The sequence below is a fragment of the Xenia sp. Carnegie-2017 genome, unplaced genomic scaffold, assembly GCF_021976095.1.
Source record: "Xenia sp. Carnegie-2017 unplaced genomic scaffold, XeniaSp_v1 HiC_scaffold_23, whole genome shotgun sequence".
Classification (NCBI taxonomy): Eukaryota; Metazoa; Cnidaria; class Anthozoa; order Malacalcyonacea; family Xeniidae; genus Xenia; species Xenia sp. Carnegie-2017.
This window is the reverse complement of record NW_025813486.1, coordinates 16,239,470-16,311,558: the sequence shown is the minus strand read 5'-3', so window position 1 is coordinate 16,311,558 and position 72,089 is coordinate 16,239,470. Positions and strand designations below refer to the sequence as shown.

Sequence of the window (72,089 nt, the reverse complement as noted above, 5' to 3'; positions counted from 1 at the left end):
TTCTATGTCTTATTGGTCAATTCGATATCGCTTTTTAAAAATAAGTGTTTGTAGAAATATTAAAGGTAAAAGTTGAATACGGACGACATGTTGTCTGTTCTGGCTGTTCATCAAAGTTCTAGAGGTAAGGGTCAGTTCATTTGCCCATGTTTTTTTCTTGGACTGTGAATAAATCTTCATTAAATTTTTCAATATTGTTTAGTTTAAAGATGTTTGACCTTTATATATTTCCAACATTTCCTTTTGGTGGTGGTAAAGTCACAATATGCAAAATTGATTGCGTAATAGATATGCATTCGGATAAAAAGCTTTACCTAATAATCATGTGGGAACTCTGTACATACATCAACTGGTGTGATTGCTTGAAGGACTTTCAATATCTTTGCCCCAACATTGTAATTTTTGGTTGTAATAGAAAAGCAATTCATGAAAGTATCTCCCAGTGTCTTTATATATTCCACATATCTTCTAGCTGGGACATTCAACCCACCAAAATTCTTACTATCACATGCTTTGAAATAGCAGAAAAGCTGTTGATCACTGTGAAAATCATTTGATGTCAAAATTCTCTTGCATTCTTCACAGCTGTGCATCTTGAATGATTTTTTCAGCAAGTAGCCAGCAACATAAACTACAGCATTATGTTGAATGATTTCTTTGTTTCTTTATCTACTTCATGTTATGTAGCTTGCTAAGTAAATTATGTGTATAATTTTTAAGAATTCTTTTCCTCATTTTTAAAAATAGTGTTTTATTGTTTTATTTAAACTTACTTGAAATCTATTGGAATATAAAATATGAAAAATTACTTATTTACCACATGGAACATATTAAATTTCTTTTCTTTCAATTGCCCTTCGTTTTTTCCCAATTTGGGGTGGAGGATTGGAAATTTTGAATAGAGTTGGCTTACTCTGAGGATTTAATCTCTTCTTCTCCATGCTGGTGAACATGCAGTCCTCAAAATGATCTGCACACAGTTTACAATTCTTGTAAAGATATTCTGCACTTTAGCCCAAAAGATCTTCACAACAACAATTGCTTACCCATTCCTTTGATCTAAAATACAAAGAAATGCTTAACAACTTAATTGCCCATGCAGCATTACATAAAATTTCCATTATACTTGCAAACAAAAAAAACCCTTACCTTTCTGGATCCTTCGGAAAACAAAAAAAAGCCCTTACCTTTCTGGATCCTTCGGAAAAGAAAAAAAACTTAAATCGGGACGAGTTCGTTTGCTTTGTGTGCAGTTAATGGCAGCACAATGAGTTCTTGACCCACCCTTTACAGACCTGCCTGCCAATTCTCCCGGTTACGCTGGGAGACTCCCGCTTTTGCTGCATCTTTCCCGACCTCCCGACAAAGATACTAAATCTCCCGGTTTTTTTAAAGCTTAGGCTTTCAGAAGTTTGTTGGCATTTTTATTCATCGCATGGAAAGAAATTCTCGATGAATAGCATTCAAAACACAACGTATAGTAGCCGCGGTGCGCCAGGAACTGGGCATAACATTGATTTTCGTTTTTTCGGATAATTATGTAACACAAAATGGCTGCCAGTTAAAATTTTTGTGCATAACACTTGACGTAATCATTGCCATTTGCCTAATAAATCTAAAAATATGTCGTCGTATACAAGAATAGAAATTTCCAGTTTTTTTGTTAGATCTCCCGGTTTTTCTGCATTAATCTCAAGGTTTTGTATTCCTTGGGGTTGGCAGGTCTGCCTTTAGTTTGTTCTCTTTTGCCATAAAATATTTGTGTATGAAAGACACAGAGAGTAGTACATAAAAACCTTGCAATAACTGTATAGCTTTCCAGCACAAAATGAATGGTGGTCCTGGTTTCTAATTAAATATGCAAATTCACACAGCAAAAACTTTCCAAGTTTTTTATTAAAAAAGAGTTAAAAACAACTTTATTGGTAAATGTATACAGATTTGACAAACAAGATGAAATTACAAAGTTTCATTTACAATAATGATGCAGATGCTTTGCAAAATAACAAGTCAAAAAACCTGAATTCAAACATCAAACATAGAAGTACTTTAATGTTTTATAAAGATACTGATCAACATTCTAAAATAACTGCGTCTTCATCACAAAAACTTCTTCATGTAGCAGTAGGTCGTGTAATGTCAGCTATTAAGTAATAAATCCATTGACCATTCTATTAAGAAAATCTATTCTAGAAAACAAAAAGAAAAATAATAAGGCAAAATACATTAAAAAAACCCTTTATTAGTCCTAAACGACAAATCTACTGGGAAATTGCCTTTCAATATCATATACGTTGTAAAAACATTAATCTCGTAACCAACACAATTCAATGAAAGAAACTTATAAAACCCGTAGAATATGAATGACGAAGGTATAATGTATTAAAACTATTTCTTACCTGATTTCCTTTATCTCTTGCTTAAAGGCATTAAAATTGTTGTACATATGTCAATCAAATCCATCAATTTTATGAAAAACTCTCCATAATACTAATCTATATACATCAGGCTGGAGTAATGGCAGATGCAAAAGATGATCACTTGAGAACTGGGTACAAGTAGGGGACAGATTTTTTGCTGTGTGGCGATTCTGTTACGTCTCTATTCTGTGCATGTGTGTGCTTCTCATGTGACTCCATAGTGACATCTATGGAGTCCCATGAGAATGTGACTCCATAGATGTCACTATGAATGAAATCTTTTTGTTTCCTGTGTGAAGTTAACTTCAAAACCTATGACATGCCATTGGTGCCAAAAAGCTTTGTTTAATTTAGACAAATTCAATTTGAATAGAAAAATCAACATGCTTAAACAAAAAATATTATACACATAAAGAAAGATGTGATTTTCGTGAAGAAATTATTACCTGTGATACACTATTTTCAATCCGACATGTGTTTCTGTTTTAGAGATTGACTTTTGATTACAATATACTGTAAGGCATTTCACGGTTTTGGCAGCCATATTGTCTGGGTGGCAAACAAAATTTGTTGCTAGGTACTACCCTTAAGCCCTGGTCAAACGAGCGCAACATTTTCAACTAACACCATCCAACTTTGTTGGAAGATGTTGGAAGATGTTGTGCCCTACTGGTCAAACGAAAACAACATTTTATATCATTGATGATTAAACATTACGCAATTCGAATAAATATGGCGGCCACTAATTTTGAAATTCATCAATATCACAAAATTCGTCGTTGTGCAGCTGCCTTATGTGTAGTAGAACTTCTAGAGGAAAACAAAAGAAGTTGGACAAGAGGAAAAACAAGACCATGGATGAAGAAAAGAAAAGAAAAGGGCTATTTTACCAACATTGTTAAGGAATTAAGAATGGAGGATACCGCAGGATATAAAGAAATGATGCGAATGAGCTATGACAACTTTCAAACGTTATTACGATATATTGAAAAAGACATTACGCCGTGTCAGGTCTCTGGTGGTCACAAAGTAATCACAGCTGCAGAAAGATTAACATTGACCATACGTTTTTTGGCCACTGGGGAATCATATAGATCATTAAGTTTTCAGTTTCGAATATCAAGATCTGCAATTTCATATATTGTAAAAAATGTTTGTGATGCTATAAACGATCATGTTCAACCAGATTATATGAAAGTGCCATCCAAAAAGCGAGAATGGTTGCATATTGCCAAAAAATTTAATGAGAAGTGGCAGTACCCTCATTGCCTTGGAGCCATTGATGGCAAACATGTAGTTGTACAACAACCACCAAATTCAGGCTCCTACTTCTACAATTACAAGCACACTCATTCTATAGTTGTCCTTGCTGTAGCAGGACCTGATTATGAGTGTTTGTATGCAGACATTGGCACAAATGGTCGTGTATCCGATGGCGGAATATGGAATAAATGTGGATTAGCATTGGCTATTGAGGACAATAAATTATCCTTACCAAGTCCTGAATATCTTGCCGGATGTTCAGAGTGTTTACCTTTTGTTTTAGTGGGTGATGATGCATTTGCTCTGAAACTGTACTTTATGAAACCATACCCCTAACAAGGTCTTTCCATAGAAAAGAGAGTGTATAATTATCAACATAGTAGAGCTAGGCGCATATCTGAAAACCTCTTTGGAATTGTAGTTAACAGATGGAGATTTTTGAGGACAACACTTCAGCTACCACCAGAAACTGTGGAATCCTTAATCAAAGCTGCATTTGTACTTCATAATTTCTTGAGAAAAGGTGCCTCCAGAAATGATTATTGTCCACCTGGTTTATGTGATGCTGAAGATTCAAGTGGTAACCTCATTCCTGGTCAATGGCGACAAGACAATTCAGCTATACTTACATCACTCAGTGTATCATCATCTGGTCATAACTCTTCAAATCTTGCAAAATCAATTAGGAATGCATTTATGGAATATTTTTGCACTCATGGTGCTATAGAATGGCAATGGGAAAGATGCTAGTTACTATTTACTAAAATATTGAATAGCCATTACATTGATAATTCATCAACAAACTCAATTTCATGCAATTTTGCAAAACAAAACTAAGTAAATTTTAGTCACTATACAAAGGTGATATGAAGTTGATGAAAATGTTGCAAGCTGTCTATTTTTAAAAATAACACATCTATTTTAAGTAAAATACAAAATTTTTCTACCTCATTCTGTCATCCTCAATTACAACAATAGCAACAGTAGAATACTAAACATGGAACTTATTATTTGCTATACATAGAAAGCTTCCTTAATATCGCACAGCATTTCTTAAAATGGAATGCATTTCAGTTTCTGTAGTCACTTGTGGATTTAACTGCATTTCATCGGACGTTCTTCTGTGAATTGCTGACCAATGTTTTGATTTGCATTTGTATGATTTGAATAAAAAAGTGTTGGATGGGATGTCGAACTATTCATTTCATTTATTTCCAGCTCAAAAATTATATCTGTGATGCGTTTTTCAGCAACTATTCTGGTTCTTGGTGGAAATTTTGATAACTTCTCTGCCACATACATTGAAAATGGACACTGACTAACACTATTTGAAGCAGGCATTGGCTCTTTTAAAACGTCAATGCAAGTAGTAATAAGGTCTCTCTTCTTTTCTTCTGCTTCAGCTCGTATCCTAGTGGGTGTTTTATAACTGCCACGTGATGATTTGGACGAAACCGACTCCAAATCCAATCCTGTATCCATCTCATCATCAACAGAATCAAGACGAGGAGATATATTTGAAGATGAATGCTTTGAAAGGTTGTCTTTACTTTTGCCAGCGTTCATAACCGGACGAAGGAATTGTGATCGGTCCCAATAAGCCCACGACGATGAATAGTTATGACTCGAACTTTGACCAGATTTCGTTTTGTTTGTTTTCGCGATTTCTCGGCCGAGTTGCGCCCTTAGTGAAACAAGTCTAGCTTTAATATCTTTCACGCTAATCCCCAATATATTCTTCATTTCCTCGTAAGCTAGTTCCTTTACATCTCGGCATTGGTAGTCCTTTTGAAATATGTCCCACAGACAAGGTCTTTCTTCGAACAAGTCAATCAAGGTGTTGGTCTCATTCGTGGTCCACTTTCTAACTGCTTTTTTCTTTTTGGTATTATATTCTTCTACAATTACTTCTTTGTCACTTAAGTTTGCTATTTCGTCCGCCATGTTTATTATCAAGCTAAACGTATATTACGCATGCGTATGACCAACATTGTTGCTAACGCCAGGTCAAACGATCGCAACATGCAAAATTAGCATAATTTGTTGGATAAAAATTTGACTATAATCAAATTCCATGCAACATTGTCCAACATCATGCAACATTATAAAAAAGGGTGGTCAAACGGAGCCAACATTTTGTGACAACAAAGTTGGATGATGTTGGATCAAAATGTTGCGCTCGTTTGACCGGGGCTTTATATTTCACTAGTTTAATGATCATTCGGAATATAAATCTTTGTACGAAATAGAAACAAGATTGTTCGCCATCGATATGTATATTTTACTGACATTTGATTGACATGTTTTTCTTCTATTATGCATTTATAATTACTACTCTGATCTTTCTTACACTCCCCAGGGTTGACATAATAAAATGTTGTCAACAAACAAAACAAAAAAAACAAAACTATTTTTAGCTAAGAATGTACAGTTATTTAGAACTTGTTTGTATTCTGCAATCTTCGCAATTGTCCTGTTATTCCCGCGCTGCGTTGTGGTCGATCAGTTGGACGAAGGACTTGTTCCTTTTCGCCTTTCTTATCGTTTTCTACTCTTTCGTTAATGTCTTCTTCCTGATGAACCTCAATTGGAATAAGTTGCCTGATAGAACGCCGCAACAAGTGTGAATGACTAGAGTCTCCACGAAGGACTCTGACTTGTGCAGCTCGTGTAATTCCATCGCCACCTTGTAACAATTGTTCAACCTTCGCCACCTTCCAAAAGATACGTTTTGTTTGATCGTTGCGAATAATGACGATATCTCCAACTGCTATTTCGGGATTTTGATTACCTCTTGATTTTGAAGTGTATTGCTCTCGCAAGGCTAAAAGATACTCGTTTCTCCATTGAAGAATAAAACGTTGCAGTAAATTTTTGTGATGTTTCGCCTTTCTCGTCAAAGATTGATAAGTGCTCTGAATTTCAAAGTGCTCACTGTTTGGCATGGTCGTTATTCGTCTTCCATACACCAAGTGCGACGGGCTTAGCGGAAGAGATACAGCTTCTTCATCGTCGTACACGTAGGTTAGGGGTCGTGCATTTATTACGCCCTCAATTTCAACCACAATAGTATGCAACTCGTCGTAGGTTAGATTGGTTCTACCAACTACCTTTCGCAACGGACGTTTCACGCTTCGAATCAAACGTTCCCAGAAGCCTCCCCACCAAGGGGCCTTTTCGACGATAAATTGCCATGTAATCTGATAGTTTGCAAGATAGCGTAACACTTCCTCAGAACGACATAACTTGCGAATTTCTAAGCATGCAGCTCGGAAAGTCTTAGCATTATCGGATATAAGAAGAGCTGGCAGTGCTCGTCGACTAGCGTATCTGCGGAACGCGCGGAGAAAGGCTGGAACGCTTAAGGAAGGAGTGAGCTCCAGATGAATGGCTCTAGTAGACGCACACGTAAACAATAGAATATACACCTTTGTTGGATTATCCGACAAATTATTCCTTTCACAACTCTCTCGTACGAACAAAGGTCCGGCAAAGTCCAAACCTACGTTTGTGAAAGGGGGATCATCCGACACTCTGCTAACAGGAAGATCTGGAGGAGGCGTTCCCCCATAAGGAAGACCTTCGGCTTTACGACAAACGACACATTTCCTGACTATTTTCTTTACTGCTTCTCGACCACGGATTATCCAAAAATGCTCTCTAATGGTTGTTAGTGTATCACGAATCCCGCTGTGCTTCACATTGTGGTGAACCTCGCATATTAATAACTCCACAAATCTTGATTCCTTTGGAAGCAATACAGGATTTTTGCTCTCCAGATTCAGCAATGAATTCTTCAGTCTCCCACGGCACCGCAGCACGTGATCACCGTCGAGAAATAGCCCAAATTGTTTAACGTAAATGGGTATTGAAGAATTCATATTCTTTGACAAAGGAATAGTATTTCCTTTTCAAAGGATAGTTGTTGAATAGACCTTATCCACAGCAGCTGCTTTCCTTATTTCGTCTGAGCTTAGTTCTTCTGAGGTTGTGAGTTTGTTTGTTGTTCGCTCGCACCGTGGCATCTTCTTTAATATGTTGATGAATCTCATTACATAAGCAGTTGTTCGAAGAAGTTTCTTCATGGAGCTATAACGAGTAGTGTCGATTGCTTTGTTAAGATCTGGCATGGCTCGTTGTTCGATTTCATTCGAAACTAGTGATCTTACGACATTCGGATGCTCTTTCACAATTTTCCTCAGAACTTCGTCACTTTGTGAGAGGTTGCCAACTGGACGTTTTGGCCACTCTTCTTCGCCCCTTGCCAAGAATTTGGGTCCATTGAACCATAAGGAAGAATTCGAAAGTAGTTGCCCAGAAATACCTCGTGAGGGTAAATCTGCAGGATTAAGTGATCCAGGACAAAAGTTCCAAGATTCCGTCAACGAAATACTTCGAATCTTGTTCACTCGATGCTGCACGAATGGTTTCCATGCTCGATCGTTTCGTATCCAGTGGAGTGCTGTCATCGAATCAACCCAATAAAAAACTTCCAGACTCCACTTGAGTGCCTTTAACAAAGACTCTACTAACTTCGCTAGTACAGTCGCTGCCACCAGCTCTAAACGGGGAATCGTTTGCTTTTTCACTGGTGCGACCTTTGTCTTTGAAGCGATTAATTTCACGTCGATGGTACCATTCTCATAGACTGTTCTTACATAGACAACAGCACCAATTGCACTTTCAGATGCATCACTGAATCCATGAACTTGTGTAGTAAGGTATTTCGGTTGGAGTAGATAATAGCACCTCGGTACACGAACATCATTTAGAAACTTTAACTCTGACAATAAAACGTTCCACTGTTCACGTAGATTGCCATGCAGTTCACAGTCCCATCCCAATCTATCCAAGCACATGATTTGAAACAGAATCTTGAGCCTTATCGTAAAAGGAGACAAGAATCCAAGGGGATCGAAGATTTTAGATGACCATTTCAACAACGATCGCTTTGTGACAGGTAAAGAATTGGCGTACTCGATTATTTCAGTCAAATTGAATAGAAATGTGTCCTCCACCGTATCCCACACCATTCCTAGTACTTTGACTTGAGTGGGTTCCGTGAGCAGTGACTCTTTTGCAATTGTCGACTTTGTAAAGGACTGATCATCTTGAGTAACGCTTGATTTGTCACTAATCAAGCTCAAATTCTTTTTACCTTCTAACGCTTCGATAGACTTCACTACGTTACTGGAATTCGAGTTCCATTTTCGCAAGTTGAATCCACCCTTGGCCATCAACTGCTTTGTTCCCTTGTATATTTGCAAAGCGGTTTCATCGGTTTCAGCACCGGACACAAAATCATCGACATACAGAGAATTTTTCAAGTGTTCAACAGTTTCTGGCTCCTGCTTCTCGTGTGTCTTCAAATGATGGTTGATAGTAGCTCCTAGAATTGCTGGCGAAGGTCGTAGACCAAAAACCAATCGACAAAACCTTAGCTTTAATACTTCTGAATGAGGATCCCTAGCGTCCCTTAGCCACAAAAAACGAAGCATGTCTCTATCTTCCTTGTCAATTCCAATCATTAAGAATGCCTTCTCAATGTCAGCAACTAGCCCAATCTTGTTTTGTCGAAATTTGACGAGCAAATCAAAGATTTGTGGAATGAGGTTCGGCCGGTCAGTAAGCAATCGTTTAGTGAAAATTTGCGCAAGTTCGTCGTAGCAGATCCATCATATACAACGCGTAGCTTCGTAGTAACCTTATCCTTTCGTATGACACAATGATGGGGAAGATAGTGAATTTTACCACAATCCTTATCAGATGCCGGAACCCTTTCGACTATTCCTGCTGCCAATTGTTCAGTAATACCATTATTGTATTCTTCAAGATTTTGTGGATCCTTTAGCAGTTTTCGATGCAATGATCTCAATCTATTATGACAGAGTTCGTAATCGTCATCAATTTGCACATGATCATTTTTCCACGGCAGACCAACTTCGTAGCGTGTTCCAGTGAATTGAATATTTCGCACAAAATCTTGTTCCTCGGTTGAGTTCTCTGAGTCAAAGGAGTCAATGCCAACGTTCTCAGTTTCCCAAAAACGCTTCAATGATATTGTTAGCTCATCCCTATCGGTTACGACAGTAGAATTATCAAGGCAGTCGGCTGCTAAAATGAGGCTGTTCAGAGTATGTTCGTCTGATTTTTGTGATGACCATCCAGACAAAAGCCATCCCAATTTGCTGCTCATCGCTGTTGGACCATTTTCTCCTTGTACGACATCACCTGTGACTACGTCCCAATAATGATCAGCTCCTATCAAGATGTCGATTGAATCACAGCTACCATTGTTATCGGAAGAATCAAAGTCTGCAAGTTCTAAACCATGGAGATGTGGATAATCGTCTATATTTATCCTTGTAGGAAGTGGTGCACATATTGTTGGAAATTCGATTGCTTTAATCTCTACTACCTCACCTCCACTCTTGTTTGCAATGCTCACCTTGAACACTTCGCAGCTTTCTCGTTTACTCTTGCCTTGGCCAAAGGTATTTAATTGAAGTGTCTCCTTACCAATTGAATTTAACCTTAACCGGCCTTGAAGTGACCTTCGAATGTAAGACCTTTGGCTTCCAGTGTCAAAGAGAATTCGTGCTGGAACCGATTTTGATCCGTTTGATACGAGAGCTCTGGCTGTCTGCAAAAGAACACTTCCCTTGACAGTTCGTGTGACAGCTGTTGTGGTTGGAGAGTTTACACCTTCTGATACTTTCTGTGGATAGGTGTTATCAATTGCTTTTTCATTTTGGACACCCTGACTGTTGGTAGCAGGATAGCTGCAAATAGATTGGTGATGCCTCCCGGAACAATGTCGACATTTTCTTGTGACTATACACTTGTTTGCTTGGTGTCCCTTTTTTAGACAAATAAAGCAACGGTTGGAGTCCCTTAGAATTTTAACTCGGGCTTCCCTTCCCTTTACCTCTTCACAAGATGCTGAATAATGTGATCCTTGACAGTATACGCATTTAACCTTGAAGCTATGGGCACCGTCTTTATCATTTTTCGTCACTACAAATGTTCCAGCTGTCGATGGCTTGTTGGGCTTATCTTTGTTCTGGGGTTTCTCAATTGAACGCGATGACTCGCTCATTTCACGTGCCTCAACTTCAAACTTTATGGTTTTGAGTAACTCTTCAATTTGCCAAACATCACCAGTAGCTTTTCGTGCTACCTGCAATCTTATTTCACTCGGTAGTTTGGACATAATAATTGGTATGAGCAGACTGCCGTACTGGTTTGCAGATACCCCAAGCGAATCAAGTCCTCGCACTTGAACACTTATTTGATCGAAAACATATCTCAATTGCCCAGTACGATTTTCAGAACATGCAGATATTTGTAGGATTTGATCCATATGTGCGGCAATGACCTGTTGGGTTCGACCAAATCTATCTTGCAGAATCGCAATTGCTGCGTCATAATTTGCGGATGTTAAGGTAAGTCCCTTATCGAACGTGCTGCACTACCCTCAAGCAATGAGAATAGATAATTGAATTTGTTTACCTTAGACATACTCTCGTTGCTGTGAATCGTAGCATTGTATAAGTCCCAAAAGGCGTTCCATTCTGTGATCTTTCCACTGAATTTTGGCAATTGAAGTTTGGGAAGCTTTGGCATCATTATCGCTGGTGTTGTTCTGACAGGGGCATTCAAAATCGTAGAATTCGCATTTATCACTTCATTCGTAATCGTATCAATAGCATTCGTGTTCGTATAGACCGTATTCGTGTTCGTATTAACCGCATTCGTATTCGTGTTCACCGCATTCGTATTCGTGTTCACCGCATTCGTGTTCGTATTAACAGCATCCGCGTACGTATTATTCTCATCGTTGCTTATCGTTGTGTTACTCGTGCTTGCTGTTGCTACCACTAAAGGAATCTGTTCGACTTGTGGTGTAGGACTTTGCCTTCTTTTTATAGTTTCTTGACAAATCTCCGGTTTTCTTGCTCCTTTGATTTTACGTCTAGTGCTTAGAATTCTATCCGAGACGGCGGCTGCTTCTTCAATTTCGTGTTCAATATCCGTTACATCGCATATCCCAATGATTTCGTCGTTTATTTCGTCTAAGATCTTCATCTTACACTCAAGTTGTTCAGCGATGACATTACATCGTTCGATGTCTACTTCAGTGGCATCCAGAAGCTCGAGTGCTTCTTTTACAAGCCTTGTACAAACGCCACGATAACCGCCTCGTTTGGCGCGAAGTCGTTCAATATTATCCTTCAACATTTCTTGGTTTTCGAATGAAGCTGTTCTAGAATACCGTCGTATACTTACTTACCGGCCCCACGTTGGGCGCCATTTAATGATCATTCGGAATATAAATCTTTGTACGAAATAGAAACAAGATTGTTCGCCATCGATATGTATATTTTACTGACATTTGATTGACATGTTTTTCTTCTATTATGCATTTATAATTACTACTCTGATCTTTCTTACAACTAGTAAGTGGTCACGCAAACTTTGGAGTTCTTTCTTAAAAGCTACTATTTTTAAAATATTTTCCTCAAATCTATACAATAAGCTAAAGTAAAGACTTATAAGGTATGTTATGCTTATATTTTGACAATAAAAACAGTATTTAGAGATATTTAACTGCTGGAAAATATTGCGTGACTCTTCTAAGTTTATTTGCTCGCGCGATCTTACCGGATTCGTTTGATACCGGTTTACTTTTCGTCCGGGATAGGCCATGCGTTCACACGGCTCCGCTGCAATCCGATACGCTTTGCATCGTTTTCCCGGAGCGATTTGACTCCGCTGTGGAAGTGGTATGAAAACCAATCCGATACGTTCCGTTGTCGTGTGAAAGCTGGAATCCGATATGTTCCGCTTTGGCAATAATCAAACCTTTGGCGCAATTTTCAAAGATGGATGCAAACGTAGTGATACAAATGTTATTTTCAATGATTATTGCTCTAGCAAATATAACCCATATTCAGCAATGCATGTTTAAGATTCTAACAATGTCTTATCTTCGTCGGCAAAGGCTTCTGTCAAGTAATAATTTGATGAGAACTCATTTTATCAACAAACCAAAGAGAGGTTTTGGACATTACCTGGAAGATCGCATGTGTGGTGGAAAACTTAGAAGTGACGGAAAATTTGTGTGACGGAAAAGCTGTCGAAAGCGAATGGGAGGAGAATTTCAGAATGTCAAAAGCAACCTTCACGGCATTATGCAATCAAGTTCGTCCACTCATATGCTCTAAACATACTAACACGAGACGTCCACTTTCAGTTGAGACCCAAGTAGCACTGACGCTATACTTTTTATTGGATGGAGGACGAATGTGAAAGACTGCCATTGCATTTGGATGCAGATTATCGACAGTTTCTACTGTGGTCAGCCGAGTCTTCAAAACTATTGCTACTAATCTTGTCACAGCTTATATACGAGTACCCCAGATGGAAGAAGAAGTAAATCAATCTGCTTCCCAGTTTTTTAATGCTTTTGGTTTTCCTCAGTGTATACGAGCTGTCGATGGCACACATATCCCAATTAAAAAGCCTGTGGAAAATGCAGTTGACTACATTAACAGGAAAGGTTTTCACAGTACGAATGTGCAAGGCTGTGTTGACTACAAATACTGCTTTATTGATGTCAACATCAAATGGCCAGAAAGTGTCCATGATGCACGATCTTTGGAAATTCCAGGCTGAATGAAATGCTGCTAGATGGAACTATTCCTCAATGTCATAACGTAGTTGTTGATGGTGAAGACCCAGTACCTGTTTGTATTCTTGGAGACCCTGCATACCCTTTGCTACCATACTTCATGAAAGAGTTTGCCAAAGGGGGGGGGGAGTACACAAGCTGAACAGTTCTTTGGATACAGACTGTCTTCAGCAAGAATGGTTATAGAGTGTGTCTTTGGCCGTTTAAAGGCTCGTTTTGGAATTTTAAGGAAACCAATTGATTTAAATATGGACAAAATTCCCCTTCGTCATCCTAACATGCTTTATTCTGTACAATCTTTTTGAACTGCATAATGAACACATCAGAAATGACAAAGTACCTGCAGTTCATAACTACAACAAAGAATTTTGGCAAATTCAATATCTTCATGCACCTGAATTTAATAACAATGGAAATGTTGGAATTTAATAACAATGGAAAGCACACCAAAATATTTATGAAATTTTTTGAATAAAGCTGTTTTTATTAACTGAAATTTGTATCATGTGTTCAATGTCACTACTATGTGTTAAGTAGAAGACAATGTAAGAAAGGAAGCTAAGAAATATATAGTTTATTGGATGAAGTTTAAAGCAGTTATCTCTTGCTACGTTCCAATATAGTAATAAAAAATTGTTTGAAACTCCCTTAAAATTAGTTTGAATATCAATTAAATCTAATTGTCATGCTCTGCCTCAAGAAGTTGAGTAAAATCAGTAGGCATGTTAAAGTTCTGCCTTCTATTTCTTTGATTTTCATGGACATAAAAATTTGGTAATACACTTTGTGAGCTCATTTGTGGAAAACCATTGCCATAAAATGCAGGTTGTGGTTGCTGTTGATGCTGTGTATGAAGAATGTTTTCCATCATTCGAAAGCAACTTGTCATTGCAGTTGCCATTTTATCCATACTTGTTGTCATCTTTGCTTCACTTATAAATTCGTTGTGAAGGGTCTTACCCTGCTCAAACAGCTCTCTCTTTAGTTGCAAGTCTTCTTTTAAGAAATGCAGCTGCTGTGATTCCAGCTATTTTTTGCTCCCCATATTCCTCACATGCTGTTGATTAAGAAATGTGGATATCTTTTCACGCCTATCACCCCAAGTTTGCAGAAGCTTCCGATGTGACTGGGTAGTCAGTAGATGCCAAAGGTTCATCATCATTGTCTTCTGTGAGTTCATTAATACTCCCATCAGATGAAATACCAACACAGGAAGCTGGGGAATCAATACTCACAGACACACTTGATTCAATACCACCTTCAGTAGCATTCAATAAAAAATGGTGAAGAAATAAGGGTTATTATTGAATATTTTTTAAATCATAATAAATTTAGCTAAATTGAACTAGCAAAATAACGATGTTAAGTGCATGATATGTCTCTAAAACATATATCTAATAAAAAGTACATTTATCTGTGCCTTATTTTTTGAAGCTGTGTATTAATCTATAATTTAATATTGTATAATTGCTTCAACAGGTTGAATTATTTTGCGCTCAACTTCAAATCTGTTGGTTGCAGGAGCACCAGCCCAAACATCATTGCACAAATCGAAGAAAGTCATGACAACCTATCCGCCTCCACCTCTTCCTCAAGTCAACAGCTTTTTTGAAGTTCTTTCGGATGTTTTTCAGTTTGGCAACAATTCTTTCTTTTGTTATAATGTCCAAATTTGAAAATTTTGGAAAGCTTTCATCTAGTTCCCCATCCATCTCCACTTGTAACTAGCGATCAACAAAAATACCTCGTATTCGATCGTATTTAGATTTTATACTTTCCCAGTCCTTGCCCTCGTACATACAGTTCGATGCAAAAATCTTCATGCACTCCAGCAACAGTTCCACTTTGCTATCTGTCCAAAAAAAGGCGTCTTTTCCTTGCGCAGTATTTGAATTGCCAGCCATTGTTGTTATTACTAACACATGCAAGAAAGCGCGCGAATAGAAATAGTAGCGCGGCAAACGAATCCGATATCGTGTGAACAAAGAGCATTTTTCGTATCGGATTGCTCTACGAATCCGGTTCGAGACAAATTCGGTATCGTGTGAACAGGGCTTATGACTTTGTTTAGATTTATAAAAATATTTACATTTGCAAAATAAGAAAACAACTTTTGCTCTCAAACGAGCTTTGATAAAACAAATTTGAAGTATTTAAAGTGCAACCCATCACATTGCACCACTGTTTCTCTATATAACATACACATTTCAAACATTTGTATTTTTGGCGTTGTACTGAGTGGTCTCACGTTGTGTCACTTAAGCATCTGCTATTTTACATCAAAACAATGTGAAAATACAATAAGAAAGGAGTTTTATTCCTAATAGAAATTTGCTTAACCAAAATGGGTCGTGGTGAATGCAGCAACGACCGTCAATATCCAGAGAGGTATATTGTCCACTGTCATGTTGAAAAACTGGTCTTTCACAAACCATCAAGTTCTGAAGTGCAATAAGCTGGTGCATTCAAGTTCAAAAAGGAAGAAAAGATTTAAAAATTGAGAAAAGTCAAGAGAGTGTTATTGTATCTCAAAAAAAAATGACAAAAGTTGCATAATCAAGAGGGATCTAACAAGACAATATGTGTTGGGGGAGATGAAAATGACAGGGCTTTGCTATAGCCTGGGCGATGATCGCCTATTAGCTTACTCCTCAGCGGCAGAATGCTTTTACATAATTACAATATGTTTCATGTTTAAAATTTCATAAGACAAATCAAGACAAAAAAGAGCACCCAATCCCAAATATTTAAGCACGGTACCTTGCTTTTTGTCGTGTAAACAACACAAAGATAGGCACCAGTGCCCAAATGTTTAGAGGTGCAGAGAACTTCTCACGAGGTAGTCTCGGCACGTGTAATGAGCGGTGCAGTAGTAATATACATGGGGGTACGAATCCATAAAAAGTTTACTTTTTATGTATTCGAATCCCCCATGTATATTACTACTACACCCGTGGGTAAAAACTATCTTTATAACAGCGTAAAATAAGACCATGGTATAAAGACGTCCCTCTGGTAAAAGGTCATGTAAAAAAGCTGCGTAAAAAATTGTTTGTTTCAAAGAGGGTAAAAACTTTCTTTATAACAGCGTAAAATAAGACCATGGTTCAAAAGGCGTCCCTCAGTAAAAGGTCATGTAAGAAAGCTGTGTGAAAAAAGTCATTGTTTCAAAGGGTAAAAATATGGAATCTATATGTTTTTGAAATATATAGGTGCGTTTAAATTTTACAAACGGTCTTTACAAGCATCGGTTCGGAGAGGGCTCGGCAGCGCAGAGCATGAAATGCTCGAGCAGGGGAATGGAGCCCTCGAGAATTCTAAGCGACGGTGGGGAAAATTTTCACGAAGTGAAAATTCGGAGCGCCCCCATAGATTCGATGAATATTCGAAGAATATTCGAGAATAACAGAGGCTTAAAAAATGCTCTTCAAAAAACCGTCTTTAATAATCAAGTGTTAATAATCAAGCGTTATTAAAATATCAGTAGCAGCGCGCTTTATAGTCTACTGGTATATTGGATTAACTAGTGGTCTTTAACAATGGTCTGAAAACTCAGCGCGTGGTAGAAATATTCTTTAATAATCAAGTGTTAATAATCAAGTGTTATTAAATTATCAGTATCAGCGATAGCTGGTTTTTTAGCGGCGCGCGTGTCTTAGTGCATGTTTTTAACAATGGTTGTTTAATGTAATAGCACATTTCATCAGCGCATGTATAATAATACAATGTTTTACAAAATATGGAATCTATATGTTTTTTAATTTGTCTGTCAAGCGCGTGTCTTAGTGCATGTTCTTAACAATGGTTGTTTAATGTAGATAGCACATTTCATCAGCGCATGTATAATAATCAAGTGTTAATAATCAAGTGTTAATAAAGCATCTTTTTAAATCGTTGTTAGGGGCGAAGAATTTCAGGCAACTAAGCCTGAAATTTTGAGCAATATGTCATAGATGCTCTTTACAAAACTATGGAATCTATATGTTTTTTAATTTGTCTGTCAAGCGCGTGTCTTAGTGCATGTTTCTAACAATGGTTGTTTAATGTAATAGCACATTTCATCAGCGCATGTATAATAATACAATGTTGTACAAAACTATGGAATCTATATGTTTTTTTTAATTTGTCTGTCAAGCGAGTGTCATATAATTTTTGTTAAAATTGTTTTTAATAATTGTTTCAGGATTTTGAATCTTTTTGTATATCGCTTTTGTATTAATTACTTATTACAAACAGTTATGTGATATGTAGTCAAACATGAGGATTATTCTTCATCTTAAGTTTTAGCTTGATAGTTATTTTTAATAAATTTTTTTAATTTTTCGATTTCATCATTTACAAATTTTTTAGTTGATAGAATATTATCTTCTATAGTAGCCCTAAAATTTTGTGAAAAACCATTAAATGACATAGATAATGTAGATTGATGTTGTGAATAAACTTGAATTTTGGTTAATCCATTAAATGCTGCCAGCCATTTTCTTTTCCATTCGTCATAACCTAGTGAAACTGAAGATTTTGTTGGTTCAATAATTAATAAAATATTATTATCTTTATCATCAACACAGTATACGTGATATAAATCTAGTAATGCATTAACTATCTTTTTTTCATTATCATTTGTTACTTTAATGATAAATTTTTTTTTAATCTTATCTGCCATCATATCTAATTTAATTGTTTTAGAGTTATCAGATGGATTTATTAATAAAAGTGTAAATTCAATAAATTTAACATTTTAAAATAAATTCTGATAATATCTTGTCGGTTATTAAAATTTTATAATTTAATTGATTGCTATGGTGTACTACTTTACCATTTACTCTGCTATCAATCTCATTCTTTGTATAATAGTTAGTTAAATTAGAAGTCAAAGCATACTTACCATCAGCTTGTGTTTTAGTATAATAGTTATTTAAATTAGAAGTCAAAGCATACTTACCATCAGCTTGTGTTTTAGTATAATAGTTATTTAAATTAGAAGTCAAAGCATACTTACCATCAGCTTGTGTTTTAGTATAGTAGTCATTAAATTTACCATCAGCTTGTGTTTTAGTATAATAGTTATTTAAATTAGAAGTCAAAGCATACTTACCATCTGTTTCAGTCTTTGTGTAATATTTATTTAAATTAGAAGTCAAAGAATACTTACCATCTGTTTCACTCTTTGTATAAATTTGGATAAATCATAAGTCAAAGCATACTTAATTTGATTCATTTTTGTATAATAGTCATTAAATTTATTATTAACTTGTGTTTTAGTAAAGTGGTCATTGAATTTATTATCAACTTGAGTTTTATTATAGTAGTGGTCATTAAATTTATTATCAACTTGAGTTTTATTATAGTGGTCATTAAATTTATTATTAACTTGAGTTTTAGTGTAGTAGTTATCTGATAGATGTGTTTTATCTACAGGTCCTTGTATATTTACATTAATATCTGTTTTATCATGCCCATAAAATAAGCTCATTTATATTATTCCTCAGATTTTATATCCGGTTTATTATTTTTATGTTCGTAAACATGTTTAACGGTTGTTATACCACCAGATAAAAACCTAGAAAGGTAATAGGGGTGATATTTTTCTACTAAACTATAAACATCTCGTTTTAAAAGGTCGTCTGATTTAAGCTGTTTTGTTAATTCTTTGGATCTTCAATAGCATCAAACCCTTTTAATATATCTGAAAATTTTGATATAACTAAATCAGTTAAAAACTCATTAGCTTTTGTAATCGTTTTTCTCGTATTCATTGTATAATTTATCAATAATTTTTGACTAGCTTTTTAATGTAAGCAACTGACTTGTCTAAATCACCATCTTCAGCTAGTTTAAGTAGTTGATCTCTTTTATTAAAACCCTCTTGCGGTTTATCTTGTATATTATCATCACATACAGCATCTTTGATAGTATCATTTGCGGAATCAATCTCATTAATTATATCATCAATTGTTTCAGGCTCTTTACGCTTTGGCATATATATTAACACATGTTTTATTGCGGAATAACAATTTTCCATTGGTATGGATATATTAGTTGAATAAATAGATGAGCAAATTTATTATTTTCAATTTTTGGTTATTTCTTCTATATCATCTTTCTCAACACCATAAAGATAATCATCAAATATTGTTTTCATATCATTGCGGTTTGTATTATAAAATGTAACTAAATAACTTATATTTTCACGATAAGGTTTGGCAATACTTGTCAATTGCTGTGTAACCACAATAGTAGAAAGTCCATAATGACGAGCACTGAATGCTAAACGAACTAATTCAGATGTCCTATTTTTAACATCTAAGCAACTTGCACAATCATCAAGAATAATAAGACTATTTGTACCTTTATATACATCACTAACATATTTTAAAACAATATCTACCTGATCTTGGTCACATTCTACCTTAATTAAATCAGAATCATTTATATATTTCCATTCTTGATAGGTTTTATTATATGATAGCGTTGGGCATAATAAAATAATATAATCAAAATGTCTATTAAAGTTTTCTAACATTCTTAAAAGAATGAAGGTTTTACCACAATTGTCATACCTACAATAATCATATTAAAGGGTGTTTCATTTATATATTACTGGTTATTCTAGTATTGAATACTTTGTAAATCATTATTAACAAATTGAACAAGAGCATCACTAATGACATAGATGTAACAGTTTAAATCTTTTGTATATGTTCTTTTTTTAATTTCAAGTAAAACGCCATTTTGAGTATTAATGATTTTTTTACCGTTACCAGCAATATTTTTTTCTTGAAAGGTGCGTAGATCGATAACTAATGCAAATTTATCCTTATAAAATTTTTCAATTGTCATGAAGCAATCTATCGGAATAGTTCTATCAAAAATTTTCTTGCTTCTTCATAAAATAGTTTTTATTCATACCTTGGTTGAAAATACAATTTGGTGCCTTCTATTGTCACTTTAACTTCATCAATTAATGGAAATTCAAATTTTCACTATCACTAACTGAATTTTCTGTGAATAGTAGTACAATGCCTTTCATACTTTTACGAGGGACATTTACGTTTATATTCTGTAATGTACTTGACTTATCCCATTTTTCCTTTTTAAGAGGGTTATATGTTCATAAAATAGACTTCTTCCTATAGAATATAAATTTGTCACCTCATCTGCAATTTCTTGATTTTCAATAGTTTCATATTCCAGCTGAATATTTTCTAATTCATAATCACCGATAGTTTGGCCACTTTGAGGGATAAGGACTTGATCACTTGCTGGTAATGTTATTATGTATTGAAAGTTATTATTCATATTGAAAGGGCAATACAGACCATGGTCTTTAAGAATATTATCAATATTAATTTTCTGCCTTGTACCATAAATATCATACATTAATTTGTCTGCTACTTTTTCTGTACTTCCACTTGTTGCACCACTATCATCCTTAGAAATAAGTTTTCTTAGATTTTGACTACATATACCATATTCAATAAGGCCTTGTCGATCACTTTTAGGTAACCACAAGTCTTTGTATACACTTATAACATTATGTTCACTACAATCGTAAAGGGTTTCTCCAGCCACTTTAATTTGTAGTCTATGTTGTAAAATCTGACTGAGATTATTTATAAAGTGACTTTTTGTATTACTGATTTTAAGATCAAACGATATATTAAGTGAACCAGGCACTAAGCAACTATTTGCTTTCAATTTCGGAATATTAATATAAACTTGTTCAGTCACTTTAAGACTATTAGGGTTAAAGGTTATACTATAAAAAGTACGGTTACCTTTAATTTTTGTCATAGCAGTCTTTTTATAACCAGGTAAAAGCTCTTCTTGTAATAATCTATTCATATATATTAAAACATATTTTATTTTCTTCTTTGTTTATACTGATCATATATTAACAAAGCAGCAGCAATAGCTAAAATCCATAGATTAGAAGCTACCCATGCTAAACCTTTAGCTCCCCAAGATATAGCCTGAGCGATAATATTCAATAATGGTCCTAACACTGGCCATAATTTTTACCTAGATTTGCTAAAGCCTTAGAAAATTTACTAGTAGCTTGAGCACCTTGTAGGATTGCTTTTCTTGCACCAATGACAATGGTTGTAATTATACCAGCCACAGATATAGCTAAAGCTGATAATCCTGGGATATTTTTTTAACCCATTCTTTAAACTGTTGTAATCTAGTAATGTCTTCTTCCTGTTTATCTCGTACATCCTCTTTTTCTAATTGATCTTCTTCTTCTTTAATTATAATTTCTAATTCAGAGCTCTTTCATGTAAATTAGTTAATTCATCAATATTATTGTCAATACCATTTTCATTTTCTATTTCATCTATTCTAGCTATAGTTTTGTTTAGCTCTTCAGAAAAGTGATTTATTTGTGCTTTTATGAATTGTGGGCGTGTTCTTTTATCAATAGTTCAGAGGGTCATTACACCTATATGTTCTCTAAGTTCTTGATTAGTTATTTGATTGAAATTTTCTGTATATTGATTATTTAAATCAACCATAGGCATACTCTCTTCAGTTTTTATAAATTCATTTTGCAAATTAATAATTTTTTAATTTCGTTTTAAATTGTTTAACAGCTTCTTTAGCACTTTTGCTTTATTGTATTGTAATTTACCATTACTATTACGTGTTAAAACAATTCTTTCAGCACCTCGCTCATTTTTTATTTAATGGTTTGTAAGTAATATTATTTATATCAGTTTTACCTAAATTTAATCTAAAATTTATACCTTCATAATATGCCATACCTTTTAGGTGATTAAATCTAAACTCTTTTTATAATTTTTGTAATAAACTTTTCAACAGCAAAAGAAACTTCATTTTCAGGTCTATTAATATTTGTATAAACAGGAGTTGAAGTAGGAACATCAGGAAGAGTATTATTTTATTTGTCTTTTTCTTATTGTTACACCATCATTATCATCAGTAAATGATGTTTCATCAATAAATTTAAATCTTGCCAATCTTCATTATCATCTTGTTATAATCTTCATTATCATTGTTATCATCTTCTTGCTTCTTATCTTCTAATTCAATAAAATCAAAACCTCCTTCTGCCATTATATAGATTACTCTATATTTTGTATTTCACTTTCAGGAATCCAACTGTTATGTTTATTATCATAACCTAACCATTTAACTAAAACCATCTTTTACCTTTAACCTTCTTACGTTTTAATATCTTTTCAACTCTATAAACATCATCTTTCTTATTCACAACTGATAGTTCCTCTTCATAAAATTTACCAATTATAGGCTCTCCTTCTAAATCTTCTATCTCATATAAATTCGGATCTCCTCTAATAACTTTAGTCACTTTAAACAACTCTTCTGTAAAATTTGCTTCATAGCCTTTCGTAAATATAGATTTATACTTTGATATTCTAACCATATCACCAATTTTAATCTTAGGTAATGGTAAATAAGCAACTTCATGACCGTATAATGTATTCCATACTTCATCTTCATTATTTTTATTAACATCTTTAGGCTTCATCAAGATTGTACTGTGTTTTGTATTGTTATAATTATATACTAAATCATCTAATATATCAATCCATTTATATGTTCCTTTACTGTAAAAATATTTCCACATAGATGTTTTAAGCGTTCTGTTGAATCGTTCGACAATTGCAGCCTTTTATCATTTTTAGTAGAGAAGTACTTAATTCCATGTTTCTCTAATAATGATTTAACACCTACATTATAAAATTCTTTACCATCATCAAATTGAGCTAGTTTGGGTAATCATTAAATCTATCTTTAAATTGACTTAATAGTTTTGCAACAGCTTTTGTCATATTATTTGTGTCTTTCCTATAAACAGGGATAGCAAATGCATATCTACTTAATATTTCAATAGCTGTTAATATCCAATAATAACCATTGTTTTTATACTTATAAGAACCCATATCAACTAAATCCATTTGTATTTGTTCACCAAGATAGTTTACCCTTGTTTGTCTGAATTTATGCCTCCTAATAATAGGTTTATATCTAGTGTATGTATCTTGAGATATTAACCATTCTTTAACCTGTTTTCTACTAACATCTATACCTTCTTCTAATGCTTTCTGATACAGCCGTTCTGCTGATTGATACCCTGTTTTAGGATCATAATAAATATCTCTTAAACTTTGCTCAATTTTAATTTCTTCATCCATTTAACTTACTCAAGATAACATTCCAATAGAATACTACCTACATTCACAGGAGCGCCATTTTGATCTAATATATTAAATAATAGCTCGTTAAAGGCACCTTTTATAATTACAACTTTACTTTCAATATCATTGTATTCGTATACAGTGCCAAATAACGACTGAATTGTTATTACTGGTAAAGTTAAAGCTATATTACTTTTTTTTCCTTCAGGGTTATAATTATAACTTGAATTTACAATATTAGAAGAAATTTGAATATAGTTTAATCCTCTGTTTATATCCACTTTAGAAACACCATTTTGTACGATACCTTTTTCATAGTTTTATAGTATCATTAAAACCTAACATTTTAATAAGAGTATCAGACAATACTAATATCATTATTATTAGTTATTTTACAAGTTCCGTTGTTTTCTACCATCTCAAGCTTTACGTTAACAGACTCAAAAACGTTTTAAGCATTTTAAAAGTCCAGTAACCAGCATCTATATTATATTTTGTTGTGCCTATTGTAAAAGCTAAAGTATTATTTAATTTTATATTTTTATATTCCCAATACACATAAGCTTTTTAATATATAAATATGAATAGTTAGTTGTTACTATACTTTCTTGTAAGTCAATTTTTTACTATCTCCGTCTATAAAATAGTGAACTTCATATATAATATAGCTTATATTATATGTCAGACAAGCAAATAAAGAAAATGCTATAAAATTAGGTGATGATGATTTAAAATGTACCAACATGGCCAAAATATATTTAGAAACAACTAAAACGCCTTTGTTTTCAAATCTCATAGCAGCTGTAATGGAGATGAAGGTCATTCTGAGGATTATTTCGATCATATGTTGCATAGGTGGTAAAATTTATTGTAAAACCTACATTTCAAAGGCCGGTAAATGTTGATATCTGTAACTTCAGATTGTATGTCACAGAGAATGATTATTTTATAAGTAGTTTACCACCTATAACAGCCACGTGGACAAGTGAAATTAAAAGTAAAAAAGAACAACCTACTGGTATAAGATACAATATTAAAAGTCATTTAAATTATAAACAAGAAGCATACTATGCTATGATTTGTGGATGTTATGTGGCTTCGTTTCTATCTGGTATTGGGCTTAATCATTTAAATTTTGATAAAAGTAGAATTATACAAAGCCTTGTTAAATATCATTTATATTATCAGATCAAAAATTTATGAAGCATCCATCGTTATTAGATAAATATGACTTTACGGAATTGAAAAAGCATATACCTTATAAAGGTATTTTAAAATTTGATAAAACAATGATGGTTATTATGTTAATTTTCAATATTCAACTACTGATTATCGTAGCTTCATTGCATATCATTCGGAAGGTATTACATTAATCGGAAAAATTCTTTTGCAAGAGTCATTGAAAGCTTTGTTTATACAATTCTTGGAGCTCAAGCAAATACAAGATGGTCAATAGTTAATCATGGAGCTAAGAGCATGCAAACTCAAAAGTTTTAGAAAATTATTAGAGGATACTATAGTACAGAATGATACAACTGTATTTATATCTAACATGAGAAAGAGTATAAAAGACACGAATGTTATTTTAAATATGGCAATTAGCCCTGGTATGATTCTAATACCCAGCCGTATGATTATATTAGATAAAAAGATTGATGGGTATAATAATATTTTAACATTAGCTAATAAAACTATGAAATTCGGTATTAATTCTAAAATAAATTATTATGGAGTTAAAAAGGAAGAACCTAAAAAAGTACATCAAGATAATACACCATCACAACACCTAGATACTCTAGATGAAGTTCATAAAAACCAGTAGTACATAAACATACAAAATGATAGTAAATAATCCCCATCAAACAGATATGATTGCTTTACTCGGTATATCAATGCTATCATCATTCATATTAGTTAAATATGTTTTATAATATAATATGAAGAAAGTTCTAGATTTTAATCATATTTCAAGTGATTTGAGTCAAGATGAATTTCAAAAGCTGAAAAAGTTGTATTTATACTATCACAAAATGTACATATGTTATAAATGGAAGTATAATAAATTAAAAAAAATTAGACTATCATTAAACATGGGAAGTATTTTTCTAGTCTCAACTGGTGGTATTGTTGGTAGCGTAACCCTGAACCCGATAGTTATAGCACCCTGAGTGGTTTAGGTGCTTTAATTCAAGGTTATATGGTTAAAGTAAGATTAATAATAACTTAGAAATGTGTAAATTTGCATATACATCATATGAAAAATACTTATGAATATAAGATCATATTTAAGAGGATTACCTTATGATGAAGTGATATTTCTATCAGACATAAAAGTTATCGATGATATTATAATAGACAATTGTACTACTATAGATAGTATGGTGAGTAAATATAACAAAAATATAAAGATCTGTGAGTTATCTATAAGATTATCTGTGAGTTATCTATAAGATTATCTGTGAGTTATCTGTGAACAAAATCTACAGTATTATATAACATGTCTGAAGAAAATCTAAAATTACTACAGTTAAGAAAGAGAAAGACCCTATTAGAGTTGAAGCTGGTAAACGCTTAGCTGCTATATCGAAAGTTGCTAAAGAAAAAAAGATGAGAGATAAGATTGAATTAGAAAATAAAAAGAAAATTGAGGATAATAGCTGGAATATTAATTATGGATTCTTATTTGGAGCAGTTGGAGTATTAACTGCTATTGCTAGTCTCTATTATACACGGAAAGATGATAAGAGGAAGGAAAAATTAACAAACGATAAAGCGAGAGAAGAAACAACTAGTGAAAAACATGTTTTGATACAAAAAATAAAAATATAATTTAGACTCATTTGAATAAAATATTTCCTATTATATATGAGTAATACTATGAATAAGAAACAATTTATGAATGAAGCTTTTGATGCAGTGCTTGTGACAACAACTGCTGTAGGTCTTTCTATGGCGTCTAAAAACTACTAGGTCAAAATTAACAGACACAAACAGTATCAAAGATTTTGCAAAATTAGCTATTGCTATTACGACATCAACAATGCTAGTTAAATATGCTCAAAACAAAAAATGGGTCCCTGAAAATCCATTTAAATCTGCATAAATATATATGACAAGTGTTATTACTAGTGGGGTAACAACAGCTTTTGGTGCTGTTGTTAATGGCCTAGGATTTAGTCTAGCAGGCTGGCTATTTCATAAACTTGATAAAAACGGTTACACTGAGGAAATGAAAAGATACCATGATTCTTTAGTAAAACTACAAAAGGCTAAAGAGGCGTTCTATGAAAATGAAGTCAAGCAGCATGATAAAATTCAACAGCTAAGACAAGAACTTCAATATGCTGATGATGATATAGAACTTACAAACAAAGCTTTAGATGAGCTTAGAAAAGTAAAAACAATACATTACAATGGGTTAACATTTCATAGAGAACCGCAATTAAATGACTTTTACAAACCATCTAAGAATATGAAAAATTATCAATCTAGTACAATGGTTGTGATTGGTATTATATCTGGATATTTATTATATAAAATTACTTAAAAATAAAATATATAGTATTAGTATATATGTATTGTAATGAATTTTCATAAAGAGTTAGAAGAGTTTTTGGTTATGTAAATTGTTGCTTTTGTAATAAAAAGATATGTGATAGTTATATTAATAGATCTGCTAAGGCATACTTATGTTGTGAAAATCAAGAAATTATTTCAGATAACAATAAAATGAATGTTTGTATACACTGTGGTTCTGTTCACTCATAAATCATAGTTAATGAATGGATACCAGAAATTTGGAAATGTCAACGATCAGTTCATTCAAGAAAAAATGGTTTTATAATAAAATTAGATTGTGTGTAACTTTTGAATATGTTGAGAAATTGACAAATGATTTTATAAAGGTTGTTAGTACTATGATTAAACATAAATTAATTAATAAAAAGAATATTAGTATGTATAACTATTATATAATACGTTTAGCTAGTAGAGGGGTATACCATTAAAACACCCTGTTAAAGATATGAAAAATAGTAAGACAAAAATAGTTTTGATAATAGATTATTTGGTGAAGTATATAAAATCCTTGAGTGGGATAAAGACATTAACTGTACTTATTATAACAACTGGGCCCAGTCAAAGAAATAAAACCTTTATAATTATATATGAATCTTAAAGATCTATTAAAAAAGATTAGAAATTTTATTCTATGTTGTAAAAAAACTAGTTCTAATATAGAAGTTGTTTTGAAGGATTTTGAAAAAACATTGTATAAAACAAAGGATAATATAAACGCACCTTAAAAAAATAATATATATAGTATAGTATATATGTGTTCAGATAACCTACTAAGAGGAAGGCCACGAATTTATACTAAAGAACAACTTAAACAACATAGAACTTCATATATGTTGTCAAAACCATGGCATTGTGATTTATGTAATAAAACATATAGTTTAGCATATAAAACTTTACATCTTAAAACTAGAAAACATTTAAGAAATTCAAAAAATTAAAAATAATATAGTTTTTATAAAATTTTATGGTGCGTTTAAAAATACTTAAAGAAATATATACATAATATATATGATAGTAAATAGAAAAAATAATAATGAAATTTTTAGCGTTGCTTATTTCGGAGCCGGCTGGCATTTTCGAATGGTTGATAAGGAGTTATTTTCTAAAATTGGTTTGTTCATATTCATTGATAGTCTACCTGATAGAAAAAAATATTATCCACCTGATTCTACCGGTTATGAAAAATGTAAAGATCTCCCAACATTTATACATACACTAATTACAAAAGCAAATAAACAAAAATTAAAATTAGTTGAACATCATAAACATTTAAATTTATTAATATTTAAAACTGATGATTATATGAATCATCAACAAGAGGTTCATTATTATTATAATACAAGTGTATTAGATGCTATTAATAACCCACAAATTAGAGAAAAATTAAACAAAGTGATCTGGATACATGAGAAGGGTTTCATACCATGGTATTTCAGTCTTGAACCAGGAATGTTACCCAACACAATAAAAACTAAAGCTAAATTAAGAGAATATTTACAAAATATTTAAAAACACTCAAAAGTTAAATAGATTCATTTAATTATTTTTATAAAAAAGTTTTAAATATAGATTTATTTCTATAATTAAAATTAGTGCGTTTAAAAAAAATAAAAATAAAATATATAGTATATATATGAATAGAGATTATTTAAATCGAAAGGTACTTAAAGACATGAGTATTTTATATAGTATGCCTAATATGAAAAAAGATGAACTTCAAAAGTTGACTAAAGACGATTTAATTAATTTAATATTAAATCAAAAGCCGTGGGTTGAAGGTAATAATACTTCAATTTCCAAACCAGTACCAAAAGTACTATCACAATCCAATATCAAAAAAATGACTGTGCAACAGTTAAAAGCTATTGCTAAAGAAAAAAAGGTTAAAGGTTATTATAAACTTAGAAAAAACGAATTAATAAAAACATTAACACCAATCCCAAAACCAAGAAAGAGTGTAAAAGAGATGATTAAAGAGTATGAGAACAATACACAGATGCTATCAGATAAAAATAAGAAACCATTACCAACAAAAAGAGTTAAAATAAGAGAAACAAACAATGCGCTTAAAGGATTTACTAAATCATATAAAATAAGTATTATGAGCAATAAAGATCCATTAAAACAATTGCAGAACACTAGAAAGTATCTTACATATTATATTAAAGAAGTATTAACATCAATGGTAGGCCTTAAATATACTGAAACTCTTAAAATAACATTTGAAAAAATCATAATTAAAAGTAGTGGTAATGTTGACCATATAATAGAAACAGCTTATTTTAACAGTCAAGCTTTAACAATTACAAATAATGAAAATATTAATGAATCATTACAAATTTCAAAACAAAATATATTAGATCAAATTAGTAAATTCAATCAAGAAGGTTCTGCATGGACTATTAAATCTATAGATAATCATTATCTTAATGTTGTTAAATACAAGCCATTACAAGGATCTTCATATATTAATTTACCACAAGAACTTAAAAACTCTAAAAAAGGATTAATTAATATCAAAAATACAGATAATGAATGTTTTAGATGGTGTCATATTCGTTATTTAAACTCACAAAATAAACACCCATACCGAATAAAAAAATCTGATAAGGAATATATTAACAAATTAGACTACTCTGGGATTGAATTTCCAGTGACTGTTAAACAATATAATAAAATCGAAAAGCAAAACAAAATTAACATTAATGTATTCGGTTATGAAAATAAGCAACCATACCCCATTTATATATCAAAAGAAAAATTTAAAGACCATATGGAACTACTATTAATAACTGATAATAAAACAAACATTATATTCTAATAAAAATTTTAATGCATTTATGTACAATCAAACAAAGCATAAGGAAAGAAAACACTTTTGTATGCGCTGTCTTCAATGTTTTAGTTCTGAAAAATATTAAATAACCATATAGAAAACTGTATATTAATAAATGGTATACAATCAGTAAGAATGCCTGATAAAAATAATAACATACTTAAATTCAACAACTATCATAAACAACAAGCTGTTCCATTTGTTATATATGCTGATTTGAAGCTATTACAGAAAAGATATCTGGTTGTAATCAGAATAATAAAAAATCATTCACCGAAGCCTATCAGAAGCACACAGACTGCGGTTATGGATATAAAGTTGTTTGTTGTTATAATGATAAATATACAAAACCAATTCAACTATATAGAGGTGAAAAGGCTGTTTACAAATTTATGGAATCTATGTTGAAAGAAGTTAAATATTGTAAACATATTATGAAAACCCACTTTAATAAACCATTAAAAATGACCTCTGATGATGAAGAAGAATTTAAAAAAGCTGATGAATGTCATATTTGTAACAAAAAATATACTAACAAAGATATTCGAGTTCGAGACCATTGTCATATCACTGGTAAATACAGAGGCTCGGCACATCAAGATTGTAATTTAAAACTTAGAATAGACCTGATAAATTAAAATCCCAGTAATATTTCACAATTTGAGGGGATACGATAGCCACTTTATTATGCAAGAGATCGGAGCTATTGTTAATAAACATACATACAAAAACAAAAAAGGTGAAGAAACACAGATGAATATAAATGCTATACCTAATAATATGGAAAAATATATGGCTTTTATGTTAGGAAACCATTTAACATTTCTTGATAGTTTTCAATTTATGAGCACTAGTCTTGATAAACTTGTTAGTAATTTACCTAAAGAGTTATTTAAATATACCTCTAATCAGTTTAAAGATGAAAAACTTAATTTAATGACTAGGAAAGGTATATACCCATATGATTATATGGATAGTTTTGAAAAGTTTGATGAGGGGTTGCCTTCAAAAAAAGACTTTTATAGTATTCTTACTGATGAGAATATCTCAGATGATTCTTATAACCATGCACAAAATGTTTGGAATACATTCAATCTCAAAAACATGGGTGATTATCACGACCTGTATCTGAAATCTGATGTTTTATTATTAGCAGATGTATTCGAAAATTTTCGAACAACATGTCTTGAATACTATAACTTAGACCCATGTCATTATTTTACATCACCAGGGCTGTCGTGGGATGCTATGTTAAAGATGACAGATATTAAATTAGAACTAATGACTGATATTGACATGTTTCAATTCATTGAAAAGGGTATGAGAGGAGGTGTTTCTTATATTTCTAATCGATATGGTAAGGCTAATAACAAGTATATGAAATCATTTGATAAGAATAAACCCTCAAAATATATAATGTATCTTGACGCAAACAATTTATATGGATGGGCTATGTCACAATACTTACCTACTGGTGGTTTTAAATGGTTAACTGAAAAACAGATTAACAACATAAACCTTGCTAAATATCAAGAAGATAGTAAAAAAGGTTTAATTTTAGAAGTTGATTTAGAATACCCTGAAGAACTACATAATTTACATAACGATTATCCACTAGGACCTGAAAAAATTAAGGTAACTAGCAACATGCTGTCAAAATATTGTAAGACAATTGCTTCTAATTACAATATATCAACAGGTTTAGTTTCAAAATTAATACCTACATTGCAAAATAAATACAAATACGTTTTACATTATAGAAATCTTCAACTATATTTAGATCTTGGGTTAAAATTAAAAAAAGTACATAGAGTACTTGAATTCAATCAATCTCCATGGTTGAAAAAATATATAGACTTTAATATTCAAAAAAGAACTATTGCAAAAAATTCTTTTGAAAAAGACTTCTTCAAACTCATGAATAACAGTGTTTTTGGTAAGACTATGGAAAACTTAAGAAAAAGAGTAGATGTTAGACTAGTAACTAATAAAAATAAATTATTAAAATTATCTTCAAAACCTACTTATGTAAGTAGTAAAATTTTCAATGAAAACCTTGTGGCTGTTCATAAGATCAAAGAAACACTAACCCTTAATAGGCCTGCATATGTGGGTATGTGTATCTTAGATTTAAGTAAAACTTTGATGTATGATTTTCATTACAACTATATCAAGAAGCGGTATGATGATAAAGCTAAACTTCTTTTCACAGACACAGATAGTTTAACATATGAAATTGAAACTAATGATGTCTATCAAGATTTTTGGAGTGATAAAGATAAATTTGATAACAGTGATTATGATAAATGCCATAAATATTATGATAATACTAATAAAAAAGTTATTGGTAAAATGAAAGATGAAGCTGCTGGAAATATAATTAAAGAGTTTGTTGGTTTAAGAAGCAAGATGTATAGTTATATTAAAGATAATGATAAAGGAGATAAAAAGCTAAAGGAATTAAGAAAAATATTAAAAACAAAATAAAACATGAAGACTATAAACAAACACTATTTGAAAATAAACAAATACATCATACAATGAAAACTATTAGAAGTGTAAACCATCAACTTAGTAGTTATGAAATTAATAAAGTATCACTTAGCTGTTTTGATGATAAACGGTATATATTAGATGATGGTATAACTACTAGAGCTTATGGTCATTATTTAAATGATAATTAAAACTTATTTTAATATACAGTTATAATGTGTAGTAAGCATGTAGCGTGGGCCTCTGTTAGAGTAAAATCATACATACCTGCTCCTCATGTTTGACTACATATCACATAACTGTTTGTAATAAGTAATTAATACAAAAGCGATATACAAAAGATTCAAAATCCTGAAACAATTATTAAAAACACTTTTAACAAAATTATATAAAACATTGTTAAACATGTACACTTTGACAGACAAATTAAAAACATATAGATTCCATATTTTGTACAACATTGTATTATTATACATGCGCTGATGAAATGTGCTATTACATTAAACAACCATTGTTAGAAACATGCACTAAGACACGCGCTTGACAGACAAATTAAAAAAAACATATAGATTCCATAGTTTTGTAAAGAGCATCTATGACATTGTTGCGCTCAAAATTTCAGGCTTAGTTGCCTGAAATTTATCGCCCGACACAACGATTTAAAAAGATGCTTTATTAACACTTGATTATTAAAGAATATTTATACCACGCGCTGAGTTTTCAGACCATTGTTAAAGGCCACTAGTTAATCCAATATACCACGTAGACTAAAAAGCGCGCTGCTACTTATATTTTAATAACGCTTGATTATTAACACTTGATTATTAAAGACGGTTTTTTGAAGAGCATTTTTTAAGCCTCTGTTATTCTCGAATATTCTTCGAATATTCTTCGAATCCAATGGGAGGCGACCCCAATTTTTCACTTCGTGAAAAATTTTCCCATCGTCGCCTAGAATTTGATGGGGCTCCATCCCCTGCTCGAGCACTTTGTGCTCTGCGCTGCCGAGCCCCATCAAAACCAATGCTTTATTAACACTTGATTATTAACACTTGATTATTAACACTTGATTATTATAGACGGTTTTTTGAAGAGCATTTTTTAAGCCTCTGTTATTCTCGAATATTCTTCGAATATTCTTCGAATCAATGGGGACCCCAATTTTCACTTCGTGAAAAATTTCCCATCGTCGCCTAGAATTTGATGGGGCTCCATCCCCTGCTCGAGCACTTTGTGCTCTGCGCTGCCGAGCCCCATCAAAACCAATGCTTTATTAACACTTGATTATTAACACTTGATTATTAACACTTGATTATTAAAGACGGTTTTTACCCACGGGTGTAGTAGTAATATACATGGGGGATTCGAATACATAAAAAGTAAACTTTTTATGGATTCGTACCCCCATGTATATTACTACTCGGTGCCTTGCCCGAATTCCAAAGAAAAAGAAAATTTTTTCAACATTGAGCATGCGCTATAAAATTAGTATTCTTTTTAACATGGCAGCCATCAGCCAAAAACAACCACAACCACTTGCGGCAAAAAAAGAAAATCAAAGAGTTTTCTCAGACAAAAAAACATGCAAAAATCGAGGAGTTGTAGGGCAAGACGATGTAGCACACTTTTTAATTGATGTTTGGGGAATGTTATTCAGTTGCAGCTTGAAAATTGCAAGTTTTCCCAACAGACCTCAAAACTTTATGAATCAATGCTTGTGAGTTGCTTGAATTTTTTTTTATAATAAGATTTTGCTAAATGAGCATAACATATGTAAATTTTTTCATCGTTTATCATACTGATCAGCGAGTACTGTTCAATTTTTCGAACTTAGCTTTAACTGTACGATCTTTAATTGCTTTTTCCTGATTGAACTTTAGAAAAATGGTTATTGTAAAGATTTTACAGTTTTGGATGTCGTGAACAAGGTGTAGAAGTTAAGGCAGAAATACAAAGCAGAGAAAGACAAAAAATAGATCTGGAGCTAGAAAGGGAAAGAATGGAAATTTTTTCTAAATTAGACGCTTTCTTATCAACTAAGCCAAATGTTCGACTGTTGCTTGTCATTGACACAATGGCAGAAAATAGTATAAATGGCGGAACCAATCATTCTGGCACTGAGGAAACAGACGATCCAGTAAAAGGCAAGTGAATGCTTTTAAAAGCAAAAATCCTCAGGGATTAAATTTCCATCACCACATTGTTTCTTTATTTCTTATTTTGCAGATATAATAAAGAAGTATGGCAAACGTCAGTCACATATCCAGAAATGTAACACCTTGTGACTTTGAGCAAGTCACCAATTCAGCTGGAGTTGGGAGGATGGAATCACATGGTCTGAGGGTGTATGCAGATGATGATAAATTCTCTTGTCCAAATTGTGAATCCAAATCTTGTCCACACTTGGCATCAGTACTAGTTGATGGAGCAATAGGAATAACACACTTAAGATCAGTACTGGTTGATAGAGCAATATGACTAATGGATTGGGTACTATGACAAGATATATTGGAAGGACTGCCAAAAGATGGAGTTGAAAATATGGCTTCCATTTGATCATCATCACTACTTTGATCATCATCACTAATATTACATTGTCTAGGGCCTGGATATCAGATGGTGGTTCAGCTCGGCTTGAAACCACAGACGATAGTGATGGATAGGAAGGAATAACACACTTGGCATCAGTACTAGTTGATGGAGCAATAGGAATATCACACTTGGCATCAGTACTAGTTGATGGAGCAATAGGAATAACACACTTAAGATCAGTACTGGTTGATAGAGCAATATGACTAATGGATTGGGTAATATGACAAGATATATTGGAAGGAATGCCAAAAGATGGAGTTGAAAATATGGCTTCCATTTGATCATCATCACTGCTTAGTCCAAGCTCGTGCATTTCAGCCCTTCCCACACATTCATCAGCACACAAATAAGATATATTTTTGAAAATGGCTTACCCAACTCCTCTTTATATTTTTGCAGTGTGAACAAGTTGTGAGATGACCGTAGACGCTTAACTTCTGTGTTATCCGGGTGATACTTCTCACAACTAAATGTTCGAAAATGTTTTGAATGTTTGGTTATCGCTTCTGGCAACAACTGCCGTGCATCAACGTCAGCATCAACTGTTAGGGGAAGGGTTTTTCCTTTTAGAGCTTTTAAGGAAACATCTTTGTTGTACTGTTTTATCCCGATTTTTTCCCCTTGATGGTAAGGTTTTTACCCTGTTAGTTGCTTTTGATTGTTTAAATTCTTCAAAAGTAATTAGCCGAGCTTTTGCGTGTGCTTCAGGCGTGGATGCATTGCAACTATATTGCTGCATCTCTGACAAACCTGAAACATAATAATTCAAGCTTTATAATTATATTTGGGGGGGAAAACCATGAAACTTTAATATAATTTCGTTAGAACAAACACGTGCAACACAAAGTCAAAGATTGATATATTGCAAATAAACTTCACGATTTAGCAACATGTACTCGGATTTCTGCTACACATGTTATTTAAAACTTACTATTAAATAGTTTCTTTCCACAGCTCGGACAAAATTCAACTTATCTTCAACATGTTCACCGCGTTGTATACACAACTTCATGGTTTTATTCACTTGTTGCTCGTGATGGTGTAATGAGTTTGTTTTGAGTTACCCCGACGTTGAGTGTGTGCACGTATGTTATTTTTGCCAGGGGTAATGCATGAGTCAATTCCAAGAGTTACCATCCCCCCCTGGATACCCCTGGGCATTTGCCCTGGAGACCTTTCTCGGGGGTCAGGAATTTGCTCGTAAAAGAGATGCTCGGAAGGGGGGTATTTACTCCGGCAATAATACCCCCGGGATTTGGCACCATTTGAGTACGCAAGTCGCAACTATTTATTTCTATTAATTGCGACATTAAGTACCGATTCCCATCTCCTGGTATCCAGATGGACCATCGTGTAGTTTTTTTCCTTACCCAGTTACTGATGCAGAGACCTTGGGGAGGGGAGGATTGTGAAACATGCACGGGAGTTTGCTATGAGCATTATGTCACCGATGTGTCAGAGGTGCTAAATTTATATGCAGTTGGCAAAGCTATAAGGAGCCTGTCGCCATCTGAATACTGGCAGACTTTCACAAGAATCACAGTGGTGGATGTGTAGAGGATACTGATATAAGCATGCTTCCCAAGAAATGTTTGCTGTCAACTGAGGATGTTAAATTGTGGCTTTAGCACTTGACGCAAATTTCTGTGAACAGGAAGAGGTGCTGGAAAAGCAAAAGCAACTAGAGAAAAGCGGAGCAAGGGAAAGTAACTCAAGAACAAATTTCTTTTACCACATTTATTTTTTATAGGATCTCTCATATATCTTGTTTAATAAAGTATTAAAAAGATGGGTTAGTTTGTGTTAGTTTGATAAAGTATTAAAAAGTGTTCCTAATATTTGTAATTTAAAATTAGTTCGTCCTGGAGTGGGGCATTTGCGTTGGCAGCTTGCCCGGGGGCTGATTATTTGCCTTCTTGCCTTTCCCCAGCAGCTGGGAAATTGAACTATTGAATGAAAAAAATCAAATGCCGGGACAAATTCCTGGGGGGATGGTAACTCTTGGAATTGACTCATGCATAAGAGAGTGTTCGGTATGTTTATTTGTATAGAGAAAGATAATTTCAGCGTGGAGAAGGGATTATTTGCTCTTAGCAACCTTTCTTTAAGTGTGGAGAAGTAGCATTTCAACAAGCAGAAGGTTAACATTTGTGTGGAGCAGCTCGTTTCCCATGGAGCAACATTATATTAGTACAGAGAACAGTCGGGTTTGTATGGAGAAACTTGATTTGTATGGAACAGCTACATATTTCTATGGAGAAGCTGTGGCACGTACGGGCCACCATATAAAAGTTAAATATAGGCTGCAAATAGCAAATGAAACCAGTTCAGTGATTGTGCATATTTATTTTTGAACTTGCTATAATCCATGCAATTTTATGCATCTCCAAACATCATTGTTCAAATGATCGTAGCAAAATCGTATTCTTATTTTGAATTTGAGCATATCCAATTTAGATTAGTCTTTTTGTCTCACTCAATTAGATGAAGTTCACGAGTTATTTCCTTACTTTCATTTAATTTTGCCATTTTTATTAGAGCACTTATCAAGGCAGTTAGTAATTTTTTAAACAGTACAATGTTGATGCATCATAAAATATTCTGTTGAAGCAGCACAAGTGTTCTCAGCATCAATAAGTACAATGTCTACATAAAGGTTCATCAATTAATACATTTTTCTCTCCCATTCGGGAAGGAAGTTATTGCTTTGGAGTTCACTAAAATTGTGTAAAATGCAGGAAGCCTTTGTAAGTAGTACAACTGGGGAGACATGCATAGCAACTCGTTTAGAAAATCTAGAAAATCTCCCTTTTCATCTGCCAAAAGTATTCTCAACAGTCATTCGCCCTCTACTGAGACAAGTGTTGAAGACATGTTCAGCAGGAGAGTTAGCATTTACTTAATATGGTTTCATAAGCCAATGTTATAATGGATATGCCAGGTCACCAATGATGAATGGTGATAAATTTGCACTTTGCATTTTTTTGGCTGGTATATCCTGAAACAGCTGCTTATTGTTTCCTTTCTAGTAAATTGATGAATTGGATAATACTCTTGAAATATATAGTTGGAATCCAGCATGGCTTGCATTAAAATGCTGTGGTAGCCTTTACGATTTATGTAAACTGAAGGACTTTCAACTGAAGAAAGAATTGGACTATGAGTGCCATCAATAGCACCTGCACACATGGGCATTCCCCAGTTTCTCTCAGAATTACTAACTACTTGCTTAAGTTCTTCTCCAATTGGAAATTTAACGACTCTTGACAGCTGCTGGTTGATTGCATTACAGACTTACTTTATACAAATGCAAACAAAAGATGTTGCAACGCCAAATAAATGTGCGATTGTTCTGTATTCTGCCGTTGAAGCCAGGTAATAAAGCGTCGAAGTGAGTCGACGATCAGCAGGTACGGATTGTCGCATTTTGGTGTCACTTCTAGTTATCTGCTCGCTTATTTCCTCCAATATAAATCTGAATGTTGCGGTTGTAACTCGGAAATTTTGATTCCAATGTTCGTTGCTGAATACAACAGTTGCTAAGTCATAATATTTGGCCGTTCTTTGACGAGTCCAGACATGTCAAATTTGTGGTGGATGGATAGTGCGATGTTTATGAGAAAAGATAACTCATTTTGTCTTTTGACATGATTTTTTAGAATTGAAGTGGATTTTTTCTCAATTTTTGGCTTTTATAACTTTCTTCTTCGTTTCAATGACAATAAGTATATTCTATTCATGTCTGCCATCTTAGATTTATAGATTCTCTAGGTTGAAACTTACATGAACAAGAATAAGGATTTACCCAACCGCTAACGCATTTTATCATAGAAATTAAAAGTGAAGGTGCCCTTTATAGATCGGCACTGTGGTTTTTCTTTAAAGTGTGTACAAGTATATTGTCATGTGAAGGAGTAAATACAGAAGTGGAGTTCTTGGCACATTGCCCATTTTCAGGGGTGTCGTGCCAAACACACCTGTCATGTAAATCTATCTTTTATCTGTATGTTTTTATCATTGAAGTATGCTGTAGTTACGTTCAATTTACGTATGAGATTAAATCAAGAAGCTACTACTTAGATCCTAGGAAATAGCCCATCTTTAATGCTCCTATACTTAATATGCTGAATATTCGTGCACTTTTCATTCTTACATATAGGTTGTTTATGGGTCTCGCCTTAACTGCACCTAGTTAAGAAATAGTATAAAAGCCTCACATCAATAGTGAAAAAAACAATGCAAACAATGAGTGTAAAAACATTGGCTCGTGGAGTGAAATTTATATAAAGACGTACTAGCGTTCCAGTGTTTACTCTGACTCATTATTAACATTTAAATATACTAAAATATAATAAGGAACAAGTTTTGCATTTTATACTCGACTACTACATCAATCAAGAACAATTTACATCAAAAAACAGGTTGGTTATGGCAAAGCGGAGAGTATTTAGAGAACCTGAAGAAAAAATGCGTAACAATTCCTCCTCACAGCTTCACGCCAGCAGTCGTATTTACTTTAAAATACCTCTTAGTAGTGCTCATTCAAGTCATGGCATTGGTGCCGCAGCAACAGTGTGGCAGAAAATGAATCACTGACTTTTAACGAAAGTTTATAGTTTGGTCACAGAATAGATATCTTAACAGAAGGTCCACTCATGTCAGTACCGTTGATGTTTGTGTCCCCTTCTTTTCTGGAGCAAATTCTAAGGAGACACACCTTCCAGCAAGATACTTCTGCTAGATCACAAGAGAAAATATACATGTTTTTACAAAGATATTGTTTTGCAATACAAAAGCTGGGAACCTTATCTTCTTTGCAAGGTGATGACTCTGTAAAAACTTTGGAAAAACTTTTGCTTTAAACATGAATTATTAGTAAAATAGCATTCTCGTGAAATACTAATCCATATAGATTTTGTAAAAGTATCTTGCTGGGAACTCACGCATGCGTAGTGAAAAAATACTCCACGATTTGGTAAAATGTAAAGTTACCAAATCCCAGAAGTCAAAAGATGTCTTGATCAATACGTTAAAGAGACATTATTTCCGCTAGATACACAAGACTATACCGTACAAGAAAAATAAACCGTACTATCTAAATGAAAATTATATTTGAAACCACGTAGCAAAGGCAATAGAGTACCTTAAGGACTGCTAAGACAATGAAGAGTCCCTGTGCAAGAAGGTAGATGGAAACAGAATTCTCCAAGCAGCAAGTTTTTCTACCGCACAAAAGATAATGCTCCCCAAGAAGGATAAAACGTTTCTATTTATGCATCATTTATTGATCCTGAATTCTTTAAAGATACTATTTTGGATGCTAAGCCATCTCATTTTTCCCACGAACAGTCATACAAATTATTAGAGTACATGCAACTGAAAGAAAACGAAGATAGTTGCTGTTGGTCACTGCTACAATTCTGGTCTGGTTGGTCAGCTATTCCATTTAGTGGTCTTTATAAAAGTATGAACATTTTGTTTCTTGCTGATAATAAGTATAGTTTGACTACATCATTAGCATGTACAGCTGTTTTACATTTATCTACTGTGCAAAGCCCCAGACCAAAATTTTTTGAGGCAATGGATATTGCATGTAAAAATGGAAAATTTGAATTTCCTAACCTATAAAGTTTCATTGGTATTCCACAACATTTTATATATTTTTTTGACTAACTGGTTGACATGTAAACATTTCAAGCAATTTATGTTGCAGGAAATAAGCATGTTTACTGTGACTACAAAGCAATCCTATTCATATTTATCTGTGAATCTGTCAACATGCTTTTTGGCAAGTAATGACATAAACAAGTTTTTACTCAAGTAATGTTAAAGTAACAGAACACATGATAAAATATAAATGTACAAACATGAAATAAATCCCTCCAAAAACGTTCAATCCTCCGATTGTGGCAGCTCTTTCCTGCTTTAAACTCCCCCTGCCTGGTCCTCTGGCTGGGTTGGAAAATATATACCATACCAGGTCAACATTTACCACACCTTGATCTCCACTTATCCTCTGAGGCAAACCAAATTCTTCAACAGCACTCATGAAAATATTGAATACTGTACTGGCCTTGTTCTTTACGGCTATTAATAAAATTCAGTTGCATGGTCCTCAATAAGATACCCTCAGGATCAAGGTGAAGGCTATTTCAGATATGGTAGAGCACCTTGAGCCCAGGCCCTTCTTTTCCTGACACGCACGTGAGTAAATGATATTCTCCTTATCATGATAACATTCCTATTTCTTACGTGCTTGCAACTTGCCATGGCGTTTTATACTTTATATGGCTTTACAGAAGATAGTGGGATAGTGAAATATCTTAAATAATAGCGGGTTTTATTCAAACATCATTTCAAAGATAAAGATGACTAAGGTGACTAGGTGAGCAAGTATTGTATACTTTTAATTTATTTACCGATATTTTGTAATTTGTAGTGCTGTACTTGCACTGTGCGAATTATTGCAGCGACGGTTTTTAGCACATTTCTATCAACGATAAATGGTAGTAAATACTCAATTTTCAATTGTGTTATGTTAGTATTCAAATTCAAACATTCTTGATGATGATATTTTCGCCCAAATGATTACACAAGAAGTAATTACAGGGCAAATGCAATACAGTTAAAATATAAGAACAAATACTGCACTGGAAACGTGTAAAGCACAAGCTAAGTTTGTTATTATATAGGCTATACATTGGTTTAGGTGTTGAAGCAATCGCCATATTACTTGGAGTATGCTATACATATGTATATGATACACAAACTAGTATTACTAATTACATAGCCAATGGGTGATGATTGGTTTTGGTGGATGTATTTACACATGCCCATCCTTTAGACTGTTTTATGGGAATGGTTGTTGTGTGTTAACTTTACCTAGACAATCATTACCCTATTAGTAATTTTGTGTCAAAACATCAAAATTGACATGAGGGCGCTTGGGGCATATAATTTTTACTCTCTATTTGCATGTTTTTCTCCATTTCCAATCACTTGTCATTTATTTTAGGAAGAGTCCTTTCAGTTTATGGTGGGCAATAAAAGTGAGGATTCCTTGTTGTAGGATGATTTTCAGAGTCAATACATAATATGTGGTAGGATTGACAGCACCGTATACATTTTAACTTTTCTTCAAAAACAGGTGCTCCACATAGTGGGCATTTGGAAAGTTCTGGCTGTTGTGAGTGTTGTCTTAGACAAGTTCCTCTTATTTTGTTGTAAATTCTAACCCTCATCTTATATGGATCACAGCCATCACTCATTGACTTTCCTTGCACAAACTGTGATGCATACCAGCAAACAAAAACACCACAACTTGAAGTATCTTGTTGAAGAGTATCCGGTGAGGAGATCTGAAATTCTGACAGACCAAATTTGTTTTCAATAATTAAAGGGATGAATTTTGCTATAATCTGCATCTGTGCCTTGTTTTTAATATCATCAGCTGCATTCAATGGATCAACATAAAAAATATTTCTCTGTTGCAGATCTATGGCAATCAATGTCCAGTGACAGCGAGTTGGGTTCCAAGGTGCTATAATGAGATTTTTTTCATTGCTCTTTTCAGACCAAAGTCTTCCTCCCTGACCACCATTTTGCAAGGAAAGCATTGATGTGAATGCTGCATAAAGAACATGTTCATGATCTTCCTGTAGACACCAGAAAAATGAATTGATTACTTCATCATACAACCAGCCAGGTATGAAAGGTTTTTCACTCATGCTACTAAGTAAAATCTGTGTTTCTCTGTGCAAAAATGGCTCTAATGATTTAATTTCTAGCAGAGATACAGAATGTGGTCCATTCCTTAATAGTTTTGCGGTGATTGATGAAGATTCTGTAATGAGAGGTGTGAAACCTGTGTGAGGAGTTGGCATGAAAGGAATTGTTTGTGTATCTTTGCTGGATGATTGCGTTTCCATTTTCTCTAGAGATAAGTCTTTATTATAGAATTTTCTCATCATTGCAGCATGTTGGCCAACTCTTCTATTGTATGGGTGTATCTTCTTTAATTTTGCAGATGGTAGATTAGATAATCTGGCTTTCTTTTTAGGATTGCTGGTTGTTGACTTGCTGATATTTGATGTTCTTTTTTACGTTTCATTGACGTTTTCCCGGCGTCAGGAGCTGTAAGTGCTAGTCCTGAATCAGTATTGCTGTTATTCTCAAATTCCTGAAGTGCAGACTGAAGACTCTTTTCCAGGCTGGCTAGTGAAGTTGAATTAGTACACTCGTGGACCAAACTCTTTATTCTAGATAACAGATCACAACACCTAGTAATAGCTGTCTGTTTTGGGAACACTGGTTTAGGTAGAACAGCTGTCATAGTTTGTTTTATGTCAGCTTCTTCTGTTTCTTTTTCTTGGTCATGAAAACTTTCTGCACCACAAACTTGCTGAGCATCGTCAACTCTTTTCAAAATATGATCAATTGGTTTGAACAATATATCGACATCTAAGGTCAGAAATGGAGAATCTTTATATGCTGTTGGTAGGTTTTCCATCCCCAACTTGTAAATTTTTATTTTGAATAATCGCTAATAAGTGCTTGCATGGTAAATAGTTTCGTTGCCAGTCAAGACACTCGCAGCAAGGTATTTCTGTGTCATGAGGTGCCCTAAAATATACATGATAGTTGTGCTTTCCCATTTCACTGGTTACTAAAAATGCACCCATAGAGTCATCCACCAAAGCGATTGAACGTACATCTTCAGCATAAACAAGACGTTTCATGCAATGGTCGATAAGGTAGTTAGGACGATTATGCAGAAATTCTGGAATCTGTTTGTTATAATGCTTATATGCTGTGGAGCATTTTGTATTTTCATTGATGTAGCTGAAATAAAAAATATAATACACAACTTTTTGGTGCAAGCACACAAAATTTAATACAAAAATTTTGGTTTTAAAACAGTATGCATGAGATTCATGCTACTTCACTTTACGGTTTACTCTCGGCATTAATATAAATAATATACGTAAGCTAGCCAGGATCTGTCTCTCATTCAGAAAGAAAAACTGTGTCGCTTTAGATCATCTATTAATTGAATGCCAGACTTACCTTTCGTATTTGTCAGGAAGAAATTCATTTACAAGAATTGTTAACATTGCGCTGAGAGAATACTTTCGTAAAGTCAGTAAATACTGGTGTTTGAAAGCCCCATTTTGTCTTTCCAACCCATTGTTTGTGCTAACATAAACAAGCAGACGCTCTTCTGAATGCCCATACCCATCTCTGTAAAAGTTAAATATCAATAAAGTATAAAAAATGGTTGTAGGTTTTACTTGTATTGACCTGACGAAGAAGGAAAGTACAATGAAACGTACTTTTCCACTTTTTTCATGTAAACGCTTGTGGTAGTTATTTGTGCAGTACATTTTGCGGCCGTGCAATTGCTAAGTCTGTATTCTTTTTTTTACCTTTTTGTGTCTTATCCACGTGTTTTCCAGCCACCTTTTAAAGCTGTTATTGGTCTTCCACTCGCTAGTGTCTTTAACTTTTTGCAGGGCATTTTCGTATGCATCCTCAGTTCTTTCCCGTGCCAATTGTCTCATCAAAGCCAATATAAATTCACGGTTGTCTGCGATTCCATTATCTTTTTTAGATGTCCAACGTTCCCATGCTTGCTCTCGATGAAAATCGCAAAGCAGCACTTTGCAGTCTGAAAATATACCCACATGTTACACTCCATGATGAATTGCAGAGCTACGTAGCCATGGTATATAGAACTTTTTAAAAGGATGTTTAACTTTGTCAACACGATTACATATATATCGTAAAATAAAAATAATCTGCATGTAGAAATTGATCAACCCTTTCTTCCCTTTCCATGTCCAAAGTTTTCTAATATTATTATTATATTTGATTAGCGATGGAAGAAATATAACTTGTGAATTGCTGTTCATTGCTTTTATTATTTAGGTGTTACATGGTTGATTTAGTGCAATAAAGAATGCCAGATGTTTTGGTCAGAACCTCTTGCAGCTCGTGCCTCATACCTGGAAAAGCAAACTCAATTGATTTTATTTCTTCTTCACAAAGATCGGTCATCATATGCTGTGGGTTCCATCGTGGATTCCATTGATGTAAAATACTGAGAGCTTCTGTTATACTAGCTGTTGTTTCATCTTGTATTACAAAGGATGAAATGATAGCATAATCAACATTAGTCTTCACAGCAACAAAAAATAATGGCAAGGAATACTTTGTGGTTTTGTATGTGGCATCTAGGAAAGCTAGTTCCTGACCATAACGACAAAGTAACCTTGATTGCCAAGCCGTTTGGTGTATAAACAAAAGTCGCCCTTTTTGCTCCTTTGCAGTCGTCATAACCTCTTCATTTAAACTTATGTCGTCATCGCTGTCTTCTTCATTTTGTAAGTCTGTATTTTTGAATTTTGTCGTGGTTGCATTTTCAAAATCCCTCACGAGCTCAAGCGCTTTTTCCAAAGAACTTACATAACCGAAAAAAGGATTTTCTTCGTTGACAATATTGTCAATTTTTGGAATATGTAAATCAGATAAAGTATAATCTTCCATGTTGCGAAAGAGTAAGCGCGATGTAATATGTAAATATGCTGAAAATTAATTATTAATAGCTTTAAGTAGACAAGTTAAAGCTAAAGGGCCTGGGCACAAGGCACTCTACCATATCTGAAATAGCCTTCACCCAGGATCAATGCGCCACAGAGATGATCTCATTCTCTGCCATTGCACACGTATGTCACATGAAGCTAAGAACCCTTTCATTCAATGTATGCCATAATTTGGAAAATCTTTATATATATTTGATTCAACAATAGATAAGACTTAGTCTATTTCACGAAATGAGGATCTTGTAAAATATATAATGAGAGACAAAATACAAAGGTCATTTGTTTATGAATGACAAACAACAATAACAGTTGGGTCCAGGTCCCTTATTAATCAACGATTATCCCATTATGCTCTATCCCCCCCTAAGTCTTTACTAGTATAGGAAAGTGTAATATAAAGTTGTTCTTTGATATTTGTTCATCTTTTCAATTTTCTCACATCCCTTTCTTGTCAAAATCGAGTAATCTGCGTAGAGCTAGTGGTGCTTTCTTGCTTGGCTTTGTGGTCGCTGGTGTAGGTTCACTGGCATCTTCAGGTATCTTGGTTGCGTTTAGTGAAGTTCCATCTGCGGTATATATGTTCGGTAGTGCTGCTGGCTCTGGGGTGTCAGTCTGTGTTGCCGGTCTTAGACATGGTAATGACGGTGTTTGTTTTCTGCTGGCTGTCATTTTGTTGGGAGTAAGGTTCTCCGTTGAGACTTTTGGTTTCAGCAGCAGGTCCATATCAATAGTATATTTGGGTAATGGCTCTTGTACAGGTGTGAATTGCCGCAGAAATTTTCTGTTTCTTGGTGTAATTCTGTTGGACCTGTCGACTTTGATGCGGTATTCATCGTGTTGGAGGACTTCGATGACTGTTCCAGTCTTGTCCCATTTCGTACGGTACCGTCCTGTTTGGTTCTGTATTCTTACGTGATGACCAATGGACAGAGGTGGTAATCTTCTTGTGTGTTCCGACCAACGTTCCGCCGCTCTCATGGGCCAGTTTCGTAAAGCCTCCTCGCGAGCATTGAGTGTTTCGCTCCCGGTGGCGTGTGGCCTATAACGGCCGGGAAGATTGGTATGAAATCCTTAATGGGTCTACTGAAGATGCATTGGGCCGGTGATAATTTCGTATCGGTATCAGGCGTGTTACAATATTGTAGAACAGCAATTTGTAAGACGTTTGTGTTGAGGCTACCAGTGGGCCGGTATTGTTTGTGATGAGGCGTTTCACAGTTTTAACAGCAACCTCAGCGCAGCAATTTGAGTGCGGGAATGCAACAGAGGCGAGGCGGTGGTGTACTCCCCATTGTTTGAGGAACTGCCGTGTTTTGACGGCGGTGAATTCTGGTGACGGCTGGTGACGGCGGTGAATCATTTGGAACCTGTATCTCAGTGTCTTCTCCTTGAGATTACGTAGGCGGGGTTTGGGATGTTTTCCAATGTCCGATCACCGAATAGTTTGAGCAGAGGTTTGTGGTCTACGACGATATTGAAGTTGGTGGTACCGTGTACGAAAAACCTGGCTTTGTCGAGTGTCTGCGACTTCCAGTGCCTCCCCTTCTATTGGTGCATATCGGGATTCAGCGGCATGTGTGAAGCGGCTGCTGACCAGGCTGATCTTCCACCCGGTGTGGCAGCATAGTGGTCCAGTCGACTGGCATTCACAGTGTTTTTGGAGTAGCCAAAAGCCGATGCCGTGTTTTGACCAATCAGTGGCAAGACAAGTGGAACGTGTCTTGTCAAAGATGCGAACGCCCTCATGGATTTAATTTATGATTACGGATTTGGATTCCTCAAAGAGTGTGTTGAGTTCCTCGTCCCAATAAAACTTCGTGCCAGGTTTTAGCAGTTTTCTAAATGATAGCATAAGTTCAGTGGCTCCAAATGGGTATGAGACTTGACACTGATTTCTTTTTGCCACTGGGGACAGAGCGGGCCTGAACGAAAGGGTTCTGGGTGTGGTGGGTCTCCCTAGTGGCGTTTGCATTTAGTGCCTGTAGGTCAACGGATCGTCGTTTACTGTTCTTTTTCGCACAGATGACCATCCTGTGGCACCAGGTGACAGGCCCGAGGGCCACGTCTTGGTCAAAGCCAGCTTTCACCTCGTACTGCCAGTATAAAGGGACTGGGATTGGTGTATGGTGTGCTTCGGGTTTCGCATTTGGGTCAACCATGTGTCGCATTGGTGGACCTTCCATCAGTGGCAGTTGTTGTTGCTCGCAAGTGTTAAACGTACTGGACTTGTAGCGGTGGAGCAGCCAGTCCTATTTTTTTCGGTTATCTTCCGTTGCAGGGAAGGGCAGTACTGTGGGTTTAGGTGGCGGCAGTTTGGGACGTTGGCAGTCACATGTGCGCTTTGATGGGTGTTCTGCTACAACGTGAATAGACTGGTTTGTATGTATATCTAGTGACATTGTGTCTCCCAGGGCGGCGCATGTCTCACGACTGAGGAAGAGTTTATTTGAGTCAGGAGTGACATATACAATTTGACGGCTCTCTAACATCCGTCGGTGTTTGGATTGACCAGAGAATCTCACGATGGCTGCACCGATGATATCGATGCCATTGTTGTTCGCAGTGTGCTTGCACATAGTGACTGGAAGCAGGTCTTTCTGGCGTAGTCCTAGTCGTTTCATTATATGCATGCTAGCAAGGCAGCTCTGGCATCCAGTGTCTGCCATAGCATTGAATGTGACTGAACGGTGTCTTGTAGAATGCAGGGGGTACCCGAGGGCTGGGTAGTCCTCTGGGTGACACTTCGCATTTATATGGAGGAACGGTTGGGACTGTGATGTTTTTTTCACCCAACGGTCATTCATGTTGTAAGTATGGTGGTCTAGCAGGATTCTGTTGTTGCAATGCTGATGGCTTTTTGTCATGCATAGTCTGTCAAATACTGCATCCTCTTGGTCTGGGTTCGCATTGTGTTTTGCGTCCCGACGCTTAGCTTTGTCTTTGCTTCTGCAGATGGAGGCGTTGTGGTTAGGACGCCCGCAGCTATCGCATGTTTTACGGTAGGCCGAACATTCCTGTCGTCGGACATTGGGTGGGGCATGTTTGCCACAGTAGGAACATGGTCCAGTTTTATTGGTTTGCACGCCCTGGGTCATATTGTCTTGTTTGCCGCGGCGATATTGGCTTCTGGTAGCATCGACGTGTTGGCTATTGAGTAAGTGGGTGGCCGAACGTCTGCCGCCTTCTTAGGCTTCTATGAATAGAAATGCCTACTCCAGTGTCATATTTTGATTTTTATCGCTGAGCAAGTCTAGTTGGATGTCGCTGTCGGCGATTCGAACGGTTAATGTGTCGCGTAGGATATTGTCTCTGCAGTTCATTTCTGTTGCATAGTTGGGACAGTTAATCGTAAACTTGCATACGCTGGCTTGTCCACGAAGACGTGCACCGAAGCTGCGATTAGTTTTGTCACGGTTATGGGAAGGTTGTGTAGTTTGATGCGGGCCACCATCGTGTTCTCCTCTCGTACAGCGAGTTCGCGGATTGCAGCCATGACGTCGTCGATGGGTTTGTTTGTGAGGGTGCTGTCAGCGCTTCTGGTGAGGTCCTTACGAAGCGTTTCGTCACAGCATTCGAGTAATTGGATTACTTTGTCTTTGCGGGTTATTTTTGTGGCATCGACATTATCCTGCCAGCGTGTCTGGAAGTACGTCCATTCCTCACTGGACCTGGCAGCGGATATGGTTGGCCGTCTGACCTCAATCTTCGCCATAGCGTTGATGCCTGTGGGTGTGTTTGTTGCTTGGTTGTTATTATGAACGCCGGTCAAGTGGATTTGCAACAATACAGCTGCAAGTTGATCCTCAGCTTCCTCTCTCTTGTATTCGCAGCTTGAGTAGGGGCATTTGTACTTTGGCATTTTCGTGCACACGTAAGGTTACGACCTGCCTCTGGTGGATGGGAAGTACTCGGAGTAATTCAACGCTGCCTGAAAAACGGCGCCAAATATCAGCGATCGACAAGATGGTAGGGTTTACACTGCAATTTTTTCTTTATATTGGGGTCAGAAGGGAGTGTTATCTGTGCTGCTCGTTACTTTGGTTGTAGGGCTGCCTTTGGGTTGATAAATTTCGTAGATATGCTCCTGCCCCTTGGCCAAATAGGTTCCATGTTGTTGCTGATGGCGTGTCGCGTTTCGAACTACTTACAGTGTTGAATCGTCCGATCTTTTCGTCTGTATTTCGCTTGTCTGCCGTTATAGGTCTTTTAAATTGTTGTTTGTCATAGATAAGACTTAGTGTATTTCACGAAATGAGGATCGTGTAAAATATATATTGAGAGAAAATACAGAGGTCATTCGTTTACGAATGACAAACAACAATAACAGTTGGGTCCAGGCCCCTTATTAATCAACGATATCCCATTATGCTCTAAACAATGTCAAGATTATCATTAGAAATGTCAGTTTGAAGGAATTTCCTGTGACAAACCAAAATGCTGAATTCTTCTGCCAGTTGTTTTCCTGCTCACACCTAAGATTTCAGTTATTTCCCACATTTAAACTTCATGACTGCTTAACTCAACAAGAAGATTTGCTGCAGTTTAAAAACAGCCGTCTAACTCTGATCATTTCATGTGGACTCAAGTACTCTAACCAAGTCTAATAAACTGCTAATAAGAAATCGTTCTAAATTAATTTCTGGAAAAATGGCAGCGCCGATCATAGTAGCCACTTCGTCATAATGGGAAAGATAAAGCACAAAAACAACACATATAATGGAAACTGGCTGACCATATTCATTGCCGTGTACCACTTTGTGATGATATATTACATGTTTGTAGTGCTTTGTGCAATCTGTTGCCAGCATTGTTGAAATAATTAAACATGTAGATATAATATTTTTTTATTTGTTAAGTTATTGTTGTAGTTTACTTTATGAATGATGTGAATTCATTCACAAATCTAAACAAGCAGATTAACATAGTTTGCACATGCAATTATCATCAAGCATGTCCTTATTAACTCTTTGGCGATGGCGATTATTTATGCAACATTTTTTAATAAGTTAAATATTTCCAGAAGTGATTGTTTTATCAAAAACATCTCATTAAATACTTAAGCTTTTGTAAAACAAACCACACCATTATATAGCCCATAATAAATGTCTTCTGTTGATATAAATTTTATTACTTGGACATGTTTTGGAACAATTGCTGTTTCTCTGCCATCAACATAATTCAAAAATTATAACCCAATGAAACACTTACACAAGTTTGTCGGAACTTTAGAGTTTTGTGTTGTAGATATGGCAAACAGACAGGACCATAGTAAAATTCTCTCAATTCTTTCTTATGTAGCAAAAAATTGAAGAAAAACTTTTAAAAGTCAAATAAAGTTTTTTTAAAGAAAGCAACAAATAATGCAAATGACAAATCTCCATGCTGTACTCTAATAGATAAATAAGCTCAAACTGTTTTTTCAAGCAAAAACTGAAACAATGAAGAAATATATATTGCACTGTAATGCGTAAATTTACCTAATTTAACCGCTTGAATATCAGCTGTCTAGCAAAAATAAATGGACAATTAGTTAAACAAGTTTGCCAAAAATCTTGCTGTGTCACCAAACCATAGCGAACTAAGCCCGGTTAGTTAGCAAAGCAGTTTTATTTATAAGTTGCTTCATTTATCAATATGTTTTATGTAAAGATTGTGAATTTTCTTTGCCTTAAATGTGTTAAAACATGCTTTGTAGTTTGCAATACAAGAAATCCTTTCGTAAATGCTACTACTTTTAGGTTATAAAAAAAAATTAACTGTTAAATAATTTGTTGCCAGCGGCATTTAGTGTTAGTATAGACTTAAGGCTAGCAAAGAATTACAACTCTTCTCTTAAATTATAATACACCCATTCTACCAGTCGGGTCGGCAGTTTCAATTCATCCTTTTGAATTACTACACGTCTTCCAACTCTGCCTTTGTAAATATCACACTATTTAATTTCTTTTGCTTACATCCGTTTACTTATTTCATGCGTTGTAAATATATATGTGTATGTATGGATTTAAATATCATTCTGTCTGAGAATGACTTTAAAATAAAGTCAAAAATTTACAGTTCACTTCTCATCTTGTTTTGATTCATATTTTGCAATCTCAAGATGTCTTGCTTCTTCGGAATTTGTTTTATATTATATTTCTTTAAATTGTCGGCTGGTCATGGCTTTTAGTGTTAGTACCGTTAATACTTTCAGAAATTTATCATTTCTAATTTTGTATCAGTACTTTTGATTTTATTAAACAATTACATGTACTCACCTGACAAATTTGAACACCCCGAGTTGGTTAAATTAAGTATCACTTATCACCGTAAAATACTCAATGCAACGAAGAATCGATATGGTTTGCCTTGAAGTCACTTCAAAATAGAAAGCTCAAAAGCAAAGAATGTGCAGTAAATCTGCTCAGATATCATCAAAATTAGTGCAGTTTTGGCAATAGAGTAATTTGTAATAATGAATAGTTACATGCCCATATTTCATTTTACAACGCACTTTTAATACAATGTTTCTACAAAAATGGAGCTGACCAAGGCGGAAAAACTTCAAGCAGTAGCTTTTATTACATATCTAATGGTTCGCGAAGTGAAAAAAAAACGAAAGTCACCACGATGGTGGGTAGAGCCGTGGAAAACTGCGCAGCGCCGATACGCCAAGGGTTGGCACAAAATTTAATTCAAGAGATCCGAGTGACTGACCATGATGAATTTAGAAATTTGTTTCGGTAAGTTAAGAAATGTGATAGTCTTTTTATTCATGCACTCTTCAAAATTAAGCTAGTCAATGGATTGTACAATCAATTCAAATTTTATGTTCTTTTTTAATAATATTAATTTACTTAAGTTCTTTACTTTTATTTACAAATTATAATCTTTACTACTTTTAAGGATGGATTCCATTTTGTTTGATGAGCTATGTGAAAAGCTAACACCATTCATTGCAAAGAAAAACACCACTATGAGAGATGCTATAACTTATTTAACATGTCGTTCCAATCCGGCTCACTACCCAACGACTGGAAAATTGCACACGTTATTCCAATTTATAAAAAGGGACCAAAATATAGAAAGGAAAACTATCGCCAGGTCTCGCTAACATCTATCAGTAAAACGGCGGAGAAGATTGTGAAATCGAGAGTTGTCTCATTTTGGACGGAACACCAACTACTAAACCAAGCCAATTTGGATACCTGGAGGGCCGATCGACAGTGTCACAACTTTTAAGCTGTTATAATGACTGGTGTTTAACAAGAAATTCGTCTAAAGTGTCTGATGTAATATTTCTGGACCTGTCAAAAGCGTTCGACAGTGTCCCTCATGAACGCCTACTTTTAAAACTCAATAGGTACGGGATAGATGGGCAGCTGCACCTGTGGTTCAAGAACTTCTTAACCAATCGAAAACAAAGAGTTACGGTACGTGGATCGTACTCGGATTGGTCACCAGTTACATCTGGTGTCCCTCAAGGCTCAGTACTGGGACCGGTTATGTTCCTTATTTATGTGAACGAAATACCCGGCATCATCACGTCTACTGCCAAATTATTTGCTGACGATACCAAAATCTACCGACAGATAAATAATATCGATGATTCTATTGCTTTACAGATAGATCTGACAACCCTCGACCTATGGGCGGATCGTTGGCAGATGAAATTTAATTCTACCAAATGTGAAGTCATGAGAATTACACATAACAGAGACAAAAGTCCACGCGGTACAATATATCGAGTACAGTGTTGAGGAATGTATCTAATTACAAAGATCTTGGAGTTATTATGTCTAGTGATCTAAAATGGTCAAAACATGTTGAACAAATAGTTCACAAAGCAAATAAGGTTCTTGGCTTACTTAAACGCACAGTAGGCGGTAAAAACAAAGATATTTTTTCAAACTTGTACAAAACCTTGGTTTGTCCAATCTTGGAATTGCCGGTGTGGTCATCACACCTCATGAAAGACATCGATGAAATTGAGAAGATACAAAGAAGAGCCTCATGAATTGCCTTAGGCCAAAGAAGACAAGAGATGGCATGGAGAGGTGTAAAATTCTTAAATGGAACTCTTTAGTACAAAGGAGAGATTTCCTTTCCTTAGTGGAATGTTATAAAACTGTATTCAATCTAAATGGATTGAATTTCAGCGAATATTTTGAACTTTGTAAAAACACTAAATCGAGATCTAACCACCCATATAAACTACAACTCAAACTCGCAAGACTGAACTTTTACAAAAATTCTTTCTTTGTCAGAATTATCAAACCCTGGAATAATCTTCCTATTAATTTATTTAATTTTTGTGACAGCCCTAACGTTCGAGAGTTTAAATCAAAATTGAAGAATCACATGAATATTTATTGAATCGTCAGTTAATAATTGATATTTAGCTGTTTCTTATTTGACATTTTTTATTTATTTATTATTTACTATTTATTTTTTTTTATTTATTATTTTTGATTTTTTATTAACTAGTTCTGTAAGATTTTTTACATAAATAGGAGACCCTTGATATAGGGCTAACCTCTGGGTTTCCTTTTTCTTAATAATGATGTATTTACATGTTGTTCTGAAATAAAGTATTGTATGTATAATCTGTTCATGATTGCTTGAGTGTAACATTAAAGTTCTTAGCATCAGGATGCTCATACAAAGCTTTGATGTACAGTTTCAAAATATCAGTTTCATCTAATTCAAAAATTGTACCTGAGGTTTGTGAAGCTTGTATAATGTGCTGAAGGAAGAATATTTAAAGCCACCCACAACAAACAAAACAACAATGGTTACACATTGGTGATGAATTTAAGTGCAAATGGCACTTTCCCCATGTAGTTGGGGCCATTGATGGTACACATATCAACTCGCGTGCACCTCCAAACTCAGCCTCTAAGTACTTTAACTACAAAAAACATTTTAGCATAGTCCTCTTGGCTATGGCAGATACAAATGCTAAATTCATCTCATTTGATCTCTAAGCCCCTGGCAGCCAGTCAGATGGAGGAATTTTTAAAGACAGCCACCTTAAAAACATATGCAAGATATGCTATTTCCCACAAGCTGAAGAACTAGGAGATACATTATTGCCTATACTTTACTTTCTGCTTAGAAATAAGGCATTTGCTTTGAATGACAATCTAATGAAGCCATATCCACACTGAGCTGCAATAGGTGATGAGAAAGTTTTTAACTATGGACTTTCACGAGGGTTAAGAATTGTCGAAAATGCACTTGGATTGATGTGTAGTTGATTCAGATGTCTTTTGAGAACATTGAAGTTGGATGTTCCAAATGCAATGCAGGTGATGAGGGCCTGTATGGCACTGTATAACCTTTTATAAGTCAGAAGGACCAGTTTTACACACATCCAGGATGTATGGACTTTCAAGATGAATTAGGAAATGTTGTGAATGGTTCTTGGAGAACACAATTAGGTAATGAAAATGAAGTATGTGACATCCAGCCAGATGCCAGTGCCCGCCCATCATCAATTCATGCAAGACAAATCAGAAATGCTCTTAAAGACTATTTCTTTGAAGAAGCGACAGTTGATTTTCAATGGACAATGACAAACTAAGGAATTATAACAAAGAAATTTACCTCATTTGAATATAAAAAATATATGAAAACTTGTTTTGCTGGTTGATGTTGCCTTTTATATGTATTAAATCCAGTAAAGTAAACTCAAAAACAAATGTATAAGTTATTTTGATGTAGAAGTTTAATCATTGAAACATGTTAATTTAAAATACCCTAGTTTAATAAGATGGTGGTTGAAACTGATTATTTATTGATTGGTCTGCTTGATAAAATGGTTGGTATTGAGCCTGTGGGGGCTCTGTGGCCTGAAAAATAGTCGATTATATGGCAAACTTGACACGTTTTGTATATCTTTATCTGCCAGACCATGCATTACATGTACCACATCTTTACCAAAAATATCCCTCTGGTCTTCAGGAGCAGATGTTGCTGATTTTGCCAACTGGTTCAAGGCAGATATTGCTGACTCAAGAAATAGACTATGTGATTGTATTCTCTTCTTTGAGCTTGAAATAAAACTACATTCACTTCCTGTATCTTCATTATCAATAATTGAATCATTCAATTTGTTTTCTCTGTCTGGTGGAAAACATTCATCAATAGCATTTGTAAATACTTGACGATTGTGTGATATAACTTCATCCAGGAAACTGCACTGGTCAAAAAACTTCCATTTTGATACAACTTCTCTAGTCCCACTGCCTGTACCTTGGCTTTTTCTTATTTTTCTAACTTCTTCTCTATAAAATGTTCTTAAGCTCTGTATCTTTGCTAAAATGTTAAGCCAGACATTTTATTAGAATAGACTTATTTGAATGCAAATAACAGCATATAAAGCCATAGATGGATATATTTTCCTTTACCAATTTTGGCATGCGAACAAGCTGAGTTAGAAGTTTGTACACATTGCCATGTAAGCAGGACAAGATATTTTTTCTTTGCAATTTAATGCAAACCAGAGAGCATTGACGGAATTTTTTCCGTTGCAGAGAAAAACTGTTGCCAAAACATTGTAACAACCTCGTGTGTAACCCCAGAACCTCTACCATCTTCAATATTACCCCTTTTATCTGCAATGGCAATACTTAGACCCCGTCCACATGTATACGGATATTTTCGTATCCGCAACAAAAAAGTTGCGGATAGGCCTTTCATCCACACGCATCCGAATATTTCAGAGAGTTATCCGGAAACTTTTGAATCTGCTCTCTAGAGTGAAAATTTTTGTATCCGCAAACAATTTGGATGCGTGTGGACGGTAAATCCGGATATTTTTCTAACCAGAATTGCCTAGCAACTGTTATAGCGCAAATTTTCAACATGGTGGCCACTAATACAGTTACCATTGCTCTTTTACTTGGACTTATTTCCAGTCTTGTAACGTGTGTTCAGTTGACCTTAGCAATTTTTTCTGTACACTTCAACTATTGCAAACGCAAGCTTGATATCCTCAGGCTTATTTCCATGTCTGATGCACGGATCAGACGCTATAAACAAGTAAAACGAGCAGGAAAACAATTTCGTCGTCGAAGATTTTGGGTCCGACCAGGACGTACAAGCGCTTGGTGGGACAATTTTGTCAGGCAAACTGTGATAGAAGAAGAATGGCGTGAAAATTTTCGCATGAGTCGACGTTCTCTCCACGAATTAGCTGACGAACTTAGACCATACATAGAAGGCAAGACAACAATAATGCGGTCCCCAGTAGATGTGGTTAAGCAGGTAGCGGTCACACTCTATTACTTAAGTGACGAGGGACGTATGCGAAAAACAGCGAATGCCTTTGGATTATCGTGTCAAGTTGTATCCAAAATAATTCGTAAAGTGTGTAAAGCTATCACGATTCGACTTGGACCTGAATATATTAAACTGCCATTCACAAAAGAAGATGTTGAGAGGCATATCAGGAACTTCCACAGATTGCACGGCTTTCCTCAATGCTTGGGCGCAATTGACGGCATATATCGAAATTAGGCAACCAGCATGTAATTCCACAGATTTCATAAATAGAAAAGGACGGTATACATTAAATGTTCAAGCTGCATGTGACTATAAGTATTGCTTTATGGACGTCGTCGTCAAGTGGCCGGGGAGTGTTCACGATGCCCGAGTATTTTCCAACTCAAAGTTAAATTATTTTCTTAAGAGTAGGGAAATACCTCCATGCCCACGACAAATACTTTCAGATGAGAATCCCATTCCAGTATTCCTGTTAGGAGATCCAGCCTATCCCCTTATGCCATACCTCATGAAGGAATACTCAAATGGAGGTTCAACAGTTCAGGAGCAATTTTTGGTATGACCACAGAATAGATATATACAGAAGCGCCACTCGATGTCGGAACCTTTGATGTTCGTGTCCGCAGCATCCGGGCAACTTTACACGGCGGCCATGTTTCCAGCCAGATGAATGCAGCCAGATCGCAATATAATATATAGTTCTACGGATGGGTTTTGGCAAATAAACCCAAATATTTCTATAGATTGGCCATTTTTTAAATATTTTTTTGTGTGGATACAGTTAACACATCAAGCTCTCAACAATTTATCATTAATTCGACGTCCGTTTTGATAAATGAGGGTTTATTCGGAATATTTACAAAGTAAATATGTATCTGACGAGATGCGTACTCGGTATATGGTTTGTCGTCAGTTTTAATTTTATCATATAAGAATTCTACAGAGAATCTTGAAGACATTTGTTCTAACATTTGAAATCTCGGTCGTGGCTGAAACAAGTGACAAATCAAATTATCCTCCAGTTAAGTTTATATATTGCAAACAACATTTGGCAGGACATTCGAATCACCAAAATTGTCTACCCAGGTGTTTTAAACTATCAGAAGCGATGCTGCATGGCCACTATGAAAGTCATCTGATGCCAAAATATTTTGTATTCATCACAGTTGTGACTTGTGAAGCTTGAATGACTTTTTGAGCAAGTTGGAACATAAGCAGCAGCATGTTGGCCTCCACCAATAAAGTGCTTGAATAGCAATTTGTAAAACATATACTGCCATATGGTCCACATGATTTAACTTTGTTATTTCTGCCTTTTTAAATTCAATCAGGAGATTATTTATATATTTGACATGGATGCTTATTGATGATGTGAGAAGTGAACATAAAAAAGCTTCCTGAATGCTTTTGTGAATTGGATTGGTGTTGGCTTGGCAGTTTCCCCCTGTCAAATGTTTTAAAAAAGTTTTCTGGTGTATCTGTGTTTCACCTTTTGGTAAACATTTTACTGTGTAAAGTATTACGATTTAAATAATGGCATTAAGAGTAACTATAACTGGTTTTTGTCAGAATAAGTTCTGTTCGTGACATGATTACTTACAATAAAAATTTTAATTTACTGAATGAAGTTTATGACCCTTTGTTGCAATAATTTCTCTCTGCTGGTTGATCAATGCAGTGAATCAAACATAATTCTAATCATTTTTCACATACAATTGTTGGTCACAACTCACAAGTGAAGTTTAACCAAAGAGGTAAGCTGTAGGAGCTTGACAATATGTTTGACATAATGGTAAAGTTGTTAATTTAATTGTAACAATTTATCAATAACTTCATTCTTTAAAAAATTGTAATTTCATATATTGTTTATTAAAAATAAGGCAACAAAAAACATCTTTATTTGTAAGTTAATACAAATTTGACAGAAATGATAGCCACAAGAACTCAATATACAATTACAAATAAAAACTTTCAATTACAATTATGCAGACAAGCTACATTGCAAATAAAAAGCCCCGATTCAAGAATCAAATATAAATTTGTTTAGTCCAAATTTTATACCAATAACGTCTTCATCTGAAGAACGTTCTTTACGCACAGTAGGTCGTTTTATCGCTTCTATCAAATCCGTTGACCATTCTAATAGGAAACTCTTTACTAGAAAATACAGAAATGGAATCACACTAAATATATTTATTACTTTTGTCCTAAATTATAAATTCTTAGGGCAACTGCCGTTCAATATAAGAGACGTTCTAAACATGGATCTCGCATACAATTCAAGGGAAGAAACTATAAAACCCGTAAAATTATATTTGAAGAACGTATTTTACAACAAAACTGTTTCTCACCTCATATGCTTGGTATCCTATCCGATGGCATTAAAAATTTTGTCCATAAGTGAATTTAAATTCGTCAAATTTTCGAAAAACAACTCTTCATAATATTAATCTATATACATTCTGGCCAGTTTATCTGGCTGGAGTAATGGCGGACGCAAAAGATGCGCACTTAAGAACTGGGTACAAGTAGGGACAGATTTTTCGCTGAGTGGCGCTTCTGTATATATCTATTCTGTGGTATGACCCTTTGCCAATCAAGAATGGTGATTGAATGCGCATTTGGTCGTCTAAAAGCAAGGTTTGGGGCTTTGAAGAGGGCAATGGACATAAACATTAAAGATATCTCTACTGTTGTCTATGCATGTTTTGTCCTTCACAACTTTTGTGAAGTTCACAAAGAGATTATTGGAGAAGACAAAGTTTGTTCAGCTATTGATTATGATAGCCACTTTCAGCCAGCACCTAGTCACAACAACTACAGAACAGATTGTAATGAAGCTGAAGGGAAGAAAATAAGGAGAGTTCTCACAAATTATTTTGACCCTTAAAATTATACAGTATTCACTCAGCCAGATTACATGATGTGCTATCTCTTGTAACTTGAAGCAAAATTCTACATGTTAATAAGAGAAAGAGTTAAGTTGATGAATATGCATTAGTATAAATTCATTAGCACAATGCAAAAACTGCTTTTAGCTGATTTTACATTACTCAATTAAAAGCAAATTAATGTTTCAAGTTGCATCAAAATAGCATCATGTTGCAGGCCTTTATGTAGCTAATAACTTTCGTTGTTTTGTCAACTTTTACTGTAATTTTTCTGTTTGAATTGTTTCATCAACACTTAGAGTGAGAAACTTACCATAAACTTCTGGTTGAATTTGCTCCATAAATGTACAGTTAATTATATCATCAGAGTGCATGCAAAATACTAGTAACAATTCAATATACCAGCAATAATTAAATATACCAATAATATTTTATAACCTTATATATCATTTACAGTATGCATCATCTTTAATAAGATGTATTATAAACTTTGAACAAAACCAACAATATTTTCAATGTCATAAATCTCAAGAAATTAATAATATCTAATATATAACATATCTCCTTACTACAGCTTAAAACTACTCTCATTGTCTGAGTACAAGGACTGAGAGTTCAAAATTGTCCGCTATGTGCGCTGGAGTGTTTAGCTGAGAAGCATGTTGTGTTTTGCTGTAGTTGAACATGCTGTAGTTTGCCTGGGGAGCAATGTACTGTGGCTGAATCACACCTGGTGCAGGACACATCATTTGCCTCAATAAAACAAATCCTTCAGATATTGAATCAGTGAGTTTTTCCATGTTACTAGAGAGCTTTTCCATTTGGTTGGAGTAAGCCTTGTCCATGTTGTTATCCATTCTCTCTAGGAGTTGTTTCTTTATTTGAAGTTCTTCATGTGATATGTTAATGAGTTGTGCATCAACAGGCATTTTTCTTTTGAGTTTCTCACTCTTGTGTCCTTGTAATCTTGCATTAAGGAGGTCCCTTCTCTCTTTGACTTGACCCCTGGAAGATGAGCTACTGGAGGTTGAGACATTGTCTGTTGATATGTTAGCATAACTAGTTGCATCACCAGGGCTATTTTCATTTTCTAATTCAGGGCTGATAGTTCCATTAAGCATATAATATGGACTTTCTGGGTTCAAGCTGTGTTCGTCGTCAATTTCAGCGGTCTCGATTCCATCTGCTATCGTACTGTGGCAGGAGAACCACCCATATTTGCTCGCATAGTTCAAAGTATAGCAATACTACGCGGCCATGTCCACTTTTCCTACCTGAATCAACAGCTTCCTGAACTTCTTTCGAACAATTTTTAATTTGGATGTCAACACTGATTTGGAAAGTTCTTCGTTTGGGTGGGGGTAATTTTTCCCCATCATCAGGGCATTTTCCGACGAAGGATACTGCTCAATGAAACGTTTAAAAATGTCATCATAATTGCTTCTGATCGATTCCCAATCGACATTCTCCATAGCGTTGGATGTTTTATATTCTAATGTTACTTTTAGTAAGAGTTCGACCTCATCATCACTCCAAATAAAGGAGTCCGTCTTGCTTTTCTCATTTTTCTTCGATTTCTGACCAAATAATGACATGTTTAATCAGACAAAGCCGAAAAACCTTTAACACTGACCGAATTCACAATTGCTAACCAATTTATCGCCAAGTTATAAAATATGTGCGGGTAACTGATAGCGCTAAAAGTCATGGGAACTAGAGTAAATCCGGATAATATCCGTATACGTGTGGACGCAACAACATTTTTTTGTGCTACCTGATCCGCAACAAAAAAGTTGCGGATACGAAAATATCCGTATACGTGTGGACGGTGTCTAAATGTGGAAGCAAACATTTAAATCGTGGAAGCAAACATTTAAATTGTGGAAGCAAACATTTAAATCGTGGATGCAAACTTTTAAATGTGGAAGCAAACATTTAAATCGTGGAAGCAAACTTTTAAATCGTGGAAGCAAACTTTTAAATCGTGGAAGCACTGTATTTAATTGGGCATGGCATATCGCCTAATAATGATATTATAAGGTCGAGATTTGAGGGAATATAATGTTTTGAGTCAGTGCGGTTGTTTGTTGTTTTTACAAGCAAAATTTTGCCACCTCTGTGGTCATACTACGTCTGGAGACATAAGTAACTCAGCAGCTTGTCCGATAAAAAATATCAACAAAAATCAAGGTACAAATGTTCCGTCTAATGCTTGTGATTCGTTTGACTCAAATCTGACTATATCAACGGCGAGCACCACTACAGTTGGCCAATCTTGTACTCCTGTGTCTTTCAAAGAGTACAGGAAACGAAAGGAGCAAGAAAGAAGCTCAAGATTTCGTCCCAAAGCTAAAAGAGCAAAACATAATGAGACAAAAGATAGAACACCCAGCAAAGTGAATATCAATGTTGGATTGAGAAGATTTCGTGAAGACGATCTAAAATTTGTTCGAGGAAGTACGTTACCTTTGATTGTTGCCCCAACGATTGGCGCAAAAGAATTACTCGAGAAAGCCTCTGAGAAAATCGTGAAATTTAACAGTGAAGTATCTGGTGAACCTTTTGGATTTACTCTTTTATATCCAGATCGTACCAGAGTCTGCAACTTGCCTGGAAGTAGTGAACCGTTTACCTTGGAAAGATACAAGAAAGAAATTGGAAAACAGTATTCCCGCCTTACTTTTCACGTGTGTAGAACTGATGAATACTTAAAATTTTTGTGCAAGCCATCTTATTGCAGTGAAGTCAATAGTGACTCTGATCTTAATATTGTTGATGAGGTAATAATTCACCATTAAATTATTGTAATTATGTGAAGGTTTTCACCTAACGAAGAGTATGCCTTTTGCACTTTAGGAGATAGAAAATTAAACCAAACTACAGCCTCATTGGCATTATTTGGTAGTCTGTCTCAATTTTTTATGATTATCATGTACTGCTAATTTTGGTATGGTTAACCCAAAATGTGTTTCCTCTCAAACTTCCAGCAGTATGTGTGTTTGCCCTCAAATGTTATCATCATTACGTGTTATACAGCCATAAATAAATTTTTTGCTGTAAGATAATGTTTTTTTCTTTTGCACAGTGCTTGACAAAAATTCGTGATGATGATTTGAGCTTGCAGAATGCCAACAATTTGGAAACTATAGTTGAAGTGTCGAGTGCTCATGGTATTACTCAAGAGGCAAATATCAGCAACTTAAGTGCACAGTCAGGTTTAAGTAGTATCCCTGAAGAGTCAAACACAATCATGTCTTGTGTGGAATCAAGGGAATCAGTCTTCAGCAATATTGCAGAGGAAGAAGTTAGTTTGGAGTCAAGTATGTGCACCACTACTCAAAAGAGCAAAAAAAGTGGAGAGTCAAACATTGGTGATTTAATCGAAGAGTCAAACATGATCAATGAAGTTGAATATTCATATAATTCAAGTGAAGTCATTGAAATGCCTGAAAGTATGTTATTACATATTTATTACAGTTTTGTGCATGGATCTGTTGTTCAAAATAATTACAAACCGAGCAATGCAGCAAGGATGCTCAGGGGCTCTAGAAATTAATTATTGCTGGTAAAAACCTGTTTTTTGTGTTGTGAAACAATCTCAAACCATTTTTTTTATTTCTTTTTTCTCAAAACTAACACAGCATATGCAGCAAAGGTCAAATGGTAATGCTGATTACTGCGTTGCTCGTTTGCTTAGCATATTTTGCCAGTTTGCCGAGATTTTTTATTCATAAAAGATTCACGTAGCCCATTGAAGTTTAGTACTTTCTGCACTTTTTAAATTACACTTGTTTAATAAATCACTTCCTGTGCTACATTGTCAGAAATTCATAGATTAATTGCATTCACATACAGGTAGTACTTTGTTGGAAGAGAATGAAAATGAAAGTTTGACATTAATTTCAACAGAAATGGAAAATGTTTGTGGTATGTTTGTGAGTTGAAAGTTGGTTTTTATGTTGTCGTAATTGTCAATGGCCAATCAGAGCAAAAGAAATGTCACCATAATTCCATATATGTCACATAAATATGACAATTACGATGATATACGACTTATGCATATTAGTCTTTATGATGGTTTCATATTCTGTACAAATTTTGGTTTTGCTATTTTTTCATAGATACTCTTTTCCACGGCAGTCTATTTATGGTAGAGGATTGGGCATGCAATATAAAAGAGGGCCCTGTTCACCCAGTTGTATGGAGAAGAACTCTTCTTAGAGACGATATGATCCAAACATTTAAAGAAAAAGTGATCTTGAATAGTAATCTCAGCATTACTCTTATTGGCTACAATGGCAGGGAGGAAGAAGGACAAGGCGGTGGTGTCTTTCGTGATGCCCTTAGCTTATTTTGGAATCATTTTTTCACCTCATTGGCTGTTGGAGCTCAGGAAAAGATCCCGACAATAAGACACGACTACCAGAAAAGTGAGTGGGAAGCAATTGCACGTATTTTGGTTTATGGTTACGTCAGAGATGGGTATTATCCATTGTCCTTGTCAGTTGGCTTTATGTCATTCTGTATGTTTGGTGATGATGGCATTTCAAATGAATTTCTATTGTCATCTTTCTGCCAGTGTCTCGCAGAGGACGAAAAAGAGATTTTTGACCAGTGTTTCAGTGAAGACAACGCTCCAGGTGAAGAAGACGTATTGGAATTCTTGAGCAATTATAAGTGCTTTCGTAACCCATCGAAAACAAATATAAAGCAAATTATGTCGGAAATTGCACATCAGGAGATTGTCCAAAAACCGCGATACATTTTGAATTGCTGGTCTTCTATTCTTCAATGCCTGAAGATTTTTCCAGATTTCCAATCCATTGACACTTTAAACAAGATGTACGATACTAAAAAACCAACAACGAGAAAACTGATAAAATTGATTGAATCCTCACCTGCAACGGACCAAGAAAGACAATGTATAGACTATTTAAAGAAATACATCAGGTCCTTGCAAGGAAACATGTTGTCTCTGTTTTTGCAGTTTGTCACGGGTAGCGACGTTATAGGTTCTCAAGGAATACAGGTTTCGTTTACTGTTCTGGAGGGCACAGCTCGTAGACCAGTTGTTCACACTTGTGGGCCCCTACTTGAGATCCCTTCAACATATCAATCATACAGTGAGCTATCTGAAGAGTTCAGTGAATTACTTTCAAACAAAGATGCGTGGCATTTCACCATTGTATAAGTTTGAGCAAGGTAGTTGTTGAATATTTTTTGTTTCCCTTTGATTATTATCAAAGCAATCTTACTAAGTTGTTTGTAAAATAGTTGGGAGTTTTGTTTCAAAAGGACCTTGCTAGTTGTGTGTTAAAACGTTATTTATTACGAAATCATCAATACTATCATGATAGTAATGTTCAAAGTCAATCTTAATTGAAAATGTAGCTTTTAATACTAATTTTTAATGTTTTTCTTGATTACATTTAATTTTCTTGTAATAATGTCAATCTTCGGTATAACTCTAAACCATCTAGTTCATTATTTGGATACGACAAACCTTCTGTTTCCATTACGTAAATGAAATATTGGTGAAAAATGTTTTCTTCTAGTTCTTCCATTTGACAATGTATTTCCATTTCATCAATTTGAGCTTGCGAGACTTCCATTAAACAATCCTGGCCCATGATATTCGGGCAGAAAGTACATAATATCTGGAATCAGTGGTGAAGCTGGTTGAGATAACAAGGTCATGCTCATACGCTAGTGCACAGCCCACGAGGCGCCACCATGGTTGGCGCCGAGCGTCAAAAATTTTGAAAATTAAATGCCTTAAACTCCCGGAAAACGCTTTTTTTGGTTTTTATTTACGAAGCTATAACATGGAACGTCACGCCTCGTACAACCGTTTAAATTTATTTTTCAAATATCCTTCAGTCTTGGACTGTTTCGCCCTATGTCAGGGCTCATCAGCATGCCTAGGAAACACACAACACATCCACTCTGGAATTATAAAATGTGATTCCGACATAGACAGCCCTCATTAGAGCCTTTTAATGAGCAGTCTGGTTTTAAGGCCAGATTCTCGCCCTCACACCTCAGTTGAAAAGAGGAATTTGGTTAGAAATGGGAGACCATCTGGGACATTTTTAAAGAATGAAAATGCTCAATTCTCATCTTATCCGGTCTTTTTCCAACCCTTTAAAACCATTTCACAATTTTTCCAGAAAAGTTTAACCTTTAGCGAGCACATTTTTAAGCGCAGTTTATTTGGTTTAGTGATTATTGCTGATCTGCTTCAGAGGAGACAAATGGTTGTATCAAGTGCAATAACTAATTATCAAAACATACATTTTCAAAGATTTGTTTTGGTTTGCTTAAAGCAGCATTAGAGAGTGAAAATGAGCCATGCAGACTCATTTGTATGAAAAATTTAGTCTGCGAGGTTTTTTAATAAACTTATCCAGGATGGCTGGATGTAATTGCTTTGATCGTCTTTTGCTTTTAAAATATCTTTATGAATTGAAATTCTGCATAATGTGCCAAGGCGTTCATCCCCCATTGAATTCCTTAAAAAAGTTTTCACCCTATTTAAACATAAAAACGATCTTTCAGCTGAAGCACTAGAAATGGCAATAACAGCGTTAAGTTTCAATAATTTAACAAATTAGGGTATACACTGGTGAATACCAATGTGATAAATGATTTCAATAATTCCATGGAGTTATCTTTTAAAAAATCTTTATCTTGGTACACAAAAAAAAGTTGACTTCGAAGCCTAGGTATATTAAAGAGAGGACCATATTTTGCTGATAGTTGTTGAATTTTTTCATTAGGAATAGCTGTTTTCCACTGCACAAAAAGTTTAGGATTGACTAAGTCAAGAAATGAAAAGCTGTGCATGTTATAATAGCCTGTTGAAGCCCATGGAGACTTTCTAGGGAAGAATGAAACAAAAGACATGGCCAGCAAAACAATCTATTCTTCCTCACACTACCACACAGCCAGTCCTTGTTCAATACCAACTTTCTTGAAAGCTCCTATCATTCGTCTTTAGTGTAAGCTTCGTCGGCCTTGACATGCGAGCTATTTGTTTCTGCTCACTAATATTTTGTGAGGAAAACGATCTCTACCAGCTCTGCTACTATATCCTGACCATCAAAGGGGAAAAGGAAATCGTCGATTGATTTTGCTCAACTCCTTCCATGACCGAAATAAACAATCAAGTAATTATATGATCGTATAATAGCGTATCGTCAAAACAATCAAACTCCTGCGATGAGTTCATGGCATGACTTCCGCATGACTTTTGGCGGAAGTATGCAAGAACTTAGCCTAATTTGCCAATCAAAGAAGCGTATTTTCGAAGGAAGTCATGCTCTCAAGTGGAAAGCAGGAGTTTCAAACGTCATCAATAAGCAACGTATCCAGCGCTCAGGTGGCTAAGGTTTTCCCTAATTGCGGGCTTTTTTGCGTAACACAATGCGTAGTCCAAAAACTCAAGCGCATTTCTTCCATGCACTTTATTGTAAAAGCCTGCAAAGCAAAAGCTACGTCTTACAGACAAATCAAAGAATTAATTATCGAAAAAAATCAAAATTGCCGAAAAAGTAAGTCATGCTCAGCATGACAAGCATGACCTCTAGCTACGCCACTGTCTGGAATTCCATTAACATTACTATGTTGACTCTTTGTAATGTGATGAGAATTCCATTGTTCTCTTACCCTATCAAGATCGTTCTGAAGAACTTTTGAGAAGCAGAACCACAAACACTCAACATTGAATACATTTCCATATCAAGTATTCCATAGTCAATCATGTCTTTAAATAAATTAATCCACCAGTTTGATCTGTGCTTTCTGAAGAAAGCCCACCATGCTTCTATTCGCTGGTTGGACGGAGATGAACTATATTTGTGTGATCTTAAGCCTGCCAATTCATCCTCATGATTTGAGCGGAAGAAACATTGTATTGTCGCTGCGATTCCATTTTCTGTCCCACAATCCGTAACAAGTTGGTTTGGACAACCATGCACCTCTTTAACGTGATTAAGATAAAACATTGCTATAATTTTTGGATCGTTGTTGGAACGAGACACCTCCAGCCATAAAATTTGTCGACTGAATCCATCGACAGCACCATGAATAGGAAAACCATAAGGCTTTAGCTTATCGTATCCTACACAAACAACACGGATGTGATTTAATGTTTATTATTGTTGCGTTGATCATTTTTGAAAGAAAACGTGTTAGTTAATTAAAAGCTATTTGCTCATATTTGTAGTGAGTCAATCCATTGGTACCTACCATCCACGTGCCAAGTTGCATTTGCTCCAGCTGAGTTGAAAGTTCGTCTTCTCAATCTTCGGGCTCTACGTTCTTCGACGCCAACAGGATCAATTTCTTTCATTAAATCCGCCACCAAATTGCGAGGAACATGAATTCAATGCCTTAAACGTAATGCATGCCAAATGCTTCTATAACCAGAGATTCTGCCAGGTCCATGCATTTCTTCAAGAACTGCAGCCTGTATGTGATTTCTTTCAATCGGCATGGGATTACCTCGCCTTCTCAAACCAAGAGCGTTTAAATCCCTCTTTAGAGTTCTTAAACACATATCAATTCCTTTCTTTTCTAAAAGTCCCACAATCGCTTCATAGGGATAACCACAATGAAAGTAGTGCGTTATCAGCTGTTCGTGGTTAGGTTGCGCTGAACAGTTGTCGCAAATCTCATCAACTCCACTAACGAGTCCGCAAAAGATACAATACATAATGGGAATGTTGAACGAGCATTTCGCAAGATATCGCTTTAGTATCAACGCTATTAACTTACGTTAAAAAGATACGCTCGATTTTGGTACAAGCTGCTTAAATTTTGCAGCCACGATTTATATTAAAAGTTTGCTTCCACATTTAAAAGTTTGCTTCCACGATTTAAATGTTTGCTTCCACATTTAAAAGTTTGCATCCACGATTTAAATGTTTGCTTCCACAATTTAAATGTTTGCTTCCACGATTTAAATGTTTGCTTCCACATTGAAAAGTTTGTTTCCACAATTTAAAAGTTTGCTTCCACGATTTAAATGTTTGCTTCCACATTTAAAAGTTTGCATCCATGATTTAAATGTTTGCTTCCACGATTTAAATGTTTGCCACCACATATTATGTTTGCTGATGTCTTTTACGGGGCCATCGTACTTAAGTGTGTATTTTCTTCCAGTAAAGATTTAGCTTTGTATTTTTCAAGAGCAATCTTCTCATTATCTATACCCCACTTTAGTGGTTGAGGTATATTTTTAAAAAAATTGTTAGATTTGGTGATTGTTTTAAGCAACGATGTAGGGTGTATAGTTTTTCTTTGATTTATAACTTTTCCAAAAATAGAAGCAGTTAGTCTTTTGCACCTTTCATGGAATGACTATAATCTGTAGCCACATTCTTAAAAACCTTGTTTATAATACACAAAGATGGATCTTCAGGCAGACTCCACCAGCTTTCTCCTCTTTATCATTCGATTGCAAGAAGTCTCAAAAGTATTACAGGGCTGACATTCATTTGATTTAAATGCTTCGCATAACAATGATGCCCTATTAACTTTTTGAAAGGCATCTGCTATTATTTTGATGTCTTCTTTGGTAAGTTCTTGTGCATATGGTGGGGGCGAGCAGTAGTTCTCTCTAACACCTCTTACAGAATGTTGTTTATTGGTTTTATTTACAACAGCCTTTTCAAAAAGCAAGTGTTCAAATTTTACAGCTTTCTCAAGAGTTTTAGAATTGCCAGATGGTACATTCCATTTTTGAGGTAGCTGAGTACACGTAAGTTCGGCAGGAACAGCAGAAAGCTTAAGATTCACAAAGTCTAACACTGTGTAAAGTAACGCTGCGACATGTTTGCAGTATTCACCTTGTCCTGCTTTACAGTTACAAATACTATACTCCACTTCAGCAGTTCTCTGATTTAAATGAACAAATACAGAGTAGCTCACAATTTTCATAGATGCACCAACACGCGCCTTTACAACAAATACAACCTCCCCATTTGAAGTAGGAACATTTGCTTTTACCATTGTATTCTTTACATATCCTTCTCGCCAGAGACCTTAACCTTTCTTCATATTTCGCATAATTCTCGGATTTTCCTCTTCTACTTTTAACTAGCTTATGCTCAAGCTTCTCGTGCATAAAAGATGGAAGATTAGCCAAAGACTTTGTCCAATCTAAGCGACCAAATGTTGCGAGTTCTTCATCTGGACTTGCAACCGTATTAGAATTTACACCAACAACCTTCGCTTTCATCGACGTTTCTCGGATTTCCTTGCCATAAGCTTCAGATGTAACAAACTCCTGAATACCCGTGCAAGAGTTCTGAAAAGAACTAGGGTTTTCATTCATTTGAGTTACCTCTGAAAGACGACAAAGAACAGCTGCACACTCACTATCCGCAGTGGCCACGTTGATGTTTACCGTAGTAGCGTGACTACTAACACCAGAATGCACATCGCGCATTTTCATTAAAAATTAATAAGGCATATGGTCTATTGTGGTGCTGGGTAACATTATGGAAGTAGAAATGTGGAACTATCCTTCCAATGCAGAAGCTTTCCATCTTTTCCAAAACTTTAATCAGTGACAAGAGCATGTGTAATTTGATTGTTGGACTTTTATTAATCAATCTAAACGAAATCAAAACCATATAAGTCTTGACTAGCAGAGACAATCTTTTCTTTCATTTTCTCTTCATCTCTGAGGTGCACAGGCAGTTTGATAGTTAAGTCACATGTTGATGCTGTAGGTCTGCATGCAAATCCCCAGGGCAACCATGGACAAATGAAATGGAAAACTGTTTAGGGAATCCTTGTGGTGATATTTCTTGTGATCCTGTAAACCACTTTAAGAAATATTTCAGCTGCACCACACCACCTGAAGGAATGGTAAGATATTTTTCTTTATGGATGTCAAAGATTGTTAATGAATTGTAAATTTTAATAAGGTGAAAGATTTGAATACCTATCTTTAAAAACACTTTGAATTGCATCAAAAAATATTTATAAGTGTCTATTTCATAAGCTGGAAGAATATCATTCAGCTGATTCTTCACACTTATGGACCTGCAGAGTATTGTAGCAAGTATTAACACAATACCAAGCCAAACAATTTTAAATAAAAATTAAAGCACTTGCAGTGCTGTATTTCAAATTAGAGTTTTGCTCTTGCATCAATCAATCTTAACATTTTATTAATTGAGCACCTTTGTTCTCTGTACATTAAACTGTTTTGAAAGCTGCTTGATTACTCACGATAAAATAGTTTGTACACCAGTCAAAGTTCCCTTTGTGGAATTTCTCTGTAGCCAATTTCAGATAGTATGTCTAACATTTCTTCACTGATTAGCAATTCTTGTAATTGTTCATCACTTTTGGCATGACATAACTACCAATCAACAACAAGTATATTTTTGAAAGTAACGTGCATATGAAGTACATTCTGCAATATCTACTCACCCTGTCACAAGCAACTCTATAAACAGATTTCTGATTATCTGAAGGTAAAAGGGGTTTCCCAATAATGTAGAACATCACTGGTTGAGCAAAAAAATTGGGTGCCGGACCACCATGCATTTCAGACATCATCATCATTTCACCACATAGTTTAAAAGCACCACTGTTTATTGCCATTGTGGATGAAACTGGATACCCATCATGGAAGAACATGTATTGGATAACTGTTAATAGTTCTATTACAATGAAGTAGAATATATGAAGATTAAACCAATGATAATGTTTAATAAACACATTTATCAAACAAACTATAAGTTTTTTTTGTATTTGCTTTCCTGAACAGACGAATTTAGTAGTAAAGATGCCAGCCACATTTTACTGAGATCGATAAGATTGAATAGTGTACCATGGACAGAGAAGTACTGGTATATCATCATTATCATTATCTGACAAAAGTTTAAATACTTTCAGGCTTTGATTTAATTGTTTAATTCACTGTAGTGTGGCAGCGATGAATTAAAACTTACCAGAAAATAATTCCCTTTTAGGTCAACCATCATCAATAGAAGGCTCCCCCACAAAAACCTCTTTCAAATTTGAAAGTGGGCCAATTTTACTTTTCCTTGCAGCCTTAAAATCTTCCCATAAGAATGTTCTTATGTTTATTCCTTTTACATCAGTGGATAACTGAGTAGAGCAACTTTTAATCTCCTCTTTTAACAAAATCTTGTATTGTGAAATAGTCATCCCTGGTTCATATTTGCTGATTCTTCCATTCCTGATGAAATTCTTCTTTGAGATAAATCTTTTGATTGCTTCAACT

The 72,089-nt window shown here is 34.9% G+C and overlaps 7 protein-coding genes, 1 long non-coding RNA gene and 2 pseudogenes across 8 annotated transcripts; 4 read left to right on the top strand and 6 right to left on the bottom strand.

Moving 5' to 3' along the window:
- Positions 1-1,876: 1,876 nt before the first annotated feature.
- Positions 1,877-2,486, bottom strand: LOC124447949. Its single transcript, XR_006948894.1, has 2 exons — positions 2,400-2,486; positions 1,877-2,189 (listed from the first exon to the last, which is right to left on the bottom strand). It is a non-coding gene; the product is annotated as an uncharacterized LOC124447949 (long non-coding RNA).
- A 666-nt stretch (positions 2,487-3,152) lies between these two features.
- On the top strand, positions 3,153-4,019 carry LOC124449258 (protein ANTAGONIST OF LIKE HETEROCHROMATIN PROTEIN 1-like). The gene has a single exon (XM_047000197.1). It carries the CDS (start codon positions 3,153-3,155, stop codon positions 4,017-4,019), a length of 867 nt encoding a protein of 288 aa, XP_046856153.1.
- A 2,099-nt stretch (positions 4,020-6,118) lies between these two features.
- Positions 6,119-7,564, bottom strand: LOC124449257. The gene has a single exon (XM_047000196.1). It carries the CDS (start codon positions 7,562-7,564, stop codon positions 6,119-6,121), a length of 1,446 nt encoding a protein of 481 aa, XP_046856152.1.
- Positions 7,565-7,594: 30 nt separating this feature from the next.
- Positions 7,595-9,211, bottom strand: LOC124449256. Its single transcript, XM_047000195.1, has one exon. The coding sequence runs from the start codon at positions 9,209-9,211 to the stop codon at positions 7,595-7,597; it is 1,617 nt and encodes a 538-aa protein (XP_046856151.1).
- A 26-nt stretch (positions 9,212-9,237) lies between these two features.
- LOC124449255 lies at positions 9,238-11,924 on the bottom strand. Its single transcript, XM_047000193.1, has 2 exons — positions 11,196-11,924; positions 9,238-11,154 (listed from the first exon to the last, which is right to left on the bottom strand). Exons 1-2 carry the CDS (start codon positions 11,922-11,924, stop codon positions 9,238-9,240), a joined length of 2,646 nt encoding a protein of 881 aa, XP_046856149.1.
- A 41,222-nt stretch (positions 11,925-53,146) lies between these two features.
- Positions 53,147-54,067, top strand: LOC124447948 (annotated as a pseudogene).
- Positions 54,068-61,740: 7,673 nt separating this feature from the next.
- On the top strand, positions 61,741-63,481 carry LOC124449254. The gene is made up of 3 exons (XM_047000192.1): positions 61,741-61,816; positions 61,862-62,601; positions 62,907-63,481. The coding sequence occupies exons 1-3, from the start codon at positions 61,741-61,743 to the stop codon at positions 63,375-63,377; spliced, it is 1,287 nt and encodes a 428-aa protein (XP_046856148.1). The 3' UTR covers positions 63,378-63,481.
- Positions 63,482-63,968: 487 nt separating this feature from the next.
- Positions 63,969-65,254, top strand: LOC124449253. Its single transcript, XM_047000191.1, has one exon. The coding sequence runs from the start codon at positions 63,969-63,971 to the stop codon at positions 65,010-65,012; it is 1,044 nt and encodes a 347-aa protein (XP_046856147.1). The 3' UTR covers positions 65,013-65,254.
- LOC124449251 lies at positions 65,251-68,741 on the bottom strand (annotated as a pseudogene).
- Positions 68,742-69,241: 500 nt separating this feature from the next.
- LOC124449250 lies at positions 69,242-69,884 on the bottom strand. Its single transcript, XM_047000190.1, has one exon. It carries the CDS (start codon positions 69,833-69,835, stop codon positions 69,242-69,244), a length of 594 nt encoding a protein of 197 aa, XP_046856146.1. The 5' UTR covers positions 69,836-69,884.
- Between the last annotated feature and the right edge of the window lie 2,205 nt (positions 69,885-72,089).

Excerpts from the sequence above, each read along its gene's own strand:
- LOC124449250 (XM_047000190.1), bottom strand. The coding sequence starts at position 69,835 with ATGGTAAAAGCAAATGTTCCTACTTCAAATGGGGAGGTTGTATTTGTT.
- LOC124449254 (XM_047000192.1), top strand. The coding sequence starts at position 61,741 with ATGTGGAAGCAAACATTTAAATCGTGGAAGCAAACTTTTAAATCGTGG. Across the intron at positions 61,817-61,861 it reads TTTTAAATCGTGGAAGCACT|GTCGAGATTTGAGGGAATAT; the intron begins GTATTTAATTGG and ends TGATATTATAAG. Across the intron at positions 62,602-62,906 it reads ATCTTAATATTGTTGATGAG|TGCTTGACAAAAATTCGTGA; the intron begins GTAATAATTCAC and ends TCTTTTGCACAG.
- LOC124449258 (XM_047000197.1), top strand. The coding sequence starts at position 3,153 with ATGGCGGCCACTAATTTTGAAATTCATCAATATCACAAAATTCGTCGT.
- LOC124449255 (XM_047000193.1), bottom strand. The coding sequence starts at position 11,924 with ATGTTGAAGGATAATATTGAACGACTTCGCGCCAAACGAGGCGGTTAT. Across the intron at positions 11,155-11,195 it reads GCAACGAGAGTATGTCTAAG|TGCAGCACGTTCGATAAGGG; the intron begins GTAAACAAATTC and ends GCTTGAGGGTAG.
- LOC124449253 (XM_047000191.1), top strand. The coding sequence starts at position 63,969 with ATGGTAGAGGATTGGGCATGCAATATAAAAGAGGGCCCTGTTCACCCA.
- LOC124449256 (XM_047000195.1), bottom strand. The coding sequence starts at position 9,211 with ATGATTGGAATTGACAAGGAAGATAGAGACATGCTTCGTTTTTTGTGG.
- LOC124449257 (XM_047000196.1), bottom strand. The coding sequence starts at position 7,564 with ATGAATTCTTCAATACCCATTTACGTTAAACAATTTGGGCTATTTCTC.